This window comes from Sinocyclocheilus rhinocerous, unplaced genomic scaffold, assembly GCF_001515625.1.
Source record: "Sinocyclocheilus rhinocerous isolate Xijiao unplaced genomic scaffold, SAMN03320098_v1.1 scaffold605, whole genome shotgun sequence".
Lineage (NCBI taxonomy): Eukaryota > Metazoa > Chordata > Actinopteri > Cypriniformes > Cyprinidae > Sinocyclocheilus > Sinocyclocheilus rhinocerous.
In genome coordinates this window covers 1,938,117-1,999,994 of record NW_015661612.1, presented here as the reverse complement: position 1 = coordinate 1,999,994, position 61,878 = coordinate 1,938,117, and the positions used below count along the sequence as shown (strand labels likewise).

The following is a 61,878-nucleotide window of genomic DNA, read 5'->3' as shown; positions in this document are numbered from 1 at the left end:
ACATTTGGGCGGTGTTATGCAAATCTTCCCACACAGTGACGTAGACATGTGTTTGAACGAGGCGTTTTAGGAGGGCATGGACGAGTCTTAACTTTATAAAGAATATCTCTTTGGGTTTGAGACTTTAGTCTTTGCAACTTATCTATTCACGAACAGCTTGTAACACTCCAAAGAGAAAGGAAAACTTGAAATCGCATCATATGACCCCTTTAAAAGTACACACGCGCAGGATTTAAACTCTAAACCACATAGGGACACAAAGTAAGAGTTTTTTTCACCATTATTTGAGTGGGATATGTCTCAATATGCCACAAACTATTAAGTAAATACCTCAACCCCAATAAAACACCTACTTATACCGATCATTATAGGAGCAGTAGAAAATTCATTTAGCTGTTTTAGCTTTTTATGGTCAGTTAATGCTGGATTATGGCAGTTCTCTCTAGTCTAGTCCATAGAAATTAATTAAGCATGCTAAACCCTGGGGACACTTTTCTGAGACATGCAACAAACTGCTTCCTCATTCCTAACATTAAGACTGTGTGCAAGAAGTGGGCGTTGTCTGACGAATATTATCTTTTTTTTTTGTTTAGTTTTTTTGAACAAAACATATTTTGCAACATATTTAGGTTACTATATATAGGCTATGATTTGAAGCATATTTAGGTTACATGCATGACAAAAAGTTAAATTTCTGTCCCTCAGAATAGTGTCTTCAATCTGTGGAATTTTTTTTCTTTATCAGTAGGCTATAATCAAAAGCTATTGGCTGATAAGAGAGGTCATGTGTCTAGTCTATGATCTGCAGAGTCAGACTGTCTCATAAATTACAATCCGTGTCAGCCGTTTCCATTGACACAACACCACTTAATGTTTGTGTCCAGTCCTCATATAGAGAGCGTCAAGTAGTAATAAGTTAATGAAATATTTGCCAACAAATGAGGGCCCTATACATGGGTTTTATTATTGGTGTCATACACAGAGTAAAAATGGGCATTTTGAAGATCTTTAGAAAAATTTATGGCATATACTGTATATATATAGAGAGAGAGAGTAAAGATGTCACTGGGGTACAATACAAAAGCTATATAAAAGGTAACCTACATCTTATCTTATTTCCCCTAAATGGTACATATTAGTAACTTTTATGTTGATTTGATTTCTACAGCCATGATTGTTCAGATTGAGAAATAATTGACTATTAGTATTTGAGTTAGGCTATTTATTGGATGACATGACACGCTATTTTTATATTGAAAATGCCTCTAAAAACGAATTAGGGCAAATATTACTGACCTTAATATAATAGTTAACACAGAGAATGGCTTTAAAATATTTACATTAAAATATTCAGATTGCCTACTATGAATGGTCACCTTGTTCACAGCAGAGATGTTTATGCCATCATTTTTATCGTCAGTAGGCTACACTGAATTTCAGTGCTGAATTACACCACAGTACATTTACGAAACGCACATGAAAGAAGTCGTCTATAATAAGCTTATTCGTGCCATCATAAATACATGTATGTAATCGTCTAAATATATCTAGTGTAGTATACGGGGTCGAATTTAGAGAGTGACGTTTGGCTGGTAAAAGCGATGGCTGAGATAAGATCCGAAGAGTTTCAGCGGCCGCAGGGGAGGGACGCGCGCGCGCTGCAACAAAGAAACACTCCATTCACCTTCACATACATGTACTCATAGTCCCCTCTGCTTAATTCACTCAAAAATAACAGTCAGGAAGATCAAGAGTGTGATTTTCACCACAGACCGAACACGGAAGGCTCCCCCCCACCCCCCTGTAATGTTTGAACCGGAGCGGGAGAGACACTCGGCTTCCTGGACGCGCGCGAGTCAGTCTAGTCTTACACTGCTGATTAGCACGCGGAAAGCCGCTGTTATTTACACAGGTCAAGACACAAAACCACTGAGTTCCGTACATTTATGCAGTGTGCAAAATCGGCTAAAGAATTCATTCATCCAAAACGGTGAGCTTTGAGAGGCGTCGCGTTGACTTACGACAGGTAGAGACAAGTTTGTTTCGGACATTTGAAGTCTCACAATCGCGGCTCTCAATCTGATGTTTACTGGGACCTTCACAACACCGAGCTGCCGCAATGTCGACCGGTGCAGGAAAGAGACTAGAAAACCGGGTGAGAATACTGGAGTCAATCATCAAGGACCAAAGATCACCGCTGAATTTGGGGAGTTTGCTGGTAAGGTTATGGGATAATGGGATGCTATACAAAAGGAAATGTGTTTGTTGTCTTGTAGACCTTGTAACTAAAATACATCTCTGGGAGGTTTTGAGGTGTTGTTAGGTATATTCTTATGTATGGAAGTGTCATGTCATTTTGTTTACAAATTATGATATTAATCAGAATTTGGCCATATTCTGATTTTGATTTCTATAACTGAAATGTTGTTTCTATAAAAAAAAAAAACACTGCTGGCTTTATTAGCCTGAAGTTTGGATCATGAACTCAGTATTCATTAATATCTGCCCAAAACAAAAATTAATTATGGATAATAAAGTAGATTAAAAAATTGCAGCAAGAAGGAAACTTAGCTTTTTTTCTAAAATTTTACAAACAATATAAGACACATCATGGCCGAAATTTGCCTCATGACATTTATTTTGTCAACATTAATGAGTTGATTAAATGACTTTTAAAAAATGACTAAAATGCACAGTAATAGCGAGAGCTTGCATCTCCAGTAGCAATCACAGGGAAAAACATGTTTATTCAAAATATGATGATTACATGCACAGGAAGTTTTTAAAAAGATGTGGAGCATGTAATTTGTTTATTTTTTAATTATCCAAATTACATATATAGGCCACATTGGCTGTTGCGAAGAATATTTATGAAAGGTTGGTTATATTTTGTGTTTATGTTGTAATATTAATGTTAATGTAATATATGTTATTATATTAAGAGTAAGACCACCCAATGAGATAATGAAGATAACAGAAAGCTCTTCCTACACGTATAGGTTATACAACACAAAACAAAACTGCATTATATGTTGAGGGTGTAAACAAATGAGTGGACGTTTGTCCCAGAGGATTGTGATCATTTTCTTCTGTCTTATCTCTGATCAGTGTGTTATCAACACACCCTCCTCCACAGTAATGTTGCTGTCTTTTGATGGTAGTATTTTTCCCAAATACAGAGCTATATTGTCCAGGCCTAAAGCACCAGGCTTCACTTATTTTACATGATATGCCCATATCATGAGAAGGCAGGAAGTAGCTTCACAAAGTGTGAAGATACCATACGTTTATTCAATGACTGGGTTAGAGTGAAATGCGAGGACTTGTCAAGCAAGCTTTACAGGGTGAAATGTATGCTCCTATTGTCACTTCCAATCAAAGAGTGAAATCTCTTATTACCCGGCCAGCATTCTCCTCAGCAGAAGAAAACCCTCATTCCAGACAAGTACTGCATTTTTGAGCAAGACTGAGAGTTGGCACACCCTGCTTTCTCTGGCTGCTTCTTTACTGTTCAGCACTATCAAAATAGGCCTCAACTGTCTGCCTATGGTATTAATTAGTCATTTCGCATACGCTTTTATCTGAAGCATCTTACTGTAGACTTATTACAAGGAAGTAGTCTGGACTTAAGTGGCTTGCTCAAGGGCACAATGGTGACAGTTCATACTGTCCTTTATAGTAGCTGTTCCTTGTGCACAGGAATTTTTCCTCATTCATTACACCTAAAGCAGTGAGTAGTATTTTTTTGAAAATTCCTATCAGTATCATAATTAAAGCCGTTTTATTTTACATGGAGTGGGTTGCCTTGGGGAGTGACCATTTTGAGATCACATGACCAGCTGAATACTTCTCATTTTGTCTTAATAAGCCCGCTATTATTGTACACTTAATCTCACCAAATAGATTAATCATGAATACTGACTGCCACTACTGCATTTCTACAATGCCATTAGTACCTGAATACTTTTTTGGCTAATGCTGCATCCACAGTATAAGTCCAAGACAACTGCTGTATCTAGTACATCTAGATATTTATGATGCAACTGAACTTTGGACACTTTATGATGAGTCTCATGACTAATGATCTTTCATTTATATTGGATGCAGACTCATTGTGTCCTGCTGTGTTGCTACCAGGGGAAATGTCATACAGGAAGCTGAGGTCACATCCTTCAATTGAGGAGAGAGATAGCTGGCTCCAGCTTCCTTTGAGTGTGTTTTTGTCTTTAAACACTGTATTGTGGACTGACTCCTGGTGCAAGGAAAACAGGATTCTGTCATTGTTGATTGTGCTTGTGTGTGTTTTGGTTTGTATGTGAGTGCCGATTTGAGTTACGGAAGTAGAATTCATGTAACACACCTTGCAAACTTAAACCTAAATTTTGAAGGTATATAACAGATTTTTTAAAAGGTTTTGAAAGAAGTCTGTTCACCAAAGCTGCATTTATTTCATTAAAAATACAGGAAAATTTTTATTATTTTAAAATATTATTACAATTTAAAATAACTGTTTTCTATTTGAATATATTTTAAAATGTCACATGATCCTTCAGAAATCATTCTAATATGCTGATTTGCTGCTCAAGAAGCATTTATTATTATTACGAATGTTGAAAACAGTTCTGCGGCTTAATATTTTTGTGTAAACCATGATTTGTTTTCAGGATTCTGTGATATATAGAAAGTTCAAAAGCACAGCATTAATTTTAAATAAAAATCTTTTGTAATATTATAGGTGTCTTTACTGCCAATTTTGATCAATTTAATGTGTCCTAGCTAAATAAAAATATTAATTTATTAAAATAACTCCAGACTTGAACTGTATGTAGGCTACATGATCAATGAATGCAAGATGTAGTGATATCGCAGCATTGGCCTGATAAGGGCAAGTGACAGTTTTTATCAACTGGGCTGAAACTCACAATAGCACTGTGCTATTCAGCTATCCTAATGTTTGAGCCCTGGATTAGCTCTTTTTTTTTTGTTCCAGCTGCAGCAAAACACTGTTATTAAATTTTTTTTATATTGGGCCAACTAGTTTATGATGTTGGCTCGGCCCAATGGAAGTGTTTGGGCTGGGAATGTTGGGGGTGGGTGTAAGTGTGTTCTATGTGTGTGTCTTCTATGTATTTTTAGCTCTGCAGTGTCACTGTGTGTATTTGGAGGGGTATGTGATGTAGTTTCCAGGATCATCCAGTGTCATTCATATCATTCATTTCCTAAAGTCATTTATAAATACAGTTACTTAATGCTGACTGTAAAGGAGACTATACAGGCCTAATCCCACTCCTAAATCTCCACTTTAGGTTTATATCCTTATTATAAGTTTATATAAGTTAAATGTCTCAACAGGACTGTCAGAGTGAGCTTAGTTCTGGGATTAAAGGAGAGTGATGAACTCACTTTGAAGACATTTTTGGCTGTGTGAATGAAGAGGAAAGCCAACTGTAGAAATCACTTTGTATTTGAAATTATAAGAACTTATATCTTAAGTGTTTATTTTTTTTTAATGCTTTGCTCTTGTCTTCTGCAGGATTCAGTAACTGCTCTGGCCCTTGATCTGAATCATCCCGCACTGAGAAAGAACAAAAACATAGATTCCTTCTTAAACAGATGTAAGTCTCTTTGGAAGTTCATAGATTATTAGATTTATTGTATGTGTATGGCTTTTGCTGAATTAAGCCTTATGACTTCATATTGTCCGTAATTATAGAACTTCATGTCAGTAACTTGATGATAATAACTATAAAATGATAATAGATCATATTGTATATCGCTAAATTTTCATAGCAATATATGGATACATCAATACACATCCAAACCCTACTGTCAGCCTTGTCAACAGATAATAGACACTTTGCAGTTAAACATTTAGTTACTTTGAGTATATATTGTGTAAAATGAGTAAATATCATGTAAAAAAAAAAGAAATTAAGCAAGTGCACCATTATTGTAGTAAATTGGCAATACCTATTAAAAACAGTCAGTCACATGGTGGCAGTATACACATTTTACACAGTATACACATGGTGCATATAAATATATATATGTGTGTATAATCGTTGTTAGTTAATAAATATTTTGATACATTTGCAAGTGCGGATAGTGTGCGGGATTTATTCTTCTTTTTTAGTTTGTTTTGAAGTTTTGATCTTTTTTGGTTGTTTTTCCTATGCACCTATCAGTTACTTACAGGTGTGTGAGGGTGATTGTTAAATGATCCTTCAGAAATCATTCTAATAAGCTGATTTGCTGCTCAAGAAATATTTTTTATTATCAATGTTGAAAACAGTTGAGCTGTTTAATATTTTGGGGAAATTGTGATATTTTTTTTCACTTTTGATCAATGTAATGCATCATTGGTGAATAAAAGTATTAATTTCTTACTCACACACACACAATTACTGACGTCAAACTTTTGAACAGTAGATTAGATATTAACAATAAAAAGTGATTGCTGTCAAATATTCTTTCCTCCATCACAGCTTTAAGAACTCTAAATCTACAGAAAATGAATCATGATGACATCAAATATCTGGAAACACTACAGGTAGATATTTTAGTGTCTGTTTTGTAAATAAAAGTGTAATAATAAAAGTGTTCTATGAAACGTTTAACATGACTTTAATCTCATGTGCATAAAGCCCAACAGTCCTGTGCTGGTGATGGAGCTCTGGACAGGGAGGTCTGATGGATGGGGCGGTTTACACCATAGTTTACCTGCAGAGGGTAAGATGATGTGATATGACACAATAAGAAAAATGAAACATAGAAATTAATAAAATAAATAATATTTTAAATGAATCATTTAAAGCAATAATTATTGTTTTATTATACTTTTTTTTTTTTTTTTTTTAAATAGTTCCATTAAAAATGTGCATAAAATAACTGGAGAATTTTTGTGCCCTGATTAATTTTTTGAGCCTTGTATAATGTAAATGTGTTTGTTAATAATTAAATGATAAACTGTATTAATGTAATAATATGCGTGGTGGGATCTCTCTAGATGAAAAAGCCGTGACTCGCCTCAAGGAACTACAGGTGAAGCTGGATGATTTTGACAGAGTCAAGCTGATTGGTCGTGGAGCGTTTGGTGCAGTGCAGCTGGTGAGTGAGTGTGTGGGTGTGTGTTTATGTGAGAGTCTGCCCATGTTATCTGCTGTTTGTCTTCAGGCATAGCCTTTTGTCTGTCTGTGTGTGTGTGTGTGTGTGTTAACACCTGTGAGGCATGTATGCACATGTTCTGCCTGCTCCTACTTTCCTGCAACAGCACAGAGCATGCATGCTTTTGTCCTTGTGATAGGCACATATTGTCTTATTCTTTTAGTTTCACACTTGTCAGTCTTTATAAATAGTTAACTATGGTAGAGCATTATGTGATGCTTATGCATGCAGTGTGAAAATGAATGACTTCAATTATACGGTAAACACTTGTTTGCATAAAGCAACATATTGCAGAATTTGTGTAGTTTCATTAAGGATTTATATGGATGTTTATGATGTTAATGCACATATGTGCATGTAGGTACGACACAAAGCGTCCCAACAAGTGTATGCCATGAAGCAGCTCAGCAAGTTTGAGATGGTCAAGCGCTCTGACTCCGCCTTCTTCTGGGAGGAGCGTGACATCATGGCATTCTCCAAGAGTCCTTGGATAGTTCAGGTGGGATTCCTTCTCATATATAGATATGCCTGTGTGGTACTTTTTGTGATGTGTGTACTAGAGTATGTTTGAGAACTGCATCTACATTTGGGAAACTCCAAAAGCTGAAAGGATAAAAAAACAATAACAGAGTGCATATAAGGACACTGTTAAAATATTTAATAATCAATAAGTAAATAATCACCTTTAGGGATGTCAAAATTACCAATACTTCAATACTAAGTTTATAATAAAATGTTAAAAATGCAAACCAAGTGCTGTCTGACTGACAGGCAGCTGTGTTTGAATGCTTGCACCTCACAGGATGCACCTGCACATGTTGTAGTACTATAACATGTCAGTTGACAGTCAGTTCTGTCCTAATGTAAATAGGCAAGACAAGAAATATCAGATCTGCTCATTAGACCTTGAAGCCTAACAGAATTGCTGATGTAAAGTTGATTTGTTGATAATATTAAAGTGCCCCTATCATGGATTTTTGAAAATTACATTTCATGCATGTGTGTATTGTAGCTGTATGTGAATGTAAACAGTCTGCATAGTTGTAAAGCTGAAAGTGCATCATAAATAAAGTTATTGTCTCTCAAAAGAAAGAGTCGACTCCGAACCGCTGAAACTAGTTGTTTTAAATTCGAATCCCATTCTGCAAATTTCATACATCACAAATTCTTACATTTGCATAATGCCTGCCTACGTTCTGTATGGACATCCCGTGAAAAAAACTTCAAACGCTGTTGCTCGTTCGTGTGGAAAACGTAATATACAGTACCATTATTGTTTGGGTCCTTCCTACCAAGCTGTGGGTCCGGTTCGCTAAAATAAGTGTAAAAACCTTTTCCCCCTCTGATTCTTATTTTTTTAGAACAGAATGGAGCACTATTATTATTATAATAGGATGTATTATTTATGAGCCGTATTCCAGTACTGGTGATGGGCGTTCCTTTTCCGACATGCTCTGTATGCAGTAGACCAATCACAACAGACTGGGTCATCTGACCAGTCAGAGCAGAGTAGCCTCACAAGGAGAGGTTTGGATTGAGGAATCTTCGAACGAATCGTTTGAGAGGCGTTGAGAAATAACGTACAATTAAATGTATATTATATGAAAATGAAAGTGTTTTTTGACCTTGCATGCATGGTAAACCTATTTTTGGGGACTCCTAAAACCAAATTATAAACATTTCAAATAGCATAATAGTGGCACTTTAATCAACAAAATGTGCTCGTTATGATGGACTGTTATCTTAAATAATAATTTATAATTACTCTACTTGATTAAGAATTAATTGAGAAATACTTGAAGACTACATGTCCATTTTTTTAAACTTTATATTTATAATATTTATTTTAATGTATAATAATTTTAATGTAATTTATTAAAAATATTAAATATAATTTTTTTTTTTTTTTTTAAATAGTTCCATTAAAAATGTGCATAAAATAACTGGAGAATTTTTGTGCCCTGATTAATTTTTTAAACCTTGCATAATGTAAATGTGTTTGCTAATTATTAAATGATAAAATGTATTAATGTAATAATATGCATGGTATAATCTCTCTAGATGAAAAGGACGTGAGTTGCCTCAGGGAACTACAGGTGAAGCTGGATGATTTTGACAGAGTCAAGCTGATTGGTCGTGGAGCGTTTGGTGCAGTGCAGCTGGTGAGTGAGTGTGTGGGTGTGTGTTTATGTGAGAGTCTGCCCATGTTATCTGCTGTTTGTCTTCAGGCATAGCCTTTTGTCTGTCTGTGTGTGTGTGTGTGTGTGTTAACACCTGTGAGGCATGTATGCACATGTTCTGCCTGCTCCTACTTTCCTGCAACAGCACAGAGCATGCATGCTTTTGTCCTTGTGATAGGCACATATTGTCTTATTCTTTTAGTTTCACACTTGTCAGTCTTTATAAATAGTTAACTATGGTAGAGCATTATGTGATGCTTATGCATGCAGTGTGAAAATGAATGACTTCAATTATACGGTAAACACTTGTTTGCATAAAGCAACATATTGCAGAATTTGTGTAGTTTCATTAAGGATTTATATGGATGTTTATGATGTTAATGCACATATGTGCATGTAGGTACGACACAAAGCGTCCCAACAAGTGTATGCCATGAAGCAGCTCAGCAAGTTTGAGATGGTCAAGCGCTCTGACTCCGCCTCTTCTGGGAGGAGCGTGACATCATGGCATTCTCCAAGAGTCCTTGGATAGTTCAGGTGGGATTCCTTCTCATATATAGATATGCCTGTGTGGTACTTTTTGTGATGTGTGTACTAGAGTATGTTTGAGAACTGCATCTACATTTGGGAAACTCCAAAAGCTGAAAGGATAAAAAAACAATAACAGAGTGCATATAAGGACACTGTTAAAATATTTAATAATCAATAAGTAAATAATCACCTTTAGGGATGTCAAAATTACCAATACTTCAATACTAAGTTTATAATAAAATGTTAAAAATGCAAACCAAGTGCTGTCTGACTGACAGGCAGCTGTGTTTGAATGCTTGCACCTCACAGGATGCACCTGCACATGTTGTAGTACTATAACATGTCAGTTGACAGTCAGTTCTGTCCTAATGTAAATAGGCAAGACAAGAAATATCAGATCTGCTCATTAGACCTTGAAGCCTAACAGAATTGCTGATGTAAAGTTGATTTGTTGATAATATTAAAGTGCCCCTATCATGGATTTTTGAAAATTACATTTCATGCATGTGTGTATTGTAGCTGTATGTGAATGTAAACAGTCTGCATAGTTGTAAAGCTGAAAGTGCATCATAAATAAAGTTATTGTCTCTCAAAAGAAAGAGTCGACTCCGAACCGCTGAAACTAGTTGTTTTAAATTCGAATCCCATTCTGCAAATTTCATACATCACAAATTCTTACATTTGCATAATGCCTGCCTACGTTCTGTATGGACATCCCGTGAAAAAAACTTCAAACGCTGTTGCTCGTTCGTGTGGAAAACGTAATATACAGTACCATTATTGTTTGGGTCCTTCCTACCAAGCTGTGGGTCCGGTTCGCTAAAATAAGTGTAAAAACCTTTTCCCCCTCTGATTCTTATTTTTTTAGAACAGAATGGAGCACTATTATTATTATAATAGGATGTATTATTTATGAGCCGTATTCCAGTACTGGTGATGGGCGTTCCTTTTCCGACATGCTCTGTATGCAGTAGACCAATCACAACAGACTGGGTCATCTGACCAGTCAGAGCAGAGTAGCCTCACAAGGAGAGGTTTGGATTGAGGAATCTTCGAACGAATCGTTTGAGAGGCGTTGAGAAATAACGTACAATTAAATGTATATTATATGAAAATGAAAGTGTTTTTTGACCTTGCATGCATGGTAAACCTATTTTTGGGGACTCCTAAAACCAAATTATAAACATTTCAAATAGCATAATAGTGGCACTTTAATCAACAAAATGTGCTCGTTATGATGGACTGTTATCTTAAATAATAATTTATAATTACTCTACTTGATTAAGAATTAATTGAGAAATACTTGAAGACTACATGTCCATTTTTTTAAACTTTATATTTATAATATTTATTTTAATGTATAATAATTTTAATGTAATTTATTAAAAATATTAAATATAAGAATACATTATTACATAATAGCAATGTTTTTAAATCAACAATTATTATTAAATAAAGCACTGTTCAATAGCATATTTAATATAGCTGTGGTGTTGCAATTGCAATCAAGTATTGTGAAATTTCACTGTATTGGTATCAACTGCTGAAATGTTGGTGTATTGTGACACCTGTTCACCTCACTCTCTTTCTGTCAACATAGCTGTGCTGTGCATTCCAAGATGAGAAGTACCTTTATTTGGTGATGGAGTTCATGCCCGGTGGAGACCTGGTGACTCTGACCAGCAACTATGACATGCCAGAAGAGTGGGCTCGATTCTACACGGCAGAAGTGGTTCTGGCACTGGACGCCATCCATTCTCTGGGCTTCATCCACCGAGACATCAAACCAGACAACATGCTGCTTGACCGCAACGGACACCTTAAACTCGCTGACTTTGGAACATGCATGAAGATGGACTCGGTGTGTTTTGGGTTGTGTGATAAGTGCTTCTGATTTGTGTGTCTGTGTAATTGAGTGTATAGGAGAAAGACAGAAAGTACGAGTCTACATTTTAAATTGTATAGTATGCAAGATTACAATTAATTTGTCACAAATCATAGTGTATTGACTATTTTAGGACAGGAAACCTGGTTGAAACAATCATTTTTGCATGTACAGTAGGCTGCAGAAATCCCCCATGCTGTGATAATTGTCAGCGCTGCCATCTTGTGGTTAGATCATATAGTGCAACCTGAATTATGATGATCTCTCAATAGATTTATAAGGGTTTTATAAAGGTTTTTTTTTTTTAAAGCTGAAATGTGCTGTTTTTTCCTAGCTTATATTCTAGCTACATTAGATTAACCAGTGTATAGAATGGTTATATTTATGTATATGCATCTGTATTTGTGTTTAGTCCGGTATGGTACGCTGTGACACTGCTGTCGGGACTCCTGATTACATTTCCCCAGAGGTTTTGATGTCACAAGGAGGAACAGGTTACTATGGCCGGGAGTGTGACTGGTGGTCTGTTGGCGTTTTCATTTATGAGCTGCTAGTGGGTGAGTAGCGCCAACTTCTGCATCCTTCAATCTCCTGTAATCTCATTTTACTGTTCTTACCATCCTATGTTCATTCTTCTGTCGATGTGGGCAGGTGACACACCGTTTTATGCCGAGTCCCTGGTGGGCACCTACGGAAAGATCATGGATCATAAAAACAGCTTAACTTTCCCAGATGATATCGAAATGTCAAAGAAGGCCAAAGACCTCATCTGTGCCTTTCTGTCTGACAGGTGAGAGAGAGAAACAGAGATTTAGAATGAGTAACCTCTTTTAAACATTAGTCCCCTACTATCCTGAGATGTGATGTCAAAAGCAGCATGGAAAAATATGAATTTATTTCTAGAGGTCACTCAGGTCAGCCAATAGTGATTTTGCCCATAATGTTAAATAAATTGTGACCATCAATAATATAAATAAAAACTTTTTCATTCAATTTGAAATAGTGCTTAATTTGATTGCAAAATAAACAATAATGGCTTAACCTTAAACATTTTTGTAATTAACTAAATTAAAAAATAGCTATACTTGATATTATTTTGTTTGTATCAGTTTTTATTAGTTTTATTGTCATATGAAATATACACTACTGTTCAAAAGTATGGGGTCAATTTTCAGCATAGGCACCTTATATTGATCAAAAGTGACAATATTTATAGTGTCAATATTAAGTGACAAAGACATTTATAATAATGTTAAAATAATGTTTGTTTGTTTTTTTTTACTTTTAATTTGTTAAAGAATCCCGAGGGGAAAAAATGTATTAGTTTCCACAAAAACATTAAGCAGCATAACGATTTTCAACATTGATAATAATATGAAATCAGCATATTAGAAATGATTCCTGAAGGATCATGTGACACTGAAGACTGGAGTAACGCCTGCTGAAAATTCAGCTTTATTCAGCTTTCAGCTATATTCAAATAGAAAGCTATTCAAATATATTCAAATAGAAAAAATAAATACAGTTTTGATCACTGTATTGTACTGAATGATTGATGAAATAAATGCAGTATTGAAGAGCATAAGAGGCTCAATAACAATAAAAAAAAACTTATCGACCCCCAGTTTCTGAAATGGTAGTGTACATAAAATGAAATCAACTAAAGCCTTTTTTAAATTGATGTACCTGTCTTCATCTCTTCATTTTATGCTTTTAATAGCCCTTCAAAAAAATCAGTCACTGGTAAAACATCAACTTCATGTTCTAATGCTTCTACTACATTTCTTTTTAATGCCTTGTCACTCTTTCAGCCTGATAACTTCCATCTGTTTTCCTATATCTCTCTTTTTCCTCTCTCTTTCTCCTCCCTCTCACATGCACACACATACGAGTATTCCTGATCAAATATCCAGAGAGGAGCTTTATGTTTTCATTTAAAAGCACAACACACACACACCCCTTCCTTTGCATTCTGGCTGCAGGAATGTCCCACACGTGGCAGTCCAAACTGCTGCACCCCTCTGATCCAGATGCAAGGAATGGGAGGGGAATGACCGTTCCTTATTTTTGGATGTTGCTGCGTGTGACACTTTCGCTCCTCAACTCATCCACTCGCTGTTGGATGTTCCAGTCTCACACGCACAAACGTCACTTAACGGATTAGTGAGCGTGGTTGTGGTTCTCTGTTTGGTTTGCTGACCAGTGTTTTGCTATGTTCAGGGAGGTGAGGCTTGGCCGTTCTGGAGTGGATGAAATAAAATGTCACCCCTTCTTCAAGAACGATCAGTGGACCTTCGACACCATACGAGACAGTAAGCCTCTGAGTGTGAGTGTGGCTGATCTGTGATCATGATTGTGAAAGTCACATTTACTCATGATAATTATAGCCAATTAATTATCACTACTTATAACTATTAAGTCAATATTATTCAATTACTGTAACATTATGCATGTGCAGAATAATAACAGTATACAGTAGATATCTAGAGAATATACTGAAGTCTTGCATTGGTTCATATCTTGCGTCATTCATATATGATCAGATTATGGATATGGGGTTTTGGAGCACAGCTTTTAAATTTCCTGAAATTGCTGCTCATATTTTTCTCCAGACAAATGCAAACATTAATTTCACACTCTCATGTTATGCTTCTGAGAAAGCCATTTCAGTCATGCATACATAGTCTTGTATTTACTTTGTGCTGAAACCTTCTTTATTGTGGTTTCTACTCACTGACTGTTTTATTGATATATAATTACAACTGATATAACTGACCTGTTTAGATGTGTTTGTCTTGTTAATCATAATATATCTTGGCTTAATTGATGTATATTTCTCCATGAAGCATAATTATGGGATGTGATGAAAGAGCAAAGTGTGATGTTTTATGTCATCAGTATTTCATTTTCTTTTTTTCTTAGTTTTGTTTTGTTCAGTAACATTGCTCTCTGCTGTGTTGTGCAGTGTGGAGGAGTGATGTGCTCCTGTTAAGGGGTGTGGTGTTTGGGACAGGGTTACGGGGTATGGGGTTGGTTTCAGTAAGGGCGGAACCCAACATGTGGCCCGTACACAGTTACTAATGAGAGAAGAGCTTCAAAACAACAGAATTGGACTCGTTTTCTCCTCCTCTCTCTGTCCCTTGCTCCAGTGATGCCCAAATGCACATACTGTATTTGCTTTCTCTCTGCCTCCACAATAGTCTGTTATTAGCAGTGCTATCAAGGGGCATTCTGGGAAACTAAGCAACATCATCCATGTATCTGATTCTGTATAGTGTGGTGTTGCCATATGGCAACATATAATTTTCTTGCTATTCAGAATAAAATACAGCAGACTGTGTTTTTGCAAAGAAACGGATTAGATTTTTTTTCCAAGACTGTTTTTCTTGCACACACGCTGACATGCTTTATCTTTTTTTTTTTGCTATATCTTTGATAAGTTTAATAGATGTTTATGTCTGACTCTAAATTGGGTTTACAGTATATTGAAATAAATATGGATGTTTGGAAATATGGAAAAAAGTATGGATGTGTGATCCAGAGAAGCGCAACTCTATACTACAGTGGAATTGCAGTAATGCATTTCCTCGTTGAGATTTTTTTATAGATCAGAGTTCTTATTGACATTACTGCAGTTATTTATTCATTTATTTGGAATTACTTGTATTAATATATATTGTGTTTATTCATTAAAAATAGACAACTGACTCTTAACAATGAAGATAAACTAGACTTTAAAGATCAAGATATTAAGATATTAAAGGATAAAGATAATGATTTGCTTAATTTGAGTGTGTAGGAGTGCCAAATGGATAAATATAAAAATTCATAAAGTAACCAACCCATATAGTAACCTAAGAATTTTGTTTTTCAAAAAAATCTCTGTGTTTGTCTTTGGAATTAATTAAATGAATGCAGTTTTTTTCAATGTTTGGACATAATGTGGATTATAGAGGAATACGGTTTTAAACGTTTATTTATTTTTTCTCGTATATGTATTATATCCTCCTCTAATTCCAAAACTAAACTTAAAGCACAAAGATCCAGCCATCTCTGTCTGTTTTCTTTTGGCTGTGGAGAGTTTGAATGCAGCCCGTCCCCAATAGATGTTTGACACATGTTCTCCCAGTGTTCTCAGCACGTTCGCTCCAGAAGCAGGGAGTGTTTTGGATGTGTAAGTGAGCATGAGCGTGTGTGTGCACAGTAGGTAGTGAGTAAGCACCGGCCAGCTTGGAAAGTCATACATGCCACTCCTCCCTTCAGTACAGTATCTGCTTTGTGTGCTACACACACTGAGCCTTTCACTGTGAGACTCTCTCACACACAAGCACTCAAACACGACACTATTTTTGCTAAAATCTTTTACAATATTCTCTCGTCTCCAGTGGTGCCGGAGCTGAGTAGCGATATTGACACCAGTAACTTTGATGATGATATAAAGGATGATCCGTTAGGAACCGAGACCTTCCCCCCTCCCCGTGCCTTCGCAGGGAATCAGCTACCATTTGTGGGCTTCACCTATTTCAGGGAGGACCAGTAAGTGTGAAAATGTGTGCGTTTTGTATTTCATTTGTGACAAGATGGATTCTGACAACGGAACTGTGGCTATTGAAATGTTGTATTATAATGTCAAATATTGTAACATTTTATTACAAATATTTGAAATTTTGTCTGACATAATGGTTTGTTGCATAATATGGCAATGCAATATAACTGACCTGTGTGGAAAAAGGATTCAAAAAGTCCCAACAGAGTTCCCACATCTTTTTGCCAATGAATTTCCATGATTTTTCCAGGCGTTCATGATTACGTCATAAAGATTGTAAGAGTTTTGCACTCACAAATAACAGTTTCTAGCATATGAAATATTTTTGACCTGAGCATAACTAGAAAATTATAAATTAAAACAACAACAACAAAAAAAAGCCATGACTTTTTTTTATTATGCCAGTATGGATATCACTTTTTTTTAAGAGTTTATATGACTGTAAAAAGATGTTTTACATTTTAAATTGGTTGTAAATGAATATCTACAGTAGATATAAATATCAAAAATGGTGAAATCGGAGACAGAAAGAGTTAAAAGCCCACTTTTCAGACACTGTAGCGCTGTTTGACTTTTACACGGGTATCTTGTTCTCTTCCACACATGCTCACTCACAGATGAACACTAAAGAGCTGTAAAACGACAGCAAGCTCCTGTTATGGATTGATAGAGACAGGATGTACAGTATTTTTGCATGATTATGGTAACCGTGAATGAGTGCTGTATTTGTTCCATCACAATTCCCTCCTTTTTCCCTTACCTTTCACTGTTTCCTCCCTCGCTTTCTCAGTTTCTCCAGTGTGGCTGAGTGAAGCCACATGGGCCGCTGGCTGAGTTGAGGAGATTGAATAGTTGCTTTGAGATTTTCTTTTTTTTCATTTCCTCTCTCCTTCTTGTTCCCTCTCTCTCTTTCTAACGTATTCTCCAAACTGTCTTTTTCATCTTGAATTGATTTATGAAATCTCAAAGTGTGTTGCTACAGAGTAAACAAGGACGGAGCTAGCAGAGAAGAGTGGAACGTTTACCGTAATGCTCTTTCTGTCTCTCTTTCAGATTGTTAAACCAAAACAATAAGTGTTCAGAAGAGGACTCTAGTGCTGAGAGTGTCAATGAGGATCATAACTTAAACCAAGCAGAGGTGCATATTTTTAAAAATAATATTACTGACTTTTATCATATTATTGATTAATGTTAAATGATAAACACTATAATATGAGTTGAACATATTTCTGGTTTTATGTTGATGAAGGGGTATTTGAGCCTTACTGATAGAGCTGTTAGCATACATAAGGCAAAAAAGTTTCGAGAATATTGCCCTATAATAGTGGGTGGCACAAAATTAGCACTTAGATTTCTAAAACAGATGCTTATATGACTTGTTCTGCATCAGAATTTACCACAACTTTTTTTGTGCCGTTACTCAACATAATTGGAGTGTTTCTCCACATTCTTTAGATAATTGCTGCTTTTAATAGAATGGAAAAACAACTTGGCGTCAGTTTTTTGTTGACTTTTCAAATGTGTTATGTGCATGTCCCTAGTCCAGTGACCTGCAGAGGAGGCTGAAAAAGTTGGAAGAAAAAGTCAAACATGAGATGCAAGCAAAGGAGGAACTGGAAAATAAAAGCAGGTACAAATACTCATTAACATACAGTGGGATCCAAATGTCTTTTGGATCCAAATAAGAACATACTTCTTTGTTATTTAATACAACTTTTTAAAAAGGATGTTACCAGCATAACAATTTAAATGGAAAGATGAATTAAAATTCAGAAATATTGCAGAATCATTTAATATTTCAATTTCATGTTGTCACAATGTTAATTTTGTTTAATTATTCTTTAAAAAAATTAAATTACATATTTGCGACCCCTGAATTTTGGATCCCACTGTATATAAACACACGCGCACACACACACACACACACACACACACACACACACACACACACATGTCTGTATGAAGGATAATGGATGTTTAAATCCAGAATTCTATTAAGTCAAATTCATAACATTATATATCTTAACTTACAATAAATGTAAACTGTGTTGTGTCTCAACAGAACAGCAAATCAGCGGCTGGAGAAGTTGTCCAAAGAGCTTGAAGAAGAAGTAAGACACAGGTTTAAATTGCGCTCACCCAACAAAAGCCATTAATTCAAAACCGTTCAGAAACAAAGTGCAGCTTTCTTCAAGCTCCTCAAGCTGTTTCTCTCTTGTTATAGGTGAATACGAGACAGGTGGTGGAAGACTCTCTGAGGGAACTGGAGAGAGAGAAGGCTTTATTGACGCACCAGCGTTCTCAGAGCATAAGAAAGGCTGGACTAGAAACAGACAGAAAGCGTCTGCTTGAGAATGAGGGTGAGAACAGCAGATAGAAACACACACCATTATGACTCTCAACAATGACATTTAATTCTGATTCATTTGAACAGCGAATACACCGAGTATTTACTAGGAGTTGGAAAAAAATCTATTCACTAATAATACATTGATATTAGTCTACAAGAAAGTCTACAAAAGTTTACAGTCTACAAAAAATTATGATCATAATTTGCTTTATACCTGGTGGGTCATTCCATCTTAGCCTTCAGTATTACTCAACATTCTTTGAATTACATGAGCTTTTCATGCTATATATGCTGCTTCAGATGCAGCTTCTGTGCCATTTTTTGTTTGTTAAATAGTGACTTTTTTATTAATATTGAATCTGTTACTGATATTCTTGATTCCCCAAAGCACTGGCCCAAAATTTCTACCCGGTTTTCTCAGTACTAACCTTCTCCCATCTAGAAAGTATTAGTTCTGCTCTGCTGATGTTGTGATGTTAACATATTTTGCATTTGTCTCTGCTGCAGTGAGCAGCCTGAAAGAGCAGCTAGCTGAACTGAAGAAGAAGAACCAGAACTCTCAAATCTCTGCTGAGAAGAACATTCACCTGGAAAGACAGGTGGGTCCCTGAGCAAAACTTTATCAGACCATTAACCTCAGAACAATAATTATTATTTAAATTTTCATGTTTTTTTTATAAAAATAAAATTATAAATATTTGAGGTTGGTTATTAAAATAAATGAAGAAATCCACCAATGGAACTAAATACTGTTATATTCAAGCCTGCTTATATTCTTATACATTTCTGAAGCCCTAAAATCACTTTAGCTTATACTACCGAACAAAAGTTTGGGGTCAGTAAGTTATTTATTTGAAAAGAAATCAAGAATTTTATTTAAAAAATATTTCTATTTCAAATAAATCCTGTTCTTTCAAACTTTCTTTTCATCAAAGAATCCCGGAAATAAATGCAGCCTTGAAGAGCATAATAGACTTCTTTCTAAAACATAAAAAAAAAAAAATATCTTACTGACCACAAACTTTTGGACAGTTGCATAAATTTGGTTTTGTTTTAGGGATATAATAAAAGAACAAAAGAGATTCTGATAATGAATGTGTTTTTAGTTGGAGGAGATGAATGCTACACTTCAGGCTGAGGTGGAGGAGTCCGAGCGGCTGAAGAAGGCCCAGGGCGAGGCGTTGAGACAGTCCCAGCAGCTGGATATCTCTCTCAGGGAGCTTCAGGAGCGTCTGGCCCAGCTGGAGAGCAGCCGGCAGGGTCTGGAACAGGAGAAACTGAGCCTGCAAACCTCACTGGAGGTGGAGAAGCGAGAGAGAAGCCTCGGCTCAGAGACTATCAATGACCTACAAGGTAAGTGCATGTGTGTCTATGCCTGTTTATGTTCATTAGACAGATGTAGCTGTGAATTAGCATCTACCGAGCTTCCTAGAAAGAGATTGTGTTACATTCTAGGGATCACACTTATGTGCAGGTCTATGTGAGTGACTGAAAGCAAACGTTTATGTTTGAGTGTGTAGTGGTGGTGTGGTCCTCGCTGAAAGACACACTGGGCTCTTGTCTGTTGGGCAGTGTTGTTGTGTTGTGGTGGAGCTGCCCGCAGCGAGTGTAAATATGAATAGTGTTATTTTAAGGTCAGAGGCAGGTAGCTGATGTTATGTCGCTGGACAGAGAAAAACAGGCAAACAAGAAATATCTCTTCTGTGTCGTGTTTTCAGTTTTGTCTATTAAATTTAAAGGATTTGTTTCTGCAGGTGCTTTTATCTCTGAGAGATTATTATTATTTAATTTAAGTGAACAGATTTTAACTACTTTAAAACTCATCATGCCTTCATTTATTTTTGCTACTTTCATATGCCTTTTATGTGAAGCTTTTGATATTTACCCCAGACTAAAGGCCTGGTCACACCAAGGACGATAACTATAAAGATAACGATAAAGTTATAGTTCTAAAAATCGTTCTCAACATTAAAGAATGGCAGAGTCCACATCACAGCTATAACGATAAAGGCACAGAGAAACGATATCGTTGGAATCACTTTCAGAACGATTTTTTCTAGCTGATGAACGATAAAAACATTGTCAGCCAGTCAGAATCAATCTTGCTATAACGAGTTTGAGAATTTAAAGCGGCAGACGAGCGTGCACTTAGAATAAACCGACGATATCGTCCGCTGGTGTGGACGCTAATATAGTTATCTTTATAGTTATCGTTCTTGGTGTGAACGGGCCTTAAGACTTTAAACTTAAAATATGAAAATTCCAAGCTAAACAAACATAAATAAACAAAACCATGAAATAAACAAACCATAAACAACAAAATATTTATTGTGTGCAAATCATTTATATCCGTTTTTTAAATTATTCTAAAAAAAATTCTCAAATTACAACTGTCCCTCATTCTTTTCCACCATGACAAATGATTTTGCCACAAGTTTTATCAAAAATTATTTTAGGATTATGTTTGAGATGAAGTATGTAATACATATGAAGAAAACAAAGAAAAGTCAAGGTCATTTGTCATGTTATTTCAAAAGTCAAATAAATTAATAATACGGTAAAAAATATTATATTAATTTTAGGTAAATTTTATCAATTTTTATTCTGACAATACTTAAAATATAATTGTCACCACAAAATAATAACAATAAAAACATTTGAAATGAAAATGATTAGTTTCAAAAAAATGTTAGGAAAAGACAAAGTAAAAAAATTAAAAAATATAATTGATTTGTTAAATCAAATGAAAAATGGTGTGTCTGATTGGTCCAGACGCTACAATAACTACCAAGAGTTTGAAGTGTTTTATAAGAATTTATTTTCTAAAGGTCCACAGGGTCAAAAGTGCCTGTAGAAGAAACACCCATTTATGGTTTTTATGGTTTGAAGTTTAACATTTAATATTGACTTGAATTCCTGACCTTTGACTTCAACTTCGGTCTTGTGTTTTTACCTGCTTGTCTTTCTTGCAATTTCATTTTTATTTCTATCTTTCTTTCATTTTCAGGCCGTGTCTCTGGACTGGAAGACGAGTTAAAGCACATAAAGAGTTCTTTATCAAAGGCTGAAGCAGAGAAAAGACAGTTACAGGAGGATCTCACTGCCCTGGAAAAGGTGTGTGTGTGTGTGTTTTAGCAAGAGACTGAATGATTCTCAGCACATGATGTGTGTGGTTATGTCTATTTTTGTGAAAAAACCCTATTAATGTTGTCCCCTTCACCCATAGGAGAAGAGCAAGCAGGAGATCGATCTCTCCTTTAAACTCAAAGCCATTCAGCAGAGTCTGGAGCAGGAGGAGGCAGAGCTTAAAGCCACTAAAGCCAGATTGGCCGACAACAACAAAATCAACCAATCCATCGAGGAGGCCAAGTCTGAGGACCTGAAAAGTAAAATGACACGGCTGACTCTAATTTAAAAACTCTAAAAACATGTATATGTGTACAAATTTCACTACAAATAAAAATAAAATAAAATAGGGGAGTGCAGTTTAGAGTGAGGGGGAAAAAATGGTTACCTAAGGTGCCCATTCATTTACTCTGGGGAAAGTGCCCAATTTCCTCTCTTAAAACAAACCTGGAATGCATATAAAACAGTTGTTCAAAAGAAATTCGAGACATAATTTGAACTCACAACAAAAAACTTGAGAATTTAATCTTTATAGGACATCATAAACTTGCCTGGCAAGATTTACATGATTCTTTTGGAAGTGCCTTACATTTAGCCCTGGATGAAAACAAAATATTTTCCTCATTTCAAAATGACTTTTCCATTTTTTGTGTTCTAGCTGAGTAAATCTTTCCAAAGTATGTAGTACAAGCCTTTGGCTCGTTCAGAGTTTGGTTATGCTGTGTGTGTTTGTGTGACAGATATGGAACATAAGCTGCTGGAAGACCGATCAGCGAAGCAACAGTTGGAAAACAGACTGATGCAGTTGGAGAAGGAAAACTCAGTATTAGACTGTGACTACAAGCAAGCCAAACATGAGCTTCAGGAGCTCCGCTCACTCAAAGAAAAACTCACTGGCGAGGTACACCTATCTGACTGTTCTTCTTGCCTGACTGTAGCTGTCTATCTGTCTGATGTCTGAATTTTAATTGTTTAATTAAATTGTTTTAATTATGTCACACTTTATGCTTTGTAATATGTTTTATATTTGCTCATATTTTCAGCACTTCAGCACTATTTTTGGAACATATTTCTGGACAAAACTTAATTGATAAAAAAAACGGAAACATATTACACACAATTAAAAATGAAAGGCATTTAAAAAATACATATATGCATCACATGGTCTGTGGAGAGTCCAAGAAATAAAATCCAGCCTTGTGTGTGTGTGTGTGTGTGAGACAGATGGAGGTGCTGAATGTGCGTGTGCAGCAGGAGACTCAGAAGAAGACTCTGTTTCAGGCAGATTTCAGTGTACAGAGGCAGGAGATCAGCACACTGCGCTCCTCTGAGAAACAGTTCAAACAAGAGCTCAACCATCTGCTGGATCTCAAACTCAGCCTGGAGAAACAAAATCAGGAACTACGCAGGTGAGTTAGGGTTGCTGATGGATGATATGTACTGTATATTCCAGTGATGTTGTTCTTCTGTGTCATTGTCTTTATACAGTAGTTGTGGAATGCCACTATTCTCATAGAATTAGAATGATTATTAAAACTTATAGTTATCGCTCTTTAACTCACAAAATAAGCATAATAATGCATAGCACACGCATATATTATGCATGCAATAAAAAGGTCTCTTTTCTCTGTTTCCAATCAGGGAGAGAGAAGAAGCTGACAAACAGCTGAAAGAGCTGAAGGACCAGTTGGAGGCAGAGCAGTACTTCACAGTATGTCTGACAGGCTTTAACATATTTTGTCAGTGAATGTGTGGAGGGATGTAGTTGGGTTGGTTTGTGTATCTGTGTCCTCATATTTGTTTTGAAATAAAACGTTTTTCCTTGATTTCAGAAACTTTATAAAACTCAAATTAGAGAGCTGAAGGAGGACAGTGATGAAAAGGCTAAACTCTACAAAGATGCTCTGCAGAGAATAGAGGACCTGCAGGAAGAGAGGTGTGTATTTGCACACAAGTATTTGCTATTGAAACAGGATGGCGTTAAAATGTAGCTTTACGATTGAATAAAATTGAATAATGTAAAATTGGAGTTTCTTGGCTTTTGGTCCTTGTCTATTTGGCTTTGAAGCCATCTATATGCTAGTGTATTCCACATCACAGACAGAGTGCCTCCTAATGGAACATCACAGTTGAGCGATATAGGCACAGCTTTTTCCCAGTAAGGAGAAAGAGCAATATGCATTTTGCACAAGGCTAGATGAAAAGTGATGTAAATAGATATTTGTATAGTTAGTTAAAGATGAAGGAACAGATAATAAGTTGTATGCATGGATTTCTTACAGTACACTGAATTCCTGTTCATATACAAACTGGTTTGTGTATGTTTATATAGGGACTCATTGGCAACCCAGCTAGAGGTGAGCCTGACAAAGGCAGATGCCGAACAGTTGGCGCGCTCCATCGCTGAGGAGCAATACTCAGACCTGGAGAAAGAAAAGATCATGAAGGAGCTGGAGATCAAAGACATGATTGCCAGACACCGGCAGGAACTAAGCGAAAAGGACAGTACCATCAGCTCGGTGAGAATTAGAGCGAGTATAAGAATGTATTTATTTAATAATTATTAATATATAATAAATATGAATTAATCTGTGCTCACAACATAAACATTCATTCATATGAATTAATTACAATTTGTAATCTTTTGTGTTATACCAGCTGGAGGAATCGAACCGCACACTGACTGTGGATGTTGGCAACCTGGCTAATGAGAAAGAAGAGCTCAACAATCAGCTCAAACACCTACAGCATAGTGAGTAGGCTGCTGAATGCCACTTAATAATAATATAATAATATGAATGGATTGATGTTATAATGTTCATATATATGTGCTGTAACATTTATAAATGTGTATACACAGAGCTAGATAAGTCCAGAGAAAAAGAAAAACAGATGAAATCTTTGATCCTGTCCTTTGAGAAGCAGATACAGTCTGAGAGAACCCTCAAGAGTCAGGTGTGTTTGGCTTATTTTAACCAAGAGTTTATAACTACAGTATACATGTACATGTTACACCATTGTTCTGATAGCTTAAAATAGATGTTATCAGCATGTCTCAGGTAAATCTGATCAAATGTTTGTATTGTAGGCTATAAACAAACTGGCTGAGGTTATGAAGAAGACAGATGTCAGGCCGCAGCAAGGCAACAACACTGACATCCGCAGGAAGGAGAAGGAGAACAGACAACTACAGTTGCAGCTCCGCACTGAGAAAGAAAAACTCAACAGCACCATCATTAAATACCAGAAAGAAATCAATGAAATGCAGGCTGTGAGTGACATTACATATATTTAAAAGAAATGTAACTACCAGAAAACCTAGCCACCTTTCTGCATACATATATAAAGCACACATAAAGTGTTTCTCTGTTTGCAGACGTTGGCAGAGGAGTCTCAGGGGCGACTGGAGATGCAGATGGCCCTGGACAGTAAAGACAGTGATATTGAGCGTCTGCGCTGTCAGCTCACTTCTCTCAGCATTCATTCTCTGGACAGCATCAGCAGCACCGGCAACGACCTGGAGGGTGATGACGCTTATCCAGGTATCTATCTATCTATCTATCTATCTATCTATCTATCTGTCTGTCTGTCTGTCTGTCTGTCTGTCTATCTATCTATTCATTTTTTTATATTTTTCCCCCGATTATCCACTGACTCTAGAACACATATAATCAATACGTAACTGCCACTGTTTTTCTCTTTTACCTGTTTTCCATTTCACTCTATCTTTCTTTTTTGTTTACTTCTCCCCCTTTTTTTTAATGTTCCTTTCTTACCCTGGTCACAGTGGCATACTAAATTTATGCATCCTTTTGCTTCTTTTCCTTCATTCTTCGTTCACTCTTTCCCACTCTCACCGTGATGCCGCTGTAGTGCGCATCACACACTCACACACCTCGGAGTCTATGTCCTTCACATACCAACGAAGCTCCAAGTCAGTGTGTATTGATACCCGGCCATGCCGGATCGTTCCTCGGTTCCCCTCCGACTCAGAGGAAGAGGAGGATGAGGAAGTCGAGTGGGGGCAAAGGCCCGCCCTCACATATGAGAAACCTACTGACCAAGAGTCTGCAGGTGACCCTGCATGGAAACAAATCAGCACGCATACTGCCCCTTGCTCTCCTTTACTTTCATTCAGTGTGGAGTTCAAATACTAAACACCTAGACATTTTGGGGCATGAAAGAGCCTATGAAGCCGAAAAATGCTGTCTAGGTAGGCAGCTCACTAGGTCAGTGATTCCCAACTAGGTGTACACATACTGTACTCCAAGCAGGTAATTGGAAATGTTTATATTTTGCTTTGTTAAAACAGGTTTATCCTATAAAAATGGCTTTGTTTAACCTATAAAAATAATGACTTTAAAACACACAAAAATAAACGATTAAAAACTTTTTTAAATTAATTAATTTATTTATTTATTATGTATTATTGTAATTAATGGCTTAACACATTGAGATATTAAAAACTCACATTAATAATTGTGATGCTCGTAGCAGAATATATGTCCTCTACAACAGTTCTGGTCTGATGTTGATGAAGAGGTAACTGCTGATGGGGCTATTGGGGTACATAAGACAAAAAGGTTGGGAACCACTGCATTATGTTTTGAAACACAGCCACACTTTCCAATATGGTGTGATGCTCATTAGATTTTCCATAATTTTGCACATAATCACACTGATCACCATGTGTGTTTTTTGAAACTCCAATAACACTACTAAAACATTTTGATTCCAGGAGACCTCCAGTACTGGTTTGCATTATGCACCTGGGAAAGACGTTTTTGAAGACTTAAAATTGCTTGAAGAAAAATGAATCTGCTTGGGTCATTTTCAGTTTGACAAAACCTGTAAATAATTATTGAATTTGTAAAACACTCTTCTGTTTTTCTTTTACCACAGATTCTAGTCTTGAGGGATGGCTCTCAATGCCTACCAGAAACACCAAACGGTTTGGATGGGAAAAGAAGGTAACGGTTTAGACATACATTCTCACATGTCACAACAAAAAACCCTCTCTGATCATCTGTGCGTGTATCTCTGTGTAAATTGCAGTATGTGGTGGTAAGCAGCAAGAAGATCCTGTTTTATGACTCAGAGCAAGACAGAGAGCAGTCCAGCCCATTCATGATTCTAGACTTGGAGTGAGTTTGAAAACTTATGTAAATTTAAAATGTGTATATTTGAAACGGTGTTATATTAGTATCATTGAGATATTATTATAATTTTTATTAATATTTTTAGTTTATTTTTATTTTTTCTTCAATTTCATTTTTATTTTAGTTAAAGTTTTAGTAATTTTGTGTTTTTGCCATTTTTATTAATTTTTTATAAATATGTCTACAGTTTTTATTACTTTTTATTTCAGTTTTAGTCATTTTAATACATCAAGTTAAACTAAATGAAAATGTGAAAAGTTGCCATGGCAACTAGTTAAAAAAAATGTCTAAGGTTTTTTTTGTTTTATTTTAGTTAAAGTTTATTTTGTTTCAAGTAATGAATTTTAATTTTTAATCGTTTTAGTTTTAACCCTGATTTCAATTGCATATAACATTTGGATTACACAGGCTGAACATAAACTAATAAACTTGTGTGATGCATATTCGTCTGCCATACATAAATGAAACGCATAAGATTTCTGCATATTTGTTTATTTTTTTAATAAACTATTTGCATCTATTAGATTTTTATTTTCAAATTGCTTAGAATCAGCATAAATCTGTTAATTGTGAAAAGAATTAAATTAATTTAATAATAATAAAGAATATGAACGTGATTAAAATATGGCTTAAAATGTGAAACAAATTGGATTTATTGATAAATATATAAACCTGGATGTTGTGTATTTTTAAAGTTTATTCGTTTATGTTATTACTCTGTAATCCAAATGGATGAAAATTTTATATGCTAAAAATCATAATACATACTACATACACCGTCAACATTTAATTAACATTTACTGCTCTGAACAGCATTAGCCAACCCATTTATTTTTCTGCCTTCTTTTTCCCCTCTTAGCAAACTCTTCCATGTGAGACCTGTCACTCAGACAGATGTGTACCGCGCAGACCCCAGAGAAATCCCACGCATCTTCCAGGTAACATGCTTAATTTGTCCCTCCAGGAAATGTTTTATCATTCTTTGAGATTAATCTTACCAAACTTCAGCTTTCTTCTTCTGTTCTGTCTGTAGATATTATATGCCAATGAGGGAGAGAGCAAGAAAGAGGAGCTTGCTATGGAACCCTTATCAGCAGCTGAAAGGTCGTCGTTTATCCCACACAAAGGTCATGAGTTCGTGCTTACGCTTTACCACTTCCCCTCTAGCTGTGAAGCATGTCCAAGGCCTCTGTGGCATGTCTTCAAGCCCCCACCAGCCCTGGAGTGCAGGCGCTGCCGAATCAAATGCCATAAAGACCACATAGATCGCAAAGAAGAGGTCCTAGCTCCTTGCAGAGGTCAGGAGGTCACACTCACAAAGCACTAAAAAATTCTAATTTATATTACTGTCTGTAGCTTGTTATACACATTAGAATTTAGCATTTTTGCTACTGAAATGAAATATTAATTAAAATATAGATGTTATAAATTCCTTTGATTATTTATTAAAACATTTTTTAAATATTAAATTATTTTAAATATGTTATTATAATATAAATAATAATTATTGATATATTACAGCCACATATTCATAAAAAATTCTAATATAATTAATCGTCAGATATATGTAAATGATAAAATTATAATTGTTAAAAAAATTGAATTACTATCAATTTTATTATTATTATTATTATTATTACATTTTATGTATTTATTTATTTACACTACCATTTAAAAGTTTGTGGTCTGCATGTATTTGATAAAAAAAATGTAGTAATATTGTGAAATATCATTACAATTTAAAATAATTCTCTATTTTAATATATTGTCAAATGTATTTTATATCTGTAATAACAAAGCTACATTTTCAGAGGCCGTTACTCCAGTCTTCAGTGTCATTGCTTATTATCAATGCTGAAAACAGTTGGCCTGCTTAATATTTCTGTAAACCATTATTATTTTGTAACCATTATACACTGAACAAAATTATAAACGCAACACTTTTGTTTTTGCCCCCATTTTTCATGAGCTGAACTCAAAGATCTAAGACTTTTTCTATGTACACAAAAGGCCTATTTCTCTCAAATATTGTTTACAAATCTGTCTAAATCTGTGTTAGTGAGCACTTCTCCTTTGCCGAGATAATCCATCCACCTCACAGGTGTGGCATATCAAGATGCTGATTAGACAGCATGATTATTGCACAGGTGTGCCTTAGGTTGGCCACAGTAAAAGGCCACTCTAAAATGTGCAGTTTTATCACACGAAATAGGCCTTTTGTGTACATAGAAAAAGTCTTAGATCTTTGAGTTCAGCTCATGAAAAATGGGGGCAAAAACAAAAGTGTTGCGTTTATAATTTTGTTCAGTGTATATTTTTTTCTTTTCTTTTCTTTTTACATTTACATTTACTTTACATATTCTTTTTAACATTATAAATGTCTTTACTGCCACTTTTTATGAATTTGATGCATCCATACTGACTCCAAATGTTTGTTTGTTTGTTTATTTTAAATATGGACTTTTGAACCTCCATATTGTGTATTTTAGATTGAAACTGACCTGTTTGGTTAATTTTTTTCTCCAGTGAACTATGACATGTCCACGGCGAAAGAGCTACTGCTGCTGGCCAACTCCACAGAAGAGCAGCAGAAATGGGTCAGCCGCTTGCTCAAAAGGGTCCCACGTAAACCTATAGCCCACTCCTCAAGCATAGCTATAGCTTCTCCCCCCTCCGAGGTTGCACCAAGTGGCCTGTCCCCTCAGCCCTCTCCTCACCTGTCAGCCCATTCATCCCCCAGACTTTCACACAGAGGAGCCGTCAAAGTGTATTCCACCCGACAGCAGCCCTCACCTAAGACCAGGTGAGAACCTCTCCACAGATCCATTTCTTACAAAGGAGCTTGGGAATTATGGAGAATTATGTTACATGGAGATACACTGTCATTTGAGGTTGAAATATGATTTTTAAAAGCAGTGGTTCTTAACCAGGAGGTGAGGCCCACTAGGGGGCCTCGGCAAACTTCCAAAAGGGACCGCAGAATATTAAATTATTGTTGAATTATATAAAATGTGTATATATTTAATTCTAATAATAGTTGATATTAATGTTAATTTTAATTATCTTAATTAAACTGCTAAAAAATAAAATTAAGATAGAAAATGAATCATATTTCTTACTTCTCTTAATAATTATTGTTTTTATAGAAGAACATACAGTTCTTGAAACATCTGGAATCGCAAATTGATTTGTGATTAATTTACCTATACTGACACTCACAGTTTCTGTTAATAATATATTATAGTTCTGTTAATATGATCATTTGTAGGGGGCTTGTGTCATTAGTTAGACCACAGTTTTGTGTTAAGGAGGCTGATATTTTATCATTGTTTGACAACACAGCTCTTCCATGAACATTTGAATGCGTAATTCATAACTATTTATACAAAGTCACTTTCTATAATCATAAAAAAATCTTCTTTCCTGTTTCCTACTTGCACATCTGTACTAGCTTGAACTCTTCTGCTCAACTTTTGAAAAATGTGTATTGGAGCATTGCTAATGTGGTTGCTTCTTATATTTGCTCTTTATATGCAAGTCGCTTTAAATACAAGCATTTGTTAAATTAAAAGAAAAAATCACCCAAAAATAAACTTGTATAGACTACTTACAGTAATTTGATGTTTTTTGTACATTTTTGGAGCTTGGAAGTTGGAGTCACTTTGGGAATAAAGTGTCATAAATTCTTAAAAATTCTATATTTGTTTTCTATGAGGAAAAAAAATTACATACAGGTTTGGAACAAAATGAAAGTGAATAAATAATGGCAACTTTTTCATTTTTGGGTGAACTTCTGCTTCAATCAATGTAAATGTAGATGCTCCAGGTCATGGTGCTGTCATATGTTAACCTGGCACAATAAGTTAGATTTGGCTGTGAAGTTGCACAGGTTCTCAGTAGCTTACATTATAATGCTAACCTTTTATAGCCCTGGCCCCATGCTCCGTATCATTCTTCATTGACCTGTTCACCTTTGACCTTTCACCTTCCCCACTTGTGCTTATGTGTGGAGAGTAAGTACACTGCATCGCTGCTTATCGCCCAGGTGTTCTGCTTGCATGTGCTGCCCTGAAACATCACGTTTGGCTGTCTGTTCTGTTCTCTGTATGCATCTAAAACAGCACAGATCTTCTTTGCTTGAGAGTAAATACTAAAAAAAAAACACCCACTAACAATGCAATCTCTCTCTTCTCTCTTTTAATTCCATAATATTGGCATCTATTTCTAACTGAGCTGTGACTTTTTCAACACAGTATCTGATTAAATGTTCCAATAAGAAAAAAATGAATATGAATAAATGAATAGCTGCCAAAAAAAGTTAACTGCAAATACAGAGCTGCATCTGTCATTATCACATCTTTTTAAAACTTAAAGAAAAACCTTATTGCATTTATTTTGCATTGCATAAATTGCATTTATCTGTATACTTTCAGTTAAGCGTGGGTGGCCATAATTTTTTACATTGACTTTGAGGCCGAATGACTCCTCTTTGTTCCAGATTGCTTGAGTTGGGCCTGAAGGACTGGGGTTGGTCTCTTGATGTTGAAATGGATGATGACGATGTATTAGACTTCTGAGGAGTTGAGTTTGTTGGGTAACCACAGTGGTGCCTTAGCATGTATTTGTGTCTGTGTTTATGCTGTGGCTTTAAAGGTGTTTTTTGAAGTATGGCATTAAAAAGCGCATTTTATTCTCACTGTGAGGTACTATAACTAGGGCAGGTTTTGATATTGATATTGTGTTTGATGCACTAATATGAGTGTGCATGCATGTGTGTAAATGTTTGGCTGAATTAAAATATGTCTGGCTTAGTTTGATCGAATAAGGTGGATCTGAAAACTGATGGTGTGGTGGTGATGCTGTTGTGTGTGGTTGAATATAGAATGGGATGTGAAATGACTGCCATATTTGAGTTTTGCATTGACCTGAACCCTCTCTCCTCTCTTTTAATTTCAGTTAACCTTGGTGAAGGTTGGATAGGTGATAATCCATCTGGAAGCAATGAAAGCGGAGAATGTCATAGTGTTCTTTTTGGCAAATGGCAGGACTTCGAAGTGCCAAACTCCACAAGTATAAATGACTGGGGAAAGGGGGGGTGGGGTCTAATATTTAACACAGAACATGCCATAAATCACCTAAAGGGTGTAGTTTCAATTTTAAGTCGTTTTAAGCGTGTTTTATGTCTTCCTAGACTATACAATTCTTCAAAAAACATTTTTAAGTAAAAGCATTTTAAACTTCGGAAGTTATTTTTGGTTTCCTTGCAAGGTTGTCAGTACGTGTGACTGTTTGCCTGAGTGTGTGTTTGAAACAGAATATATACTTCAGCTCTGCAATTACATGATCATCTGAATTTATATACTCAAGTATTATATCTATTTTTGTTAGGAAAAACAGATAAATATTTAGTGACAGATTATATTTTTATCATGCATTATATCAAAGCACACTTTTGAAAAATGCTTTTCAAAGAGCATTACTTAGTTGTTTGCCTGAACTATCTGCTCAAAATATATGCATTATTGAAGACTGATATTACATGATGCAAGGATGCAATCCGTAGCACATTTTAGCATTTTATTAATTGCTGTGACAAAAATTAGATACAACCTGTATCCATAGTGGAACATGAAGACCTCCGGTCCAAACATTTTCTGTATTTTATCATTTTGTCACTGACAAACTGTTGAAACATTGTGAAATTGTTAATAAAAAAGATTTATTTGATGGAAGACCTATGACTCCTTACGTGTGATGATGGGTAACTAAAATGTTGAAATATTAGATTATATTCACTGAGGCACTGTAAAAATTAAGAAAAAATGTGAAAATATTATTTTATGTAATAAGATATGTTGCCATTGTCATTTACAAAGAGTTAAAGAAGCATGCTTTTTGGTGGTTGTAAATGATTCACAAGAATTGATTAATATAATCCAATGTTGCATAAGCATTTAAACCAAATGTTGACCTGGAAAATCCTTGATTGCATGTTTACCAATGTAATATGTGATTTAGGTTATAAAAGCAGAATCAGCTCTGCATGAAAAATGAGTTCAAGACTAGACAGTGTATTCTTATTTCTGTCATAAATATGTACAGCTATTATTTCCTAACACTTGCACTGCTACACAGCTGCTTTGCTTATGTGCAGAGTGTTTCACACCCAGGAAAATGCAGACTTGTCTTCAGATCCGATGAGGTCAGTGTCATTTGTGTCTCTGTTAACTTCAAACAGTTACCCAGCAAGGCCTTCCCGGGTAACACTACAGGCCTCAGTGTCCACTTCAGCAATTTAAGCTCCATAACATCTGATGACCTGAGGATCTTGTCCCATCTGAGGTGACTCATTCTGATCAGAAACCAGCTGCGTCCATTACCTGCGGACCTGCTTTTGGGCCTGTCTAATCTTTATGTGCTTGACCTTACAGGTAGTGTGTGTGTGTGTTTACTTAAAGGGGTCAAATGATGCGATTTCAATTTTTCCTTTCTCTTAGTCATTATAATCAGTAATTATGTCCCCACTGGTTGCAACAAATGCCTCGTTTGTAATGGGTTTTATTGGTTTTGTCTCGTCGGTCCGGGACACATGGAAACCATAGACTGTATGATGGAAACACAGTATGGTAAGGGGCGTAACATTTCTGTCACACGCTTGAGGTATTCATCCAATCACAACACACTTGATAGCTGGCCAATCAGAGCACACCTCGCTTTTTCAGACCGATGAGCTTTGTAAAAATCGACACGTTTCAGAAAGGCGGGGCATAGAGGAGAAACAATAATGTACAGTATGTGGAAAATAATGTGTTTTTTTAACCTTAAACCACATAAACTCATTTCATTACACCAAATACACAAAATAATGTTATTTTTAGCAGCATCATATGACCCCTTTAACTAAAATTAGTTACAGTCCTCAAATTGAATCGACCTGTCTGTGTTTCTGCATCCCATAGAGACGGTCAGTCTGTCTGTGACTTTTCATTAGTAGTAGGGACTCTTTCTGAAGATTACGTCATTACTGTAGTAGGTGGTGACAAATTACTGGTTTTATGAGTATCAGGGATTTGTTCTATCAGGAGCTAAACAAGTGAGTCTTTTTGAGTGAGCTATCCAATCATTCACTAATTCGTTCAAAACCACTGATTCATTCATTAGCAAAACTAGCTTTTACGGCTGAATCTGGCCTTTCATACTACTATTGCTGAAATGATAAGAGTAGTTTTGGTAGTATATTTCATATTCAGTCTCTATGGTGAGTTACTGAATCACTAAATTTGCATTCCTGAATTCACTCAACCTATTTGTTTAAAAAGGCTGACTTATTTAGAAAGTAGTTCACCCAAAAATTAAAATTCTGTCATCATATAATCTATTTCTATACTATGGAAAAAAAAATACTCTGAGAGTCAATGGGGACCAGAAACTGTTTGGTTACCAACATTCTTCAAAATATCATCATCTGTGTTCATCTAAACTCATATAGGTTTGGAACAACCTGAGGGTGAGTAAATGATGACAGAATTTTCATTTTTGGGTGAACTATCACTTTAAAGCCGTTTTCTCAATCTATTCTTTTAAAAACACTGAATCATTCAGGAACAAAACAATTATCTGCTTGATTCATTGGATGATTCTCTCAAACGATTCCTTCAAAACACTGAATCATTCAGGAATAACACCATTGTGTCAAGAAGACGCACAAAGATAGATTTGGCTTTGGCTTCGTTTGACAAGTTTTAGGTTGACAGAGCAAAAATAGTCAAAGTAGTAAGTGCTAATATTTTGTCTAAAAAGCAAGTTACTTAATATTATGTTAAGGATATGTTGCGTAAAAGCAATTTCACATTCCCAGTCGCTGTTTGGATTCGGTCCTAGGCTTCACTCACAAAGCCACAGACAGAACAAGCACTCTTGTACGTATGTGTGTTTGTGTATCGGTTAATAATAGCTTCTACCCTAATAGGTAACAAACTGACAGCTTTACCATCGCAAGTGTTTCATCATTCTCCTCTTGTGGAGCTCACACTCTCAGATAACCTGCTCTCCGAGATAGATGCTGGCTGTCTGTCAGTAAACAGCTCTCTCCAGAGGTTAGATTTGTCATCTAACAAATTCACCTAGCTACCCGTGGCCTTCCTGCAAAGACTGGAGAATCTGGAGAGCTTAGACTTCCAAAATAACCAGCTGGAGGAACTGACTCCTGGAGCTCTGACCTCTCTGACAAAACTTGAGGCTCTGTACCTGGAAAACAACAGACTGAAATCCTTAGATCCATCAGCCTTCATTGGTAATCCAAACCTTCACCAGATATTCTTGTGTGGCAACCGTTTTGAGAGGCTGCCTGCTAGACTTTTCCTTAAGCAGGACAAACTTGTTTTCCTTGACCTCAGAAATAACTACCTGCAAAACCTGACTCCAGGTACTGTGTATTGGATGGACGTTTGTATGCTGTGTTGTCTAGTAATCCATGGCACTGCAACTCCAGTTTGGCATATCTATGGCATTGGCTGCATATTAATGAAAAAAAAAAGACTTTTTCATCATGATAAAATCACTTGTCAAACACCTGAACACATGAAGGGTAGAAACATCACTGAAATTGCTGCTGCAGAGCTTGGGATCATATAATAAATCATATAATAAAAAACAAAATACATATTTTAAAACATACAGTCACAGATGTTTTTGAAACTTCTAAATATTTTATAAACTGGAATCTTAAAAATGTACTTTGCAAAATGATAATGCAATATTTACTATACTTTTGGGGGATATAATTATATCAGAGGTATATCTCTGATATGAAATTCTTATTTCATGATTTGTACATTACTTGGATAACATTGAGAAAAAAAGTTATTTTCTACTACTCCATCAAATTTCATATAGACCTTTAAAGTAAATGTTTCATCATGGAGTAGAAATTAAATTTTATTAAAAAGGTTTATTGTGCATGCATGTCCAATTGAATATTTTCATGTTTAAAGTCGGCATGAAACGGAAGTAGCGATTGTCTTGTTTTCTCTACTGTGACGTCTATCCTAGTGAAACGGCATCTGAAATGAGAGGGCGGGACTTGATTTCGTCCTTCGGGAATTGATTGGATCATTGGAAGTTGGGGCATTGCTAACATCCCGTTGTTTATCCCATCGTTTACCCCTCACATCACTAGAAGATGAGTTGTTTTGAGGGGGAGGGGAGATGAACGTTTTTGATTAAAGATTATGAGGGCACATGAATTAAAAAAAAAAATTATGAAGTGCACGGATAAATGATTTATAATAAACACTACAGTATTCCATTAAAAAATAAGAATTTTTTGATTTTTGATTTCATGCCGACTTTAAGTGAATTTGTGAATTACTCAAATGTGAAAATCTTCTCTATTTACAAATATTTTTGGAAAATAATTCAGTAAAATACTGAGAGTTCCTAATTAGCAGTCCAAATATAATATGTGCTTTTACAGAAAGAAAACCTGATGTTGGTCAGCAGAGGGCACTAAACTCTAATCAAAGTAAGTAGAGGTAGGCCTACATACTATATGTCCTGAGGGAAATGTGGTTTCAGAAAAAGTCATTACGATTTTTAAATGTGTACACCTGTCTTTATAACTGTTCTGTCTGTGATTGCTTTTATTAATGCATTACAAACTGTAATTTTACTTTATCTTTACCTCTCTCTCTCATTTTTGTTTTGTCTATCGATTTTTCTTCCCATTTCTCTCTGTCTCTGATGTAGTGTCCTCAGAAATCCCTAGTGTATCTTAGTAAAATGTGCCTTTGTGCATTGTAGAGATTTATAACTCCTGTGTACAAGGGCCATTTCCAGGGGAGGCTACTTATGGAAATTAAACTTTTTCATGAAGGTTATAAAGAGGATAGAAATGATCAGATCGTGCCCTTGTTCCAACTTCTGCCCACAGTTCCCCTAGAGAGAGACATTATGCTGGGGCTTTCAAAATGTAATTGATATTGCATTTTTATTGGTATGACATCACTGTAAAAGCACTCAAATGTATTTATTCAAGCAGGAAAATAGCATGGTGAGTTATGAATGGGCATGTACAGTTCCCATTAAGAAACCATAACAAATATAGAGAAAAATACTAAATTGATCTGACATGGTTGAAAGGATAAGTTATGGATAATGTAATAAGTTAAGGATAATGTAATGTAATGTTTACACTTTTAAACCTTCAAAAATGCAAACGGATGTGTGTCTGACCCTGTTTTCACCTTCTACATTGCATTAAGGATGTGAAGATTGGTTCAGTGTTCAATGCAGCATAATGAATTTTATAATTCCTCTGAGAGACTGACCATTACCTGAACTGTCTTTAACAATACTTTTCAGGCCACAAATCTCGTGCACTATTATAGCCAGAATAAACCTTTAGATGGTTTAAAGAGCTCACAGAGACTCACACAAAGATGCTTTGTGACCTTGAAGATCTCTGAAATTGACCAATAATGTTTTTAGGCCAATGATCATATATCATTGTTTAGTTGTTACAGTAAACAGTATTTACAATAACCATTAATTTTAAATTGACAGGAGATGTGGGATGTGACATAATATATAATGATAATGATAAAAGTTTGAGTATTCTTTTAGGAGAAATTTATGGTTATTCATTCAAGGCTATTCCACACTACCACTTAATCGATACTAAAAGCATTAATTCTAATGGAATTGTTCAAGATGAATTCCTCTCCATTTGCTTACATGTATGCATTAACAGTAAACTTGTAAAAAAAAAAAAAAATCAAAAGGTTATTTACTGAATTCATGCAGATCCTGACTATGATTTCTCCATAAATCAAGTACTTATATTTCAGAGTTTACTGTAGTTAATATTATATCTGAGTTGTGAATGTGAGTTCTCAGAAGAAGAATCGTCTTTTTATTTCAATGTCGAGTTGTCCTCGCGGGTTGTATACCAGAAACAAACTTACAACTCGTTCAGCGTAGTAACCTACGATTCTGATACGATTCACGAAACATATAACTCTTATGAACTGGTTCTTTTGAACAGTTTAATATTTGAAAGTTTTGAATTAGTCAAAGGAATCCTTCACCTCTGACTCAATTACTGAACTTTTTTTTTAACGATGAAAAATGTCTACATATGTAGGCTATATACTACAGTTCAAAGTTTTGAACTGATGAAAGACATGAAGTCAGATAATTCAAATAAAAGTCTGTTAACTGTCTATTCATCAAAGAATCCTAATTGTTTTTTTTTTTTAAGAATTCTCTTAAGCTACAGTGTCACATGATCCTTCAGAAACAGTGATGTTTCATTTCCACCGTTTCATTTCAACATTGATAAGAAAAAGAAATGTTTTTAATGATTTTTGAAGGATCCTGTGACGCTGAAGCTTAAGAGAAAGCTTTCAAAAAAGGAAACAAAATCTACCAACTCCAAACTATATATATATATATATACACAGTGAAGGCTGAGGTGCATCTGTAGACAAAAAAAAAAAAAACACTGTCTGAAACACTGATCCATTAGTGAAAAAGCTTTAAAAAGGTCATGCTAATTCTTTAAGAACTCTTTGCCAAAAACATTGTGCTCAAAATATTGCCCATATCCTGAGAGAAATATGATCATAAGTCTGCTTTATACCAGTAATTAATTATACAGAGTAATGGACCTGCTCCACTCTGGACCCGGCTTGCTCTGCCACTCATGGCCAATTTCCTTAATTAGGTGTCTGCTGTTAATGTAAGCACAGTATGTGAAATATATCTTCAATAAAATTGTGTCTTTTGTGGGGTCTTGCTCGACTGAAGGGCAGGAATGATGTAGACAGAGTGTGCCGCCATAAGATTTAAGAGCAGGGATTTACCAGGCTTTTCAATCTCAGCTTGTCTGTGCTGTTGTAAGGATGACCTTGCTGTTGTGAGTAGACTATAGTGTGACCGTCACTTCCTGTAATGTCGAGTGAGTCCTACCGGATTGAGATTCCTCACAGCAGCTGAGATGACATGAGGTGGTGAGGAATGGCTCTCTGAGAGCCACGTGTCTTTTTCATGCACTGAGGAGATATTGACTGCTAAACACTGCACAAATAACTTTAGTGGCATAATTTATATATGACTTGATGCCATCTGTCAACAGAAAGTTAAGTGTTTTACCATCCAGTTTATTTATATTCTCCTTCATGCTCTCATTTTTATCCTCATTTAGCAAACAGGGTGGCATAGCAGCATAGTTGAGTACCGTGAGTTTTTAATGTGGTTGTGGCGCATGGCCATCTACCCAATAACCAGCACTTAACGCTCTCAACATAATGAATTTTTTCATTGATTTCAGTCAGAGGTTGCTGTTTGCTAAGTCCACGCTGGTCTGGATGTTTTAAGTGCTTATTTCACTTTTAAAAAAAAACATGTATTATTTATTAAACATTTACATGTTGCTAAGGCCAAAGCACATTCAAATATTGTTTGAAAATATTTTAAATTTGAAAGTATATCTTTTTGATATCAATTTTTAGAGTGTTAGATGTATAAACCTGAACAGAAACATTTTCATTTCAATTCAGATTTATTCCTATAGCACTTTTCACAATAAACAGTTAATATGTTAACTTTGACTGCTCTACAAAAACACTTTATGTAAAAGCCTTTTTCGTTTCTCTCAGATTTTCTGCTGACGTCCTACCACTCTTTTGTGACCCCTCAGTCCCCCTATTTTTAAAGCCCCTGATTTAAACAACAAAGATTAAACCCATAAAAGGTGAATAGGCCTATTATTTTTTGCTTTTCAGACTTTTCTCTCTCATTTTCTTTCCTTATCTTCCCACCATCAGTAAAGGTCAGTTTTGATCACTGTGATTATTCTTCTCTAGATTTAACCACAGTACTGAAGTGTGGCGAGCGCTTATGTAAATTCCTTTTGTGAAGAAATAGCTTTATTCTAAAAGAAAAAGGGGGGCTTCTACAGTACTTTTAAGTATCAATTGTGCACATGTGCTTTTTCTCCATTTTCTCCTCTGAAAATTACTCTTGATGTGAAGGAAGATCTCTTTCGTCCTGTCATTCATTTAAATCACAGCACCTGCTTTTGCCTATTGGTACTTTCTGCAAGTTTAAACAGTCATATTTATTTTCATTAGATTCCAGTTATTCACATTCTATCCACCTCAGCACACGGTTTCACATAAGATTTCATATACTATGGAAAATTATTAGCTCACACCTGTTTGTCTCTTGAAATGTAATGCTTATACTCCCACAAGGTCAAGCAGTGACCTCTGAAAAACAGACAATTTGTAAGAAACTGGCAACGTAGCTTGTGTGCAATGGCTGATTTTACCTCCTAGAACTCCTAGAGGGGAAACTTATATTTAGAAGCTGAAAAGCAGTAGGCTTTGTGATTCCGAAATGTGTCTGATGTGGAGGGGGGCTGACTATGTTCTCTGGTTACAATGTAGTGTGTGTAACTCAATACTGATCCATGTGCAATTCAGATTTTGGACGCCGTCAGCTGCATGGAGCATGTGCTTCCCTCTTAGCTGGACAACAACATGATGGTGTGAGAGTTATAGAGGTGCATTTTGCTGTTATTTATGTTGTAGACACTGATATGTGGCCTGTATTCCCTATTTTAGCCGTACTGTGTTGTGTGATTCTGATTTAGCTGTGCTGGTGGGGTCAGTGATTACTGGCTATTAGCACCGGCTGCTCTTTTGTCCACCCACATGCCAGATCTAAGCCATAAGTGTCCAGCCATCAGTAGACCTACACACACAAACACAAAGATCTTTCCATGTGGGCACAAACACATTCATTGCATTAATTCACTCAGACAGAATGAATAACACCCACACACAAACACACCCACATCCATGTCCATCCATGTCTTTCAGCAGCCAACTAATGAATGTCTCACACCCGAGGGACGCTCAAAGCACTGCGGCAAAATTCAAACCCTCAATACATCATTCAAACTCCCACAGAGGGGGATGGTGGTTCACATTGTTGTTTAATGGGCAGGTGAGATAAAAAATTAAAAAAAACTAGGGAGAGAAAAAGTACAGGTAAATGTGTACAGGACAAGATCAGAGTGAACTGTTTAAATAATCTGATGTATCTGAAGCACCAAATTGTAATCGCTACAAGGTTTTAGACATCAACTGGCATATCATAGCATGCACATTCAGTCACCAGAGCAAAAACACACATATTGTTTGCTGGTTTTGTTTTACAGTTTAGAACTACTGCTATTGCTCAATCTACATAGTAATAATAATAATAAATTAAACAATCAGTTGCTGTTGTTTAATGCCAAATGGCTACAGAAAGGAGAGAGGAGAAATGTTTAATGTGGAAAGAAAAGTAAAACAGACAAACAGTCACATTATTTTGAAGATCATTGAAAAATATATGATGTTACAAAACTGTATACAAATTAGGTTGTGATTGAGAGTACTCTAATTCCATTATAAAGTCAAGTGATTTTTCTTCCTTCAGGCTTGTTCAGTGAAGAGACCAGTCAGATATTCTCATTACTGTAAAATGTCTTCAGAGACAATGAGTCTTGAAGCCTTTGATGTGTGTAAAATTTAAATGATTGATTTCAAATTATTTTGTTTTGAATAAATTTTACTTACAATTATGATCAACCCTTTTAAATTTACTTCTCTATTGCTTTACTTTAATGTTCCTTGATAAATTGTTGTTCTGAGTTGCATTGACCCTAGTAACCCATTTTATTTAAATATTTTTCTGAAAAGAGACTTGGGGGTGTATAAACTTTATATACTTATAGTTACTATGTAGGCATATTAAAAAAGGTGATTAAAACAAGAGACATTTTATATGTTAAAAGCTTCAATTTTGATTACTGACATGAAAAGATTTATTGACTGTTGAGCAGGGGATTAGAGTTACATCAACTGCATATTTAAATAGATAGATAGATAGATAGATGTTCTTAGTTGTTCTTGCATTTATGGGCAGGTTGACCTTTGGACACATTTGCTGTATCACCAAGTAACGGGATATACGTGTCACTCTGTGACGCGCTCACACTCTCAGCAGCGCTATCCCAGACTGACCTGCTGCCAGCCGAAGCCGTTCCTTCAGCCTCCGGGCACTCCTGCTCTTCCTCTTTCGCGCGTAACGCCATGAGTTCGATCTCATGCTTGGCAGCGGTTTCAATCACACGCTGCTTACTGTAAACAATGACGAAGTTGTTAATAATCGGATGGATTGGCAACGCGATAGCTATTACGCCACACAGAAAACTGACAGCGGCGTTGCACCTGCCCAGCGTTGTTTTAGGATAGATATCCCCATAACCCACAGTGGTCATAGTAATGATAGCCCACCAGAAGGACTGTGGGATGCTGGTGAACATGGTCTCAGGGTGGCTCTGCTCCAATGTGTACCCCAGTGCAGAGAACAAGAAAATCCCCACGCTCATGTACATGAGCAGCAGACCCAGCTCTTTCAAGCTGCTTTTGAGCGCGAATGTAAGAGTTTGCAGACCTGATGAGTGGCGCGCGAGTTTAAAGATGCGCGCAATGCGCATGATGCGTAACGCTTGCACTGCCTGCTGGACGTTAGCGAGCTCCATCACAGCAGTGCCCAAATGCGTTAGAATCAGCAATACGTAAAAAGGCATGATAGCTAGAAAGTCTATTATATTCATGAAGGAAAACGCAAAGCGCAATTGGTTCGAAGAGAACAAGAAACGCAAAACGTATTCCACTGTGAACCAGATGATACAAGCCGTCTCGATGGACACAAGGGTCGGGTGTTCCACGAGGTTACCCTCGGCATCTTCCACTTGGAGCTCCGGGATGGTGCCCACACACATGACCACAGAGGAGAGCAGGATGAACGCGAACGACACTACTGCAATTACGCGCGCGGCTAAAGATGACTCGGGTTTCTCCATGAGATTCCACAGGAACGCTTGGCACCTCTGACCTCTAGTGACCGTCGCATCATCCTCTAGGTCGTCCAGGATGGTCTTGACCTTCTCTGCTATTTCCGCCAGCTCGGTTTGCACCTCATTTAAACTACTTATACAGCATTCGTCCAGATACTCCGCGTCGATCCCCCAATAGTCCATCTCTCTCGTGAAGCGCATGGGACAGATTCCTCGCTTCATATGAATCTTTCCGTAGCAATACAGCTCTAGGATGCATTTGAACGCCTCTGGGTCTCTGTCGAAGTAAAACTCTTGCTTTGAGTCGTCATAGTCATCACAGAGCGCGCAGAGATCTTCTTGTGTGGAATCCGTGGCTCGGTTCACCAGTTCCGCCAAACGTGTCTCGGGATATCGGTTCAGCACGTCCCCGTAGAGAATGTGCTTGACACCACCGATATTCACAGCAATCTCCGTTTCCTCACTCGCCTCTGAGCCGTTACAGTCTGCGTAACGAGTCCTCGGGAACTCCCACATGTCAACTGATACAACCCAGATTTTTAAACAAAAACAAAATAATAATCATTTTTAATCTAGAGGACCATATAGGTTATAAAAAGCAACATGCCCATGACTAGTAGCTAGATAAATATAATAGGAGAGACCGGGGCTAGAAACTGCCACATATTTTCAGACTGTGATTTTTTATTTTTATTTTTGAAAATCTGCTTCCATCTTTTTTGCCGAAAAAAGAGGAAGTTCCTTGAACATATGCAGACCTTTTATGACAACATTTGCCACCAGAAGGGCACAATGGAGTAAGTTGTCACAATGAAAACTGCTAGTGTAAATTCTGGGGAAACAAAAATGTAAAAGGATACTTTATATTAGATCATTGTTTGGACAAAAATATTTTAAGAAATATGTTGTGTAAATTTATAACATTTAAAATGTATGTGACAACCCGATATGACATGTGAAAATAGCCTACTTTTTCCTGAGAGCAGATTATACAGACCAGATATTAACATTTTAATAAAAAAAATAATTTAAAGAGGGTTTTGATTTTGGCACCAACATACAAACCACTGCAAGGACTAGTTACTGAGATACAGCCCGTGACAACTTCCCCATGTGACAACTAGGCTATAGTCCCGGTTTCCCCTTTTCTATTTGTACATTAGCAAGAAAGAGGACAAAACTCGTTTTGCTTACTTTAAAATGAAATACGTTTTATTAAAAATACTGAAATATATTTTTTACTTAAGGATTCAATACATTATTCAAATATATTTAAAACATTAAGTCGTGTTCGCATTAATAAAGTGGATCGCTCCACGTTAATGTTCTAATGTTAATGGTCAATTGTGATTAAAAAAAAAACTTACATATGTTTGGATCAAAACCTGAGAAGAAAGTCTTAAAAAGCTTCTGACTTCAGCTGCATGATGTCCGTGTGTAGAGCAGAACAAATCCTAAAGAGCGCAACATGAGTAAAGACGGGTGACAGGAACAGAACTAAGGTGTGTGTGATACTAGTCAAAACTGAATAGTTGATATCTCAAAGACGGATCCCCATAGAAGTCAATGGCAAAAATTAAATTTTAATGGAAAAGATACTAGTATCTAAAAAATAGGTACTAGTACCATGAAAATAGATACTAGTACGGCTTATAGATTAAATGTTACAACGGCTTTCCATAGTGTGTGTGCGTGCGCGTAGGGATGGAGCAGGCGTGATGGGAGGGGTGGAGAGCCATAATTTATGTTTTCGGATTGAAGGACCAGGAACAGGCTGCAACTCGTGCAGTCATAAAACATATAGGCTACTCTCTTATCGTGGTTATAATTGATAGGGGTGCATTTAAAAATATACACTTACGACATCTCATGGTTCTTACAATTTCTTAAACTTTTTTTTTACACGCGTACAGTTTTTATATTATTTTAATTAGAGAAATGTTTCGAATGTTAAATTCGACCAAACATAAGCTTTTCTTGTGTAAAACACTGCTTTTTCCACTCAGTACAAATAAATGCACACTAGAAAGCACTTTAGTAAGTTATGTTGAAATATCTCGCTCTAGTGTTGAAAAGTGGAAACTGCAAGGCAACAAGTTATGCCACAAGATAAAACTGTAAATACCCCGACTCGCTTTTGCAGTCCACAAGCTACTTGTATGTTTATCAGTCAATTTTTCATACAGATATTTTCTAACTATTTGAAGTGTCGACAATGTTTATTTCAACCTAATAACGTCAACATAAAATTCCAAGCAGTGTTGAAATATTATTTTTTTAGTCATACGGATTACAAATAGAGATAGCTAGATAGATGTAGTAGCCTACGAACGAACGAACGAACGCTGTTCAAGATGTTCATATTGATTGTTTTATTTCCAAAGTAGTTTATTATTTTGAAATTGATGAACCACTCTCTAGTTGTTCTTGCATTTTGTAGACAGTTGGTCTTTGGACACAGTGGCCGTATCAATAGTACGGAATATACCTGTCACTTTGTTGCGCAGTCGCACCAGTACTATCCCACACCGAGCTGCAGTCAACCGAAGCCTGTGATGGCATTTTTGCAGCCTCCGGACACTCCTGCTCTTCCTCTTTCGCGCGTAACGCCATGAGTTCGATCTCATGCTTCGCAGTGGTTTCAAGCACACGCTGCTTACTGTAAACAATGACGAAGTTGTTAATGATCAGGTGAACTGGTAACGCGATAGCTACGATGCCACACAGGACACTTGCTGCGGCGTTACACCTGCCCAGCGTTGTTTTAGGATAGATGTCTCCATAACCCACAGTGCTCATGACAGTGATAGCCCACCAGAAAGACTGTGGGATGCTGGTGAACATGGTCTCCGGGTGACTCTGCTCCACTGTGTACCCCAGTGCAGAGAACAAGAAAATCCCCACACTCATGCACGTGAACATCAGGATCAGCTCTTTCAAGCTGATTTTTAGTGCTACGGCGAGAGTTTGCAGACCTGATGAGTTGCGTGCGAGTTTGAAAATGCGCGCAATGCGCAAAATGCGCAACGCCTGCACTGCCTGTTGCACATTGGCCAGCTCCATTTGAGCAGCACCCAAAATCAACACTACGTAGAACGGCATGATAGCTAGAAAGTCTACTATATTCATGAAGGAAAACACAAAGCGCAGTTTGTTCGAAGAGGACACGAGGCGCAAAACGTATTCCACTGTGAACCAGATGATACAAGCCGTATCGATGGACTCAAGGGTCGTGTGTTCCACGAGGTTACCCTTGGCATCTTTCACTTGGAGCTCCGGGATGGTGCCCACACACATGACCACAGAGGAGAGCAGGATGAACGCGAACGACACTACTGCAATTACGCGCGCGGCTAAAGATGACTCGGGTTTCTCCATGAGATTCCACAGGAACGCTTGGCACCTCTGACCTCTAGTGACCGTCGCATCATCCTCTAGGTCGTCCAGGATGGTCTTGACCTTCTCTGCTATTTCCGCCAGCTCGGTTTGCACCTCATTTAAACTACATATACAGCATTCGTCCAGATACTCCGCGTCGATCCCCCAATAGTCCATCTCTCTCGTGAAGCGCATGGGACAGATTCCTCGCTTCATATGAATCTTTCCGTAGCAATACAGCTCTAGGATGCATTTGAAGGCCTCTGGGTCTCTGTCGAAGTAAAACTCTTGCTTTGAGTCGTCATAGTCATCACAGAGCGCGCAGAGATCATCTTGTGTGGAACCCGTGGCTCGGTTCACCAGCTCCGCCAAACGCGTCTCGGGATATCGGTTCAGCACGTCCCCGTAGAGAATGTGCTTGACACCACCGATATTCACAGCAATCTCCGTCTCCTCACTCGCCTCTGAGCCGTTACAGTCTGCGTAACGAGTCCTCGGGAACTCCCACATTTTAACTGCTAATAGAAAGTGAAAATAATAATAATATATATACATATTTTTTTTAATATTAAAAAAATCCCATGACCAATAATAAAACAACAACAACAACATGAAAACTATTATGAAATACAAAATAATTCTTGAGGCAAAAATGTAAAATAACATAGAGCTTTGGGCAAAACAATAATTAATAAACTAGATGTAGGCTATAAATATATAATATTAAAAAATCATGTGACATCTTGCTCAACATGACATTAATGAATGCTTTTGTCCTGAAAGCAAGTTCCGTAACTTTTTAGTTAAAATCGACTTTTGCTACCTTGGTTTTACTGTGTTTACACAACAGCTATAGCACCCCTCAATAATAAACGGTCAGCTGAGATAAAACTTACTTATGTTTGGACTGCAGTCTGTGAAGAAAGTTTCAAAAAGCGTGTTCTTTATCATGCCACTGAGCTGCTTTTCCATAGTTCTGTGTAAATATGCGCTAAACGGACGTCTTTGACCGTTGCACTCGCGTCTTTTGAAGTCCAATTTAAAAAACAAAAACAAATACCAAAAAAAACGCGTCTGGAGACTTTGCGTTTCCCCCCAATCCATTACCCATTCCCATCTCACTCAGTCATATAAAACATAGGGTAAGATGGGAAGATGGGGGAAATTCCTTATGATGTCTTTTTTACACTCATACGTATTTATAATTATACTGCGAATTATAAATATGAATAAGTGCAAAAATAGTTAACTAGAATTTATTACATTTATGCTTGTCGCTTGTGTCAAGAACAGTTATTACAATGAATTATTACAACCATACGTTTCCATTGAACGCCGAAATATCCCCATCTAGTGTTGAAAAGTGAAAACTGCAGTGCAGTGTCACTTGATTAAACTGCCAGACTTTTTTGCAATCCATGCACTGCTTACATGCTCAGCAATTAATGTTTAAAAAAGTATTCAGATTCTTGTGTTGAAAATGGTTTATTTCTATCCCCATAACTTAACTTGAGCTTGACATTTTCAATTGTAGTGTTGAAATGCATATTTTTCAACATATAGATTACAAATACAGATTTTTAAATGATTTTATTTTTCTGAAGTATATCACATGGGGAACTGCCTCATCCTGGTGGGCTGCATCTCCGGCTCAGCACTGGCGTATCAGGAGAAGTCAAGTTAGATGATTTGCGAATAACAGCAAAACTGAACCTTAACATCACGTGACACCCTCATACAGTCACCTTGGAGGTTGTATAAAGATGCAGCAGCTGTCTGAGCTCAGTATTCTGTTGTTGTACATTCTGTGTTTCCACCAGAAGCTCAGCCCTTTCAGTCAGTACAGTACTAAGGATAAAACATCACTGTTAATAATATAGTCCAAATCAAGGTTTTAATTTGGGTGCAGTATGGTATAATCATGGACTACAAAAATGTACACTTACTGGTACTTGTTGAGAGCTGTATCTAGAGCACTCTTGGATGACATTAGCAATGCTTTCCCAGTACGCTGCATCTTCCGAGTCATCTCTCATATCCAACCCCAAAACACTGCTCTTCTGTGAGGCCTGAACATCACTGGACATAATAACAAATAGTTGATTTTAGGAAATATGTGTGACAGCAGAAGCGTCTTGGTTTGAAATGCAAGCGCACTGACTGCGGTCTGCAGTATTGAGCAGTAAAATCTTTCAGAGCCACTAGTAGGTCATTATGATGGATAAAGTCAGAGTTGTTGGTTGTCTCCTCTTCCTAACAAAAACACAAAAGAGAAATGCAACATATTTAGTTTTGTTTCCAGAGTGGCATAGTGAGATGCTGAGCTGTGATGGGATCCACTTTTACCTGCATCTGTTCCCTCTGCTCTCGGCCATGTTGTCTGTAATTCATTAAGAACTCAACCATTTTATACACATCCTTCTCACTCTCAATCCCTATTGCCTGTGAGCATTAAAGAAAGAAGAAATCAAATTAGACATCAGTCTTTTTAGTTTTTCAGTGGTTCTCAAACTTTTTGACACCATTGCTCCCCTTCGTACAAGATAATATTTGAAGGACCTGCTATCTAAGCTAATATGTACCTCTAATACTTCTGCTGAAATAAAAAATAAACTGAAAAATAACATGTCATACTTTACATCTTTATTTTAGTGTTTCTTTAGCATTTTAATTATGTCAACACAACTAAATTTAAATAATTGAAAGACATATTGGGGGAATGTTGCTCCCGGCCCCCTTGTTGAGAACCACAGGTCTAATTGTACTTACTGAGAAAATGGCATCTAGCTTTATAAGGGACTGATCATTCTTCTCCAGATGAGACACCAGCTTCAGCAGTTTACTCTCTACGAGAAAACCCTGAGAAAGAGAAAATCAGCCTCTGATTTTGAAATGAAAAATACAATTGCTTTAAACTATTTACAGGTTTTCTGCAGGTTTTATGAGGGGAAACGACTTTTTAAGACCAAGTAAAGACAATCTAAGGAATAAATGGAAGGGAATGCAAAATGTCAGTATGTTCTCTTAATGTAAATGTATAGGCAGCACACAATGGGTTGTATTAGTTGAAAATACAGCTTCCAACCACTCTCCATTACTGTTTAAGTAATTTTACAAAAATAGCTGAAATCTTGAATACCTCTGCTCCCAACCACTAGAAATAACTTTTACTGTACTTTCTGATCACACTGCAAAAAAGTGGCATTTACTTAAAAATGTTAATGTGTCTTTAAAATGTAAAAGTGAAGTACATTTACTTGTAAAGCAAAATGACATAAGTTTTTAAATGAAGTGAGTTCATGATTAAATCAAGAAAAAGGGAAAACAAGTTTCCATTCCCCATTCACAGATATTTGTTTTTGTTTTAAGCATAAACTTGATTTTGTTCAATCTAAAACAACATTGGACTGCACTGACTTTCATAATATGGACAAAATAGTTTAAACATGGTAAAATATCTTCTTTTGAGTTCCACAGAAGAAAGTCATAAAGGTTTGGAACAACATGAGGGTAAGTAAATCCCTTTAAGGCCATAATAAGATACTTTATAATGATTTTAGCAAATGGCTGCAATATAACAAAGAGTGTAAAATTTAAGGGGGTCTGAATACTTTCCGTACCCACTGTATATACAGTATATTAACATAATTGAAGCATCATTTCAAGAAGTTTCATTTTTCAAAATTGCAATCAGTCAAAAGTATCCCTAACTGATGAATCACACAGCCACAATCACACACTCACTAATTCGTCACACAGCAGCTCCAGAATTCTCTTCACTGTTCTCCTGTTCACTCCACTACCAGTGTCGTCCAGACCCTCAGATTCCTCCACTAAATCTCCTCTTGTTTCTTCTTGCAGGGTATCTGCAGCTGCCTGTGAGGCCGTCCTGTGGGTCTTATGTTCGATCGGGCCGGAGCGCTCCATGAAGGGGAGCGGAGGAGACACCCAAGCCAGACCCAGCTGCTGCTCGTGAATGATTCTGTCTGTCTCCAGCACCCTGTGTGCCAAGGCCTTTACCTCATCTTCACTTATCAACCATAACTTCTCAAAACGCTCAGCATCGAGCGCTGCAAAGTGTCTGTGCAAAAACACAAAAACAAGGTTTGTCCAGGGACTGTCTGAATGTCTTAAGATCATGAGGTAAGTAAGTGCACTCACCTTGCTTTCTTCTGCATGTCCTTGTACTGTTGTCTGATGCGTGTGTAGTCATTTCTCAGTGATTGTTCCTCTGCTTTCGACTGCTTCTCCTGATTGGCGCATTTAGACTTTAGGTTGTTGAGAACATCTTGCATTCTGAAAAAATTCAGGTCAGTTCTGAATTTAAACTCACCAGTATTCATGACTGTTTTCCTGCAGTGGGGTGAGATTACTAATGATAACTGTATCAGCTGAAAGGCAGTGACTCTTGCTGCATTAAAATTATTGAACAAGAATGTAATGCATTAAAATAGCTTAAAACTAAAAAAGACAGATATCTTGGGTTTTACTATACTAAGTAGAATATCTTTACTAAGATTAGTTTGGAAATGTACTGCCATACACAAGTGTTTTGGTTGGTAAGATTTTTTTAATGTTTTTGAAAGAAGTCTCTTATGCGCACCCAGGCTCCATTTATTGAATCAAAAATACAGTAAAACTGTAATATTGTGAAATATTATTAAAATTTAAAATGACTGTTTTCTATTTTAATATATTTAAAAACGTCATTTATTTCTGTGATGGCAACGCTGAATTTTCAGCAGCCATTACTCCAGCCTTCAGTGCCATATGATCCTTCAGAAATAATTTTAATATGGTGCTTTGGTTATTAAGAAACATTTGTATTATTATCAATGTTGAAAACAGTACTTTTGATTAAATACAAGTATTAATGTCTTCCTGACATCAAACTTTTAACAGCAGTGTACCAAGATTAATCTGAAAAAGTTATGATACCTTATAATTTTCCTCTTCAAATGGGATTTTAAGATGGCGTTCTCTTCCTCTCTTTTCTTTAGCACCTCATATTTGTAATCAAGTTTTTCTTCATTCAGATGGCAGTTGAACTTCACCTCTTGTAACTTCTTTCTTAAATTCTGCACACACAGACAGACACAAAGGCAGATGTTTATTTGTATCTAATATAGCATTACTGTCTCTAGCATATAGTTACATGTACATACAGTTAATTAAGTCCATATCAAATTCACCTGTACTTCTGTATCCATTCTGATTTTGTCTGTGTTGTATTCTTCAGCTTTCCAAACCCTCAGCTTCTGCAGCAAGTCCTCGTGCTCCTCCAGGAGACTTAAACCCTGCATCATGTTCCTGAGCTGCAGAAAAAGATGCATCTGTTGTCAAAGTGGTTTCAGTCAAAGGTATTCACATTCAAATCGGTTTCAATCCAATGTGTGTCTTAATCCATGTGTGTGTTACTTTTTTAAGTATTGTACCTCTTTCTTGCTTCGTTCTTTCATCTGATGCCCCCATTTCTTCCTGTGTTTGGTTAGCAACGTTCTCCTCTCATCAAATGAGTTCTTTAATGTCCACAGAAAATAAATGGTATATGACAGAAAATAGTGTGCATTCATAGACATGCCATTATATATGGTGTAATTGTTCATTCCTTATTAAACCAAACATATCAAAACAATATTATGAGGGTGGAATGATAATTTGTATTTGGACTCCAGCCTGCAGGGGGCAGTACAACACCTCAATCTGCTGCAGGTCCTCTCGGTATGACTTTTTCAGACTTGAGATCTGTTCTTCCATCCTGTCAATAAGCAGGTCTATGTCTTTAGCCTGTTTTTTCAGGTCCTTCACATAGTGATCATCACTTGCCTTTAGCTCCTATACAAAAAAAAAAAAACGCTCCTATTAACTCTTGAATTGCAGTCTATATAGTTTTGCATGCATGCAGTTGCAGACTGAAGTTCACCCGCTGTAGCTCACTGATCAGTTTATTCTTGTCCGCTAAAATCTGTTCACAGAGTTGTTGCTGGCTGTTTAGAGCATCTCTTAGATCTAGTGGGGTCTGTTTCATTTTAGCATCCGTCCATTTGCGAGTGATCTCCCCAAACTTTTCCTGGCTGGACTTGGCCTCATTTTCCAGATTTTCTCTCCTTATAGGATCAAATGACACATTTTTAGTGTGAATACAAACTTTACAGAGGTACAATTTCAAAGACTTATAGTGACAGAGGGAGACTAAGTGTTTCATTGCATGTACCTCAGTCGACATGCCTCCTCTAGCTCTGTTCTCCTGTCAGACTCTCTGGAATCTACAGCTACCTGAATGTTGGTCACCAACTCTAGACCATCAGTTTGCAATTTTGCCATGTGCTGCAAAAAGAGCAGAGGAAAGTGTCCTGAAAACTTGATCTACCTTACACATTGTGCACAATATTCAATACTACAGAATTTAAAACTACAATATTTGCTTGTGTAATATTTCTTATCATAATATAATATAATATAATATAAAGGAATAAAAGCAAGATGCTAGCTATATTTAAATGCAGACGACTGACCCTTTTACTTTTCTCCACTTCCTTCTGACTTTTCCGTGTTTCTTCTTGAATATCCTCCTTTCCCTTGGAATCTTCGCCAAGATCTTGACTGCAAAAAATACAATTTGTAAGCATTTCATGGCACGTATAAAATCTCCAGAATAAGTTACTTAAAGATCTGAGAATGACACGTTTGTTGCTAACTAATGAAACAAGGTGCTCGGCTAATGTAACGTTACTCGAGATGCATGTTTACCGTGTTTTGGCCTCATTTCGTGCGGCTATGCGGAGGCGACGCGCTGTAATTCTCTCCGCTTGGTTTTTAGACTCAACAGATGGTCCAGGTTCGTCTGCCTCTTCCCCTGCAAAGGGTTCGGGTTGATTCATTTTCAGTTCGTTAATAAGCACGAGTCCAAGAAATATAACACAGTGCGATGAATGGTAGAGTATTGTTTACAATACCGTTGCTATGATACTGCGCGAGTGGCCGAAAGTTGGTTCTGCAACCACTCTGATATGTAACGTAGAGCAGTGTTTCCCAACACCTTCCCCTGGGGTGCTGTCTGTCGAGAGCAGGGGTGCCGTGTAAAAAAAAATCTAAAAATTTATTGTTTATTTGGTTGTTGTTGGTCTGACAAAGACACTGATTGTACCTGCTGTGTTGATTGTTTCTTAAAATCTCAGCTTTCCAAAGATATATGACACGTTTAACTTTTTTTCTTTTTGCGTGTGTGTTTTTACAAAGTTAACCCTCGAAGTATGTAGTGTGCCGCGGGCGGCACACTGGATGGCTAACAAATATCTGTATGACATTATATTCTGCAGTTCTTCCCTGTTGTACCGAATATCTATACTTTTCAAATTATCATATCTAAGTTAGAAATTCAAATATTGTGACAAAATTAATTTTGTAGGGTGCCACAAGTTTGTTAAAATTTCCAAAGGGTGCTGCAACTAAAAAAAGGTTGGGAAACACTGACGTAGAGAATACCATAGATCAGCAACTGCCAAACATTTAGAATTAATTGACCATTAAAATTATATTTGATTTATGAATTAATTAATATAAACATTTTGAATATATGTACATTTTTAAATATATTCTATTTTTAAATTCATTATGTACATACGTGTGTGTGTGTGTGTGTATATATATATATATATATATAGAGAGAGAGAGAGAGACAGAGAGAGATAAATAAATATTTACAGATATATGTTTGAAGTTTTATTAAATATGTTTAAATGAAGTTTGGCAAATATATTTGATGTATTTTTAATGTTTAAAAAATATTTTGGATAGAAAAATATTTATATATTTATATATATTTATGCCAAACTAAAAATATAAATATTTTTGTCATATGGGGAAAACAAGAACAAACAGTAAGAATTGCAGGGCCATAACTCACGAAAAAAGTACTACATGTCAGCAACGTCTTACCAGCAACTGTTTTTTTTAGCAGCAGTGATGTTTGTGTAACAAGCTGAATGTGGCGATAATTTAAGAAAGCTGTCTTTATGGCTTTCTCTCTGTCTCTCTTTTGATCGCAATCTCTGATTCCTGATAACTTTTGCTGATCTAGCTTGTGTCTAGCTTTATTTGTGCCCTCGACATCAGATTAAAAGACAATGCAACAGACTGTAACCTGATGTGACTCTCTATTTACAGCCACACATTCAATTCTCTTGCTCTCCAAATGAGCATTTTGCACATCCATTACAATAGAAATCTGTTTTATCAGATTGATCAGGGACTTTTTTTAGTATTAAATTGAGAGGACCGCAGACTGGCAGTGTACGGGATAAGCAGTCACACAGTCTGGGGCTAAAGTACTTGTGTTGGCATGCTAATCACCTTAGTGATTATAGTGGCTTAACGTTTAGCAAGGCGCACTTTTACTTTGCTTGACTGATCATTAGGCATTATGAGCAGAAGATACTGTACATCAATCAACCATAGTTCTCCTGTCTTTAGGTGTAACGGGCATTTATGTGTGTGCATCCATGCATGTTTTTAAGGATGTGTTTCACTTTAATAAAGGGGATTGCCAACTAGAAGATAACAGAATGACTTTTAGATCAGTGGTTTCACAACCCAATAATGGGTTGCAGGTCTGTCACAGGCAGTGGAGATAAACGACACTGAATACAAATAATACAATGCAACTATAAATCATGCATAATTTGAGGGGAGGAGAAAATGCTTTTCACATCTTAGTTGTTGTTGATGATAACAAAGGCAGCTGATTCATCCAATCAAACTTTACCGTATTTTTGGCATAAATGTATCTGTCACTCTGTAATATGGCTGATATATTAATACAATATTTCGTTGTTCCATGTTTTTGGATGATACATCACATTTCTGCTGTTGTTTATATATTTAATTATTTAATTATTTTTCTTTTCAGCCTATGAATTTTGCTTATTGTTCGGCCTATATGGTTTGTTGTAATATTAATACATTTCAGTTTGATCTTTAAGGATATTTTTGCTGACATTTTGTATGATTTGCTGATTAACAGTGTTATTTTATTATTTTCTATATATTGTTATAGTATTTATTAATATTAATATTTTATTTTAACATTATTAGTTTATTTATGTTGTTTTTAATTTTTAATTTCAATTTAGTTTATTTTTTCATTTAAGTAATTTCTGCTTTTGTCATTTTTATTTTTGAAATATGTCTATTTACCTTTATTTATAGTTTTAGTCATTTGAATATTTTACAGTTTTATCGTATACTTATATAATATTTTATTTTATTTTATTTTTATTTCAGCTTTATTTTAATTAATCATTATTTTAATTTATGATTTAGTTACCAAAACAGTACAGATATTGGATCGCCACTTGATGTAAAATCTGTATCCTAATATCCCAAAATCAGCCAAAGACCACTGCTTTAGATCTATAAAGTAAAGAAAGAGAGAGAGAGAGTAGCAGGGAAAAGGAGAAAGAGGTGAGACAAGGAAGGGATTAAACAAATTGGATTTGTTTAAAACGGACACTATTAGACAGAGAGAGGATTTCAGTTTGTATTTGTCTGTGTCTGTATCTGTATCTGTATCTATTTTCCTCTTATTTCTTTTAGGAATACTATTGAGAACCGAAGCACAAAAAGCAACACAACAGTATGACCCAACAACAGGAGAAGTTGGAGTCTCTGATGAGGAGTATGGAGGTTCTGCTGAGGGAGGTGGAGCAGCTACGTGGGCACTGTGGCCATTACAACCTGAAGCTGAGTTGCCACATCATGGAGCTTTGCCTGGAGAACAGAATACTGACTGACAAATACAACACTCTTAACAAGGAGCTGCAGGAGGCCTTGGAGACCATCGAGGACCTCCAAGACACCAAATACGCTTTGGATACCAAAGAAAGGCAAGCTGAGAAGCTCAACAGACAGCTCTGATGAAACTGTAGACAGCAGCAACCAGAGCCACACTTTTTACACTTTTCAGGGTAATCAACATACGAATGGCTTACTCATAGTCTCATATTAAAATGAGATACGACTAAAGATTTTAACATCCAAAAAATGACACGCATGAGTTTTTACCTGAAATCTCCTCTTATGAAATGTTATAGGCACCTAAACAATGCATCCTGTTTATCCAAGTTCATCGTCCCTATACGTGGTACATTTTGTATGATTTGCTGATTAACAGTGTTATTTTATTATTTTCTATATATTGTTATAGTATTTATTAATATTAATATTTTATTTTTACATTATTAGTTTATGTTGTTTTTAATTTTTAATTTCAATTTAGTTTATTTTTTCATTTAAGTAATTTCTGCTTTTGTCATTTTTATTTTTGAAATATGTCTATTTACCTTTATTTATAGTTTTAGTCATTTGAATATTTTACAGTTTTATCGTATACTTATATAATATTTTATTTTATTTTATTTTTATTTCAGCTTTATTTTAATTAATCATTATTTTAATTTATGATTTAGTTACCAAAACAGTACAGATATTGGATCGCCACTTGATGTAAAATCTGTATCCTAATATCCCAAAATCAGCCAAAGACCACTGCTTTAGATCTATAAAGTAAAGAAAGAGAGAGAGAGAGTAGCAGGGAAAAGGAGAAAGAGGTGAGACAAGGAAGGGATTAAACAAATTGGATTTGTTTAAAACGGACACTATTAGACAGAGAGAGGATTTCAGTTTGTATTTGTCTGTGTCTGTATCTGTATCTGTATCTATTTTCCTCTTATTTCTTTTAGGAATACTATTGAGAACCGAAGCACAAAAAGCAACACAACAGTATGACCCAACAACAGGAGAAGTTGGAGTCTCTGATTAGGAGTATGGAGGTTCTGCTGAGGGAGGTGGAGCAGCTACGTGGGCACTGTGGCCATTACAACCTGAAGCTGAGTTGCCACATCATGGAGCTTTGCCTGGAGAACAGAATACTGACTGACAAATACAACACTCTTAACAAGGAGCTGCAGGAGGCCTTGGAGACCATCGAGGACCTCCAAGACACCAAATACGCTTTGGATACCAAAGAAAGGCAAGCTGAGAAGCTCAACAGACAGCTCTGATGAAACTGTAGACAGCAGCAACCAGAGCCACACTTTTTACACTTTTCAGGGTAATCAACATACGAATGGCTTACTCATAGTCTCATATTAAAATGAGATACGACTAAAGATTTTAACATCCAAAAAATGACACGCATGAGTTTTTACCTGAAATCTCCTCTTATGAAATGTTATAGGCACCTAAACAATGCATCCTGTTTATCCAAGTTCATCGTCCCTATACGTGGTGTCTGGATCTTAGTTGTTAGGGTGGAAGTGAAGCCGATCCTGTAGGTAAAGTTGGCACAGTTAGTCTGCATTCTCCTTCACAATGACAGCCATCGTCTGTCATTTTGGTTGCTGAAAAGTGAAAGGGACTAAAATAGCAGCTTAGAGGATTGAGTGTCACAAAGCACTTCCACCTCTATGATTGAATACTATATGTTTAGTGGCACTAAGAGGAACTTCTGTGGTTAGAACATTGAAAAAAGCCTCGTTGTGAGACCTGTCTGTCACACATCACACACTTATGCTTTCATAATAATATTCTCTCTTTCTAAATAATATTTTGGGGTTCTGGCCCTAAAGGAATAGTTCACCCAAAAATGAAAATTTGCTGAAAACTGTACTCACCCTCAGGCCATCCAAGATGCATATGAGTTTGTTTCTTATTTGGAACCAGTTTGGAGAAATGTAGCATTACATCTCTTGCTCACCAATGGATCCTCTGCAGTGAATGGGTGCCGTCAGAATGAGAGTCAAACAACAGATAAAAACATCACAATAATCTACAAGTAATCCACACAACTCCAGTCCATCACTTAATGTCTTGAGAAGCGAAAAGCTGCGTGTTTGTAGAAACAAATTTTCATTCATGGGTGAAATATTCCTTTAATAGACAGGTCAGAAGTCTCTTGCATGATCCTGTTGAATCTTTCTGTAAAACTGATTTGAAATATGCATTGTAAAATATGCAAACACTATATAAACTCGACCATTGACCTTTCTTATAGAAGACTGCAAAATTATTAAATGAAGATTTAAATTATACCAAAATGTCTAAATAAACAGATATTGTGTAGAACTCAATCTGCTTTTCATTTTTACCAAACAATGAATAATGAAGTGTGATGAAGATGTATGCAGTAGTCACTGATTCATTTCCCTTTTATCATGATAAGACTCATGCATGATATTCTCCCAAGAGGGGTTCATTGTAACCTGATATGAGTAGTGTGTATTGGTACGTTTGTGTACGTGTGCACAAAGGGAGAGATATTCAGTCTTGAGTGAATGGACATCAGTGACACATCTCTCTCGCTGTGACTGGGTGAACTTGGGATTTTCGAAGTATCACACTGAGAAGGTAAGTGATCATTCATTATAGAAGTTGAATAATTTGTAGTCAACAAAAATATAAAAATGCCTTAAAATAATGTGTGTTGTGTATCCTAAAGATGATGCTCCACTCTCTTCTCGGGGTCCTGGGCTTGATCTCTGCAGTTCTCTGTGTGAGTATCACAAACATGAAACACATGCTCAAGAATTAATATAACCAATTGCAGAAATTACATGCCTATTTTTTTAATCAATCTATTCACCATGGATGTTTAGGCGATTAATACAAAATGGTTTTGTCTGTGTCAGATTGAAACTGGTCCCCATCATGATAGATATTGTGTTTGTTTGTAGATGAGACAGCCGTCTGATGATTACTGGGGTGAATATGGCCAATACGGAGCCTGCAGTCGCACCTGTGGCACTGGAGTGGCAGGGAGAACCAGGGTCTGCAACACCATGAGGTGGGTGAAGTGGGTGTTTAGTACATTTGAAACCCTTTCCCTTATAGCCTTCATAACTCATCTTTCAATATTAAGGACTGCCTGCAGTCGCACCTGTGGCACTGGAGTGGCAGGGAGAACCAGGGTCTGCAACACCATGAGGTGGGTGAAAGTGGGTGTTTAGTACATTTGAAACCCTTTCCCTTATAGCCTTCATAACTCATCCTCTATCTTTCAATATTAAGGACGGATGGTGGGCACAATTGCGTTGGACCATCCAAGTCCTACAAACTCTGTAACATACAGGTAAACAACTTAACACCCCAAAAAATGCACAAACGCTATGTTTTAATATAAGTTTTTCTTTACAACATTATAACTTTTGCCCTCTATAAAGGAATGTCCTGTTGGATCTAGAGATTTTCGTGAAGAACAGTGTTCTCAATTTGACCGAATAGAGTTCCAGGGAAAGCGTTACACCTGGCAGCCATACTATGGAGGTAGAAAATTACACAAAGCCTTGACTAAATAACATATAATTGTATTGATTATGCAGTTTTTATATGAGGAACTAAAGATGTTTTGTAAGTTTATTTGTATATTTGAGCTGCAACAGCTAATATTTTTAAGGTAGGTAGCTGAATTAGATAAAAATGAAATTCAAAATTCATAAATAAACAAATAAATGTATTTAAAATATGTATTTATTATTTAGTTATTTAATATTTTAAGGGTTGTTTTCAAAGAAAATATCTTGAATTAATTTATCTCATCTCATCTCATCCCATTGCCATTTTCTTGTTTTAATAATAAATCTCACTAAATTTGGTTATATTTACACATAAAAAAGAAAAAAAGTCGATTCAATAACTCTTGTTATTAATTCAACAAATGTAAATAATGATTTTTGCCTTTTATAAAATAATCGTTTTTTATGGATTTTTGGACATTTTTTAATGAAAAACATAAAAATACTGATTAAGAAAATTATTTGTTGTTTAAAAGATTATTTCACAGTGGCTTAGATTGGAGCTTTAATTTCTTAAATGACAATGAGTGAAAGACTTTTGTGCAGAAATTAGAAGTGTTTAACATGTAATTAGATGTAATCGATGGTTAAGTCCGACAATTCTGGAAGCTTTCATATCTTGTTATGGTAAAAACCTTCCTCAGGCGGTTCAGTGCACTAGATGAGGCTCTTTATAGTCACATGACCTGTTCTGTTTTGGCCCAGCTTCAAACCCATGTGAGCTGGTGTGTGTGCCCAGAGGAGAGAACTTCTACTACCGTCACAGACCTGCTGTAGTGGACGGCACACCGTGCTATGTGGGCCGTAGAGACATCTGCGTGGAGGGAGTCTGCAGAGTATGTGTACACTGACTACAGCACAAAACCACACACACAAACAGTTCATTCTAACACCCTTATTTTTGCTGAAAGGCGGTGAGCCATGGGGAGATTGTGGCTTTTGAGGATCACTCTCTTCCTGTCACCTCTAGACATGGCCCTGGAGCTGCTGCCCATCTGGACACCTACAGGTAATTTATGTATGATTTTATGCATGTGTGATGTGTCTGCATGTATAATGAAATATATGTGTATATGGTTGCATACATAGATATATACTTCTACACCTACAGGTAATTTATGTATGATTTTATGCATGTGTGATGTGTCTGTATGTATAATGAAATATATGTGTATATGTTGCATGCATATATGTGTATATGCTTGCATACATAGATATATACTTCTTTCTTCTACAAATTTTTTTATAGAATCTTTTTTTTTTTACAATTTTTTCCTGACTTCCTGTTGTTTTTGGTTTGCTTGTTTTTGTTTGTTTCATTAATATAATATTTATTATATTATATGATATTATATTTCAGTCTGTCCGTCTGTGTATTTTTCAGTTACTTTCTGCAGGTAACATTGATATGTCAGTAGGGGGCAATAAGTGACTCTTTCATCGGTATTAACCGATTCATTTTAAAAAGCTGATTCAGTCAAGCATAGGGCTGCGTCCGAAACGGCATACTCTGTGGAGTAGGTACTTTTTTGAATAAGTAATTACTTCGCAACGAATAGTATGTTCTATATAGTATGACTGTGTGTAGTATAAATGTAACCTTGAAGTACTACATTCACCATGTTGTCATTGTCATGTGACCTACCAGCGTCAGTTGCGTCATGTCACTGCCATTCATAAATGCTCTCCTGTGGCCTCATGGGATAGTAAAGTGTCCATTGTATGCACACTTCAGAATCATGCCGGAAGTAGTAAGTCATCTGACGTTGGTCATTGTTTGCTCATAACTGCAGATTTATGCTACAGGCTCTGTGTAGAGTTGTACAGTAAGAAAGTTATTTCCCTTAACCAGGAAATTAACGTTCTTAGAATTGACAGACAGTTGACCCTGAGAGGTCAAGTAAATACTTACAGCGGATCTAAATATTTATAATTAATTATAACTAGTTATGATTAATTATTCATATTTCCCCTTTGAGCTGATTCGCTACAGTCACATACTGTTTATCGCCTACTATATAGTAGGGAAGTATGCGATTTCGGAAGCAGCCTAGGTCTCTGGAGGACAGTAATGGGATTTACCAGATTGGTGGGCGAGGCCAAAACTGAGGGGCGTTTTCAACCGCATTATCTGATTTGCTCCCATCACAGCGACGGTTGTGTGGGGTGGGGTAACGTGTATCATTTTTATTGCATAATTTAGAAACACCCACCAGTATGAACATGCCTGCAAATTTAGAAACGCCCACTTTTGCTCTGCAGAAACCTCATACTCGATTCAGTTAGGAGCAATA

At 36.3% G+C, this 61,878-nt stretch overlaps 4 protein-coding genes and 1 pseudogene across 4 annotated transcripts; 2 read left to right on the top strand and 3 right to left on the bottom strand.

The window, feature by feature from the left end:
• Positions 1 to 1,616: 1,616 nt before the first annotated feature.
• Positions 1,617 to 32,673, top strand: LOC107726463 (rho-associated protein kinase 2-like). The gene is made up of 34 exons (XM_016536053.1): positions 1,617 to 2,218; positions 5,534 to 5,615; positions 7,007 to 7,107; positions 7,526 to 7,663; positions 11,476 to 11,736; positions 12,173 to 12,317; positions 12,412 to 12,550; positions 13,981 to 14,084; positions 16,146 to 16,296; positions 17,360 to 17,444; positions 17,848 to 17,936; positions 18,369 to 18,417; positions 18,531 to 18,666; positions 19,164 to 19,255; positions 19,763 to 20,009; positions 21,664 to 21,770; positions 21,883 to 22,042; positions 22,523 to 22,683; positions 23,007 to 23,191; positions 23,424 to 23,493; positions 23,615 to 23,718; positions 24,115 to 24,301; positions 24,441 to 24,534; positions 24,643 to 24,737; positions 24,871 to 25,053; positions 25,159 to 25,324; positions 25,656 to 25,856; positions 26,685 to 26,752; positions 26,838 to 26,926; positions 27,801 to 27,879; positions 27,975 to 28,239; positions 29,468 to 29,744; positions 31,440 to 31,521; positions 31,898 to 32,673. Exons 1-33 carry the CDS (start codon positions 2,120 to 2,122, stop codon positions 31,516 to 31,518), a joined length of 4,488 nt encoding a protein of 1,495 aa, XP_016391539.1. The 5' UTR covers positions 1,617 to 2,119; the 3' UTR covers positions 31,519 to 31,521; positions 31,898 to 32,673.
• An 8,706-nt stretch (positions 32,674 to 41,379) lies between these two features.
• Positions 41,380 to 44,317, bottom strand: LOC107726500 (potassium voltage-gated channel subfamily F member 1-like). Its single transcript, XM_016536109.1, has 2 exons — positions 44,225 to 44,317; positions 41,380 to 43,378 (listed from the first exon to the last, which is right to left on the bottom strand). The coding sequence occupies exon 2, from the start codon at positions 43,371 to 43,373 to the stop codon at positions 41,895 to 41,897; it is 1,479 nt and encodes a 492-aa protein (XP_016391595.1). The 5' UTR covers positions 43,374 to 43,378; positions 44,225 to 44,317; the 3' UTR covers positions 41,380 to 41,894.
• A 1,009-nt stretch (positions 44,318 to 45,326) lies between these two features.
• LOC107726501 (potassium voltage-gated channel subfamily F member 1-like) lies at positions 45,327 to 46,745 on the bottom strand. Its single transcript, XM_016536110.1, has one exon. The coding sequence runs from the start codon at positions 46,743 to 46,745 to the stop codon at positions 45,327 to 45,329; it is 1,419 nt and encodes a 472-aa protein (XP_016391596.1).
• Positions 46,746 to 47,857: 1,112 nt separating this feature from the next.
• LOC107726498 (dynein regulatory complex protein 1-like) lies at positions 47,858 to 53,116 on the bottom strand. Its single transcript, XM_016536108.1, is given in 17 exon segments — positions 47,858 to 47,892; positions 47,981 to 48,083; positions 48,182 to 48,211; positions 48,213 to 48,314; positions 48,397 to 48,488; positions 48,582 to 48,677; positions 49,005 to 49,094; positions 49,980 to 50,316; positions 50,397 to 50,531; positions 51,174 to 51,313; positions 51,428 to 51,550; positions 51,671 to 51,754; positions 51,933 to 52,070; positions 52,159 to 52,342; positions 52,450 to 52,562; positions 52,751 to 52,838; positions 52,986 to 53,116. Coding segments are annotated over 17 exon segments (1,992 nt in total). The 3' UTR covers positions 47,858 to 47,886.
• Positions 53,117 to 58,731: 5,615 nt separating this feature from the next.
• LOC107726404 (papilin-like) overlaps positions 58,732 to 61,878 on the top strand; it is a 7,532-nt pseudogene continuing 4,385 nt past the window's right edge.

Excerpts from the sequence above, each read along its gene's own strand:
- LOC107726463 (XM_016536053.1), top strand. The coding sequence starts at position 2,120 with ATGTCGACCGGTGCAGGAAAGAGACTAGAAAACCGGGTGAGAATACTG. Across the intron at positions 16,297-17,359 it reads ACCTATTTCAGGGAGGACCA|ATTGTTAAACCAAAACAATA; the intron begins GTAAGTGTGAAA and ends TCTCTCTTTCAG. Across the intron at positions 25,857-26,684 it reads TACTGACCAAGAGTCTGCAG|ATTCTAGTCTTGAGGGATGG; the intron begins GTGACCCTGCAT and ends CTTTTACCACAG.
- LOC107726500 (XM_016536109.1), bottom strand. The coding sequence starts at position 43,373 with ATGTGGGAGTTCCCGAGGACTCGTTACGCAGACTGTAACGGCTCAGAG.
- LOC107726501 (XM_016536110.1), bottom strand. The coding sequence starts at position 46,745 with ATGTGGGAGTTCCCGAGGACTCGTTACGCAGACTGTAACGGCTCAGAG.